We start from the raw sequence: 72089 nt of genomic DNA on the forward strand, positions 1-72089 counted from the left end.
GTAATATCTAGGCTGCTTTTAATTTCCTCAGAGTACAAATGGTACTATGAGAAATATCTCTGGGAGTAGGAGATATTTTTAAGGGGTAACTGTTTTAGTTTCAGAGGAAGTTGAAAAATAGTAATTTTTGTGAGACTTAACATTTTCAAATATAAGAAGTATGTTTAGTATTAGTATATTATGTTTGGGAAAAATAGACTTTTGGTGAAATCATGGACTAGACTTTATACTTCAGAATTTTAGAAACATATTTTTGTTTTGTTTTAGGTATTATCATCCATAATGAAGATGATTATGAAGGAGAAGATTGAGCAAGACCTTCTCATAGCATTGGACCTAATTTAGATTTTAGTGTTAGAATTTCATAGTTGTTATTTATTTATTTATCACTATTTTTTTTGGAAGTACTGAGGATTGAGCCCAGCGCTTTATGCATGTTGAGAGAGCATACTCCTTTGAGCTATAGCCCCAGATCCAGGGAATAAAAATTAAAATTGAGTGCTATACCAAAAGATGTACTAACATTCATTCTCACAGTTTTATTTTGTTGTCTTCTTGTGTGTGAGAGCAGAGTATATAGCCAAGTGCTATAGTCATCCATAATGAAGTATACTAAATGCAATTTTATGATGTCAATTCTTGGCATTATAATTTATATACTTGATTTAGTTGTGGACATATATGTATCTGTTAAGTTTTTCCATGAGGGACAATATGTTTTTGGAGTGTTAACATCAAGCTTTATGCTTTCTGGAACACTTGTAGTGCAGTGTTTTAGTTATTCTTGGTTCAAGGCTGATTTACAGAAAGCAGGCCAAGAAAGTCAATATAGCTTTCTTTTACTTCATTGTTTGCAAGGAGGAGTTTTTATCAGGTGAGTATATGCTTTAGTCACTAACATTGTTATTTTATCTCAACAGAATCTACATTTTTGTATCTGTATAGTCAATCATGCAAAAGTCTTCTACCTGTAAGTGGGACAATTTTTTACTTTCTCCTCACTCTCAGGTCTAAAAGAGTATTTATTGATTGATTTTATTTGAGAGAGAAAAGAGACAGATAGAGAGGTGGTTGTGGAGGGAGAGAATGGCTGTGCCAGCGTCTCTGGCCTCTGCAAACAAACTCCAGATGCATGTGCCACCTTATGCATCTGATTTATGTAGATCATGGGGAATCAAACCTAGATCCTTTGGCTTTGCAGGCAAGCGCCTTAATTGCTAAATCATCTCTCCAGCCGTCATTCAGTTTTTATGAGCCATTGCTGTATCTCAGAGTTTTCTTGGATTTATTTTTATATTTTATTTATTTACTTGAGAGAGAGTGTGAGAGAGAAAGAGGCAGATAGAAAGAATGGGCATGCCAGGGCCTCCATCCACTGCAAATGAACTCCAGATGAATGTACTACCTTGTGCGTCTGGCTAATGTGGCCTCTGTGGGATTGAACCTGGGTCTTTAAGATTCTCAGGCAAGTGCCTTAACTGCTAAGCCATCTCTTCAGCCCCTTGGATTTGTTAATAGAGCCTCCCCTCTCCTCCACTTATCCTCTCCCTCCCTCCCATTTCCTTTCTTCCCTTTTCTTTGTGTAATAGAGACTTATTATGTAGACCAGACTGTTCTTGCTCTCACAACCCACTTCTCTCAGTCTCCAGAGTACTGGATTAAGTTTGAGCTACTGTACCATACTATGAAGAGTGTTTCAATTTGTTTAATTAAGTTAGTTTTTCTGATCTTCACTCATGCCTGTCTTCTGTGTATACTCCAAGTCTGATATTACAGTGAAGCAGATTGTTAGCTACTCTGGTAGAGTAATCATTTAAAAAAAAGATTTTTTAAATTTATTTTTTTTATTGACTACTTTTATAAGTATAGACAATTACCCATGGTAATTCCCTCCCCCCAACTTTCCCCTTTGCAACTCCACTTTCCATCATACCCCTTCCTACTCTCAGTTTCTCTTTTATTTTGATGTCATCATGTTTTCCTCCTATTATGATAGTCTTGTGTAGGTAGTGTCAGACACTGTGAGGTCATGGATATCCAGTCCATTTTGTGTCTGGTGGAGCACGTTGTAAGGAGTCCTACCCTTCCTTTGGCTCTTACGTTCTTTCCACCACCTCTTCTGCAATGGACCTTGAGTATTGGAAGGTGTGATAGAGATATTTCAGTGCTGAGCACTCCTCTGTCACTTCTTCTCAGCACCATGGTGTCTTCTGAGTCATCCCAAGGTCATCACCATCTGAAAAGAGAAGCTTCTCTAACCAAAAGTGAGAGTAGCATTAATATATGGGTATGAACACTAAGAGAAGTGCTTACCAGGCAGTTTGGTGAGCACAGTATACATTTAGCCAGACACCAGCAGACATTACACCCCTAGGGCTTATGACTACTCCTGTTGTAGGTTTTCAGTATCAGGCATGTATTCCCTTCCATGGGCCTTCAGTAAAATTAGAGGGCAGTTAGTTTCCTCCATAACAGACATGCCACTATTGCACCTGTTGGCTCATTTGAACTGGTTGGCCAAATAGAAGGCTTTCAGTGTCCATTGTTGAGTATCACCACTTGTGATTTCTCTCTCCCATTGAACTGCATGCAATATAGGTTTTCCCAGCTTTCTGTCAACTGGTCTACATGGAGGAGGTTGTTACTTGAGCTCCAGCAGGATTTCCTTGTGATCTTGCAGCCCAAGTATGTTGGTCTTCAGCAATGGGGTCTTATCATCTATTCCTGGTGGAAAATCAAGAGCCTTAGCAATGGCCTGTAATGTTTGGGGGGCATCTGGGACTACCCTGGCTAACAACTCACTAGAAGGTATCCCATCCCTGGTACTTAAATTTTTCTACTGACAATCTATGGCTTCTGGGTGTTCTGTGGTTGTTGCAGTCAGGTTCACATTGCTTGCAGAAATCACCTGACCAAGAGCAGCTTGTGGGAAAAAAAGGTTTATTTTGGCTTACAGACACAAGGGGAAGCTCCATGATGGCAGGGGAAATGATGGCATGAGCAGAGGGTAGACATCACCTCCTGGCCCACATAAGGTGGAAAAAAGCAACAGGAAAGTATGCCAAACATTGGCATGGGGAAATTGGCTATAACACCCATAGGTCTGCCCCTAACAATACACTGCCTCCAGGAGGCATTAATTCCCAAATCTATATCAGCTGGGAAACTAGCATTCAGAACACTTAAGTTTATGGGAGACACCTGAATCAAACCACCACTGTTGTCCAAAATAGTAGGTTTCCATGACTTATTCATACCCTCTTAGATTTTGATTAGCCCTACCCCCACCTTTCCCTTACTCAATCTCTTCCTCTGACCTCTTTTAGGCCTTTCCACTCCCATTAATCTTTTCTTTTACTTACATGTATACAATACTCATTTTTTATTAATTCATTAATTTATTTGGGAAAGAAAGAGAGTGAGTGAGAATGGGTACACCACGGTCTCTAGCCACTGCAAATGAACTCCAGATGCATGTGCCACCATGCCCATCTGGCTTACGTGAGACCCAGAGAATTGAACCTGGATCTTTAGGCTTTGCAGGCAAGTGCCTTAACTGCTAAACAATCTCTCCAGCCCTAAAAAGTTTCTAAAAATATTTTCATTTATTTTTGAAAGAGAGAGAGAGAGAATGAATGAATGAATAAGAGCATATAAGAATGGGCATGACAGATGCACAAGGGGGCGCATGCGTCTGGAGTTCGTTTGCAGAGGTTGGAAGCCCTGGCGTGCCCATTCTTTCTCTCCGTGTCTGTCACTCTCAAATAAATAAATAAAAAATTTAAAAAAATAAAAAATAAAATAAAAAGAATGGGCATGACTAGATGTCCCCCAACTGATGAGTGGATAATGAAGATGTGGCACATTTACACAATGGAGTTCTACTCAGCGGTAAAGAAAAATGAAGTTACAAAATTTGCAGAAAAATGGATGGATCTGGAAAGGATTACACTAAGTGAGGTAACCCAGGCCCAGAAAACCAAGCGCCACATGTTCTCCCTCTTATGTGGATCCTAGCTACAGATGATTGGGCTTCTGTGTGAGAAGGAAAAAACTCAGTAGCAGAGGCCAGTAAGTTAAAAAGGAGATATTACAGGAAAAGAAAGGAAGGGAGGAGGGTACTCAATAGGTTGGTATTGTATATATGTAAGTATAATGATTGAGATGGGTAGGGGATGTGATGGAGAATGGAATTGGGGGGAGGGAGAGAGAGGGTATTACCATGGGATTTTTTTATAATCATGGAAAATGTTAATAAAAGTTGAGAAAAAATATAAAATAAAAATAAATAGGGCTGGAGAGATGGCTTAGTGGTTAAGCACTTGCCTGTGAAGCCTAAGGACCCTGGTTCGAGGCTCCATTCCCCAGGACCCACGTTAGCCAGGTGCACAAGGGGGCGCAGGCATCTGGAGTTTGTTTACAGTGGCTGGAGGCCCTGGCACACCCATTCTCTCTCCTCTCTATCTGCCCCTTTCTCTCTGTCTGTCGCTCTCAAATAAATAAATAAATAATTTTTTAAAAAATAACAATAAATAAATATTTGTTTAAAAAAAAACAGAATTGGCATGAGTTGGGTGTGGTAGCACGTCAGCCTGGACTACAGTGAAACCCTACCTTGAAAGTAAAAAAAAAAAACCAGAATGGGCATGGGCATGCCAGGCCTCTTGTCAATGTTACTTTCTGAATTTGGCTTTATGTAGGTGCTGGGGAATTGAACCCAGGTCAGCAGACATGAAAGTAGCATCTTTGATCACTTTGCTATCTCCCTAACCCTTAGAGGACATTTTTTTTTTTCTGTTTTGTTTTTTCCAGGTAGGGTCTGGTAGTAGCCCAGGCTGACCTGGATTTCACTATGTAGTCTCAGGCTGGCCTTAAATAATTTATAGTAGCCATGTGGTTCAGCATTATACATAGTTCTAAAATACATGTTAAAAATCATGTCATTGGCCAGGCACAGTCATGCACACCAGTAATTTGTGCACTTGGTGGCTGAAGTTTGCAAATGAAGGCTATCTAGGGGTTCATGGCATGTTCAAGTCCTATCTGGGATACATGTTGAGACCCCGTTTCAAAAATAAAGTTTGTTAAATCTTGTTTTAATTAATTAACTAATTAATTGATTTTGAGGTAGTTTCTCTCTCTAGTCAAGCTGGCTTAGAACTCACTATGTGGACCAGGCTGACTTAAATCATGTGTTGATCTTGTTGGCTCTGCCTCCTGAATGCTGGGATTATGGGCATGCATACCATACCTGTCTTAAAACAATATTTTTTTTTTAAATTTATTTACTTATTTATTTGAGAGCGACAGACACAGAGAGAAAGACAGATAGAGGGAGAGAGAGAGAGAATGGGCGCGCCAGGGCCTCCAGCCACTGCAAACGAACTCCAGACGCGTGCGCCCCCTTGTGCATCTGGCTAACGTGGGACCTGGGGAACCGAGCCTCGAACCGGGGTCCTTAGGCTTCACAGGCAAGCGCTTAACCGCTAAGCCATCTCTCCAGCCCTTAAAACAATATTTTATAAGTAAGAAATTTCACATCTAAAATTCTGATTCTCTTTATCTAATTTCATGACACTTTCATATTTAGCTAAGGGAAATTTATTGTGTTAAAAACAATGTATATTAATATATGTTAAAAGCAATGTGCCAGATATAGTGGCACAAGCCTTTAATCCCAGCGCTTGGTAGGCAGAGACAGAAGGATAACCATGAGTTCAAGGCCAACAGAGACTACAGAGTAAATTACAGTTTGCCTGGGCTAGAGTGAGATTCTACCTCAAACATAATAAAAAATGTATTTAAAATTAAAAGTAAAGAAAAAAATTGAGATGCCTATGAAAAGAAGATGCTGTTTCTTTGATAGTTAATTTTGAATTAGAGACACTTTAATAACTGGTCTAGATAGAAATTGATTTTTGTCTGTGGCCATGCCACCCTGAATGTATCTGATCTCAGAAACTAAGTAAGGTCGGGGCCTGGTTAGCACTTGGAAGGGAGAAATTAATTTTTGATTCTATCCTATTACAAGAAACAAATTCATGGCCATTAGTTAAAATATTCAAGCAATTCTTGCCTTTTCTTATAGTGCTTAATAATAGTGAAATTATGTCACTATAGAGATTTGTAAGTATATTCATATATTTGCCTTTTATGTTTGAATTTTTAAGAGTAACTATTAAAGTTTTACTTTTGATCACTAACATTGTTATTGTTTAATCCAAACATGGACAATCTGTATGTGAGTAGACAAATGTGCAAAGGTCCTCTGTGTAAAAATAGCACAAAGGTTACTGGCTCTTTACTCTTGGTGTTTACTTGAGGCATTGCTGCTCTGCCAGAATTTTCTAGCTGCATTAATACAGGGTTGTAGTTAAATAGAATGCCTTACTTTATTTAAGGGGAACAAAATGTACAATGAAAAATAAAGTCTTAGGAAAGTCAAAATAGTCAGCTTTGGATCCATTCTCAAATAGATGGAAAGGAATGGGGTAAAAGTTTATATTGATAAGTGAATAGACGTGTTGAAAATAAGATTGAGTGAATAGCCTAGATGACCAATCATGAGAGTTATAGTGTTGTAATAGATAAAGAAGAACAAGAACTACTTTTGGGGAGAATTTGTTATTTATTTATTTAGTTATTTGCAGGCAGAGAGGAATGAGAGAGAGAAATAAAGGAAGAGAGAGAGAGAGAGAATGAATGAGAATGGATGCAACAGGGCCTCCAGTGCTGCAAATGAACTACAGATGCATGTGCCACTGTGCGTCTGGCTTTACATGGGTACTGGGGAATCAAACCTGGGTCATTAGGCTTTGCAGGCAAACATCTCAATCCTCAACTGCTGAGCCATTTCTTCAGTCCAGAGTTTTTAGTGTATTATGTTTTCATCAGCATACAAAGTAGTGGATGTTAGTATAACGTTTTCATGCATGTATATCATTATACTTTGCTTCTATTTGCCCCTACTATGCTATTCCACTCCCGCATTCCTTTCCCTCTCTTCCCTTCTTTTTCCCCATATAGTTTTGTTTTATGAGTTTATATATATCTATATTACACACAGGAGAGAAAATGTGGAATTTGTGTTTCTTTTTTCCCTTTCTACATCTTTTTAAAAACATTTTATTTACTTATTTATTAGAGAGAGAGAGAATGATTGGGCACACCAGGGCCTCTAGCAACTGCCAATGAACTCCAGATGCATTTGCCACCATGTACATCTGCCTTACATGGGTTCTGGGGACTTGAACCTAGGTCCTTAGGCTTCACAGGCAAGCACATTAACCACTAAGCCATCTCACCAGCCTGCCCTTTGTATCATCTTTTGTCTTCCTATCCTCACAGTTTCTTTCCTCCCTGCTAGTAGTCCCACTTCTGCTTTCATGCCACATATAAAGAGTCTGGTTGATACTTATTTACATCATGATCTATTTACAGTTTCATTTATTTTTCCAGAAATGGCATAATTTCATTCTTTTTGGTGGCATAAAACTCCATTGTGTCTATATACCAAGTTTTCTTTATCAATTCATCTGTTGATGGACACGGGCTGGTCCTGTAACTGGGCTATGTGGATAAATGCTTCAATAAACATGGTTGTTTAGTAACTCTGTGGTATGCTGACATAGCTTTCTTCTGGTATTGCTTAGGAATGGCATAGCTGGATCGTATGGTAAATTCACTTATGCAATTCTTGAGGAACCTCCACACTGATCTACATAGTGGCTGCAATGATTTCCATTCTCTCCATAAGTCAATAAGCGTTCATTTTTTCCCTGTAGTCTCACCAAACTAATTTCTTTTTTTCTTGAGGATAGCCATTCTGATGGCAATCAAATGGAGTTTCAATGAGTTTTGAGTTGTATTTCACTGATTCCTAAGGACGTTGAGCATATTTTTAAATACTTGTTGGCCATTTATACTTCTTTTGAAAGGTATCTGGTTAATACATTTGCTCATTTATTGATTAGATGGTTTATTGTTTTGTTATTTTTTTTGTTCATTTTTATTTATTTGAGAGTGACACAGAGAGAGAGAGAGAGAAATGGCGCGCCAGGGCTTCCAGCCACTGCAAACAAACTCCAGATGTGTGTGCCCCCTTGTGCATCTGGCTAACATGGGTTCTGGGGAATCGAGCCTCGAACTGGGGTCCTTAGGCTTCACAGGTAAGCTCTTAACCACTAAGCCATCTCTCCAGTCCTGTTTTGTTATTTATTTGAGGTCTTTATAGGTTCTAAACATTACCCCTTCTCAGATGCAGAGCTGGCAAAGATTTTCTCCCATTCCGCTGGCTTGATCTTCTCCCTGGTAATTTGTTTGCTTCACAGAAACTTTTTATTTTGCTGAAACCTGAGTTGTCAATTATTGTTATTATCTCCTGCGCTATTTGAAGTCCTTTGCAGAAAGTCCTTGCCAATGCCTGTGTCTTGAAGCGTTTCCCCTGTTTTCCTATAGTAGCTCAAAGTTTCAGGTATGACATTAATGCTTTTGATTGATTTTTTTTCAATTGATTTTCAAAAAGAGTGCGAGTTTAAGAGTTAGTTTCAGCACTCTACACACACATGATCAGTTTTCTCAGCACCTTTGTTGAAACAGCTCTTTTCTTCAATGCATGTGCCTTGGTCAAGAATCAGCTGGCTGTCACCATGTGGGTTTATTCTGGTCTTCTAGCCTATTGCAGTGGTCTTAGTGTCAGTTGTCTTTTATTTTTTTTTTAACTTTAAACAGATTTTTATTACACAAAGGTTGGTTGTCACATAATTGGATACTTGTCTACTTTGTACAATTATTCTTACTCTCCACAGAAAGGCTGCTTCTGAACTTATCTGGCAATGGCAAGCACTGAAATCCTGACTTGAACAGAACTGTAGTAGAAATGCCTCATTGATTTAAGTTGAAAGCAGTACATTGGTACATGGCTCTTGCACCCAGTATCAGGAATGTACAAATGTCTTTTTATTAAAAATACAAAATAAATTATCTGTAGGCATGGACAAATGACAGCAGTAAACCAGTATATATTGTCAACTGAAACCAGTAACTGATGGTTATAGTGATTTGCTTAAACATCAGCCAGCCTTTTCTTCAGTCATTTTCTTCAACTGACTTCTCTGAAGTTATTGATGAGGAATCCTGATTGAGCTTCCTGTCACAGTTCATTACGAATGGCAAGCACTATTCTAGGACTTAGAACGTGCCCCCTCCCATACCACCACCATTCCTCCCATTGCGCCCGTTCCAGGTTCCTTCTCTTCCTTGGGAATTCCTGTGATTACAACTTCTGCTGTACTTAGCAGGGAGGCCACCCCAGCAGCATCCATTAAAGCAGTGCTTACAACTTTTGTTGGATCGACGATTCCCTTCTCCACCATGTTCACAAATTCTCCAAGCATAGCATCATAACCAACTTCTGAGGAACTTTACATTTTCTCAACTACCAAAGATCCTTCAACACCTGCATTCTTAGCAATTGTCATTGCAGGGATTTTGAGTGATTTTCTAATAATGTCTATACCAATTTTTTGATCTTCATTAACAGGCTTTAAAGAGTCCAAGGCTGGAATGCAGTGGAGGAGAGCACAGCCGCCCCCTAGAACAATGCCTTCTTCTACAACTGCTCTCAAAGCATTGAGGGCGTCTGTAACTCTTTCTTCTCATTTATCTACACATCACTTGTTCCACCAAACTTCAGCACAGCAAGTCCATCTGAAAGCTTTGCCAGTCGCTCATTCAGTTTCTCCTTTTCATATTCACTAGTTGTGGTATCTAACTGCTCTGTTATTTCTTGAATATGTTTTTCAATTTGAGTTTTCTAACCTTTTCCTTTCAAAAGCATGGCATTATTCTTGGTGACAATGACCTCTCCGACTTTCCCTAAGTCATGAGGCTGACCATCTTGAAGATTTAGGGTCACTCCCTCTTCTCCAAACACCACACCACCAGTAGCAATAGCCATATCCTTAAGCTGGTTCTTTCTATTGTCACCAAAACCTGGAGCTTTGACTGCTACAAACTAAAGACCAACTTTTAGCCTATTTAAGACCAGTGTACTTAGAACTTCACCATCGACATCTTCAGCAATTATGACTAAGGGTTTACGAGTGAGCATTTGCAATTTCAAGAGCAGGTACAATGGACTGGACACTAGAAATTTTCTTTTCACTTAACAGAACATAGGCATCCTGGAATTCACATTTTTGACCTCTTGATGTGTTAATAAAGTATGGTAAAATATAGCCTCTATCAAACTTCATGCCTTCAATAATTTCTAATTCATCACTCAGTGTTTTCCCATCCTTCACTGTGATGACACCCTTTCTTCCAACCTTTTTCATTGCATCAGAAATGATGGTTCCAATTTCTTTGTCTCTGTTAGCAGAAATTGTAGCAACCTGAGCAATTTCCTCAGGTGTTGTCACAGGTTTAGACTGCTTCTTAAGTTCAGCAATGACAGCATCAACAGGCAACATTACACCTCTCCTGATTTCCACTGTATCAGCGCCTTTGCTGATCTTCTCACAACCTTCCTTGGCAACTGAGCGTGCCAGTACTGTAGCAGCGGTGGTCCATCCCCAGCCTCTTCATCCGTGTTATTGGCAACATCCTGAACCAGTTTAGCTCCAATATTTTTATACTTATCCTTTAAGTCAACTGCCTTTGCAACAGTCACACCATCTTTTGTTACTTTAGGACTTCCCCAACTCTGTTCAATAATTACTGTTCCTCCCTTTGGCCCCATTATAACGGCTACAGCTTCGGCTGAAAGGTCTACACCTTGAAGCATTAAGGCTCGGGCTTCTGCACCAAATTTTACATCTTTGGCATAAGCCCGAGTGAGATGAGGAGCCAGTGCCCGGGACACTGGTCTCATTTGTCGTAGACTGTAGGCAGTGGAAGCATTTCTGCGGGGGCGTCGGCAAAGGCGCACGCGGCGAGACTGGCTGTCGGCGGCGAGTGAGGGACAGAGCGCACGGCGCGCCCGGCAACGAGCGCGGCTCCCCTCCTCCTCCTTCCCTCCCCGCCAGCGTCACTGTTCCTGTACCAGTACCAACACTCTTTTTGTTGCTGTCACTCAGGAATGCTTTGAAAAGTTGTGCAGCACCCCCAGAATTGCTCTTTCTGCTCAGGATTTCTTTGGCTATCAAGGGTCTTTGTGCTTCCATATGAGGTTGAGGATTAGTTTGTATTCTGTGAAGTATGTCATTGGAATCTTTTTTTTTTTAATTTATTTATTTATTTATTTGAGAGCGACAGACACAGAGAGAAAGACAGATAGAGGGAGGGAGAGAGAGAGAATGGGCGCGCCAGGGCTTCCAGCCTCTGCAAACGAACTCCAGACGAGTGCTCCCCCTTGTGCATCTGGCTAACGTGGGACCTGGGGAACCGAGCCTCGAACCGGGGTCCGGTGTCCGTAGGCTTCACAGGCAAGCGCTTAACCGCTAAGCCATCTCTCCAGCCCGTCATTGGAATTTTGATGGAGATTGCCTTGGATTTGTAGATCACATTTGGTAATATGGCCATTTTTCACAATATTAATTCTGCATATCTATGAGCACGGGAGGTTTTCCTATCTTCTACGGTCTCCTTTCACTTCTTTTCTCCGTGTCTTATAGAGGTATTTCACCTCGTTGGTTAGGTTTACTAATATTTTTGAAGCTATTGTGAATAGAATTATTTTCATGATTTCTTTCTTAGCATGTTTATTATTGGTCTATAGTAAAGTTGGGCTGGAGAGAAGGCTCAGCAGTGAAGGCACTTTCCTGCAAAGCCTAACAACCCAGGCTTGATTTCCCAGTACACACATAAAGCCAGATGCACAAAGTGACACATGAATCTGGAGTTTGTTTGCAGCTGCTGAAGGCCCTGGCTCATCCATTTGCTCCGTCTCTCTTTTTTGTCTCTCTGCTTTCAAATAAATAAAAAAAGAAATACTTTGTTTAAAAAAGTTAATTTTTTTGAGTGTTTATTTTTGGATATTCTTCAGCTATTTTGCTGCAACTAGTTATCAGAACTAAGAGTTTTCTGGAGTCTTCGGGATCTTTTATCTGCAGAACTATAATATCTGCAAGTAGGGTTAATATGCCTTCTTCTTTCCTGTTTGGATCACTTTTATTTCTTTTTCTTGCCTTGTTCCTCATTTTAGAGGAAACTTTTTCAGTCTTTACTATTTTAGCGTAATGTTGGGCATTATAAACATGACAGGTAGTCTTTATTATGGGGACTCTTTATTATCCTTCTTTGCTTTGTTCTGGTATTTCATACAGAAAGGTTGAACTGTGCCAAAGGCCTTTTTCTGAATCTACAAAACTGGTCATGTGATTTCTTTTCTTAAATCTCTTTGTGAGTTGTATGACATGTATTAATTTGTGTACGTTGAGCCTTCCTTTTATTCCTGGAATACAACCATGGTGTATGATCTTTTCAGTGTATTCATGGATTCAGTTTTCAAGTATTCTATTGAGAATTTTTGTTTCTGTGTTCATCAGGGACTAATTTTGAGCTGAAGTCTGTAGTATGAGATATGAGTATAGACACTCTTGGCTGCTTTCAGAGTCTGCTTGGTTATAAAATCTTTCATTTTAAGCCTGTGTATATCCTTGCTAGTGAGGCAGGCTCATCTTTGCAGACAGCAACCAGTTGGGTCTTTTGTTAAAGACTCCTAGCCACTTTGCTCTTTTTTTTTTTTTTTTCCTGGTTGGAATGTTAAGATCATTTATACTTAGGATTATTTATTGAAAATTAGGTACTATTTTCTCCCTTCTTCATCTTGACAGCTTGCTGGTTAACTGAGTTAATAGTATTCAGTTCTTTCTTATGTCATCATTATCTGTTCTATAAGATTTATTCTCTCCTGAGCCCTTGTACTTGTATATACATTTCTTTCTTTTTTAAATTTTCTTTTCTTTTTATTTTATTTTCACAATTTTTATTAACATTTTCCATGATTATAAAAAATATCCCATGGTAATACCCTGCCTTCCCCCCCGCACTTTCCCCTTTGAAATTCCATTCTCCATAGTACCCACACATAGGGCCTTGCCACCAAGCACTCTTTACTACTGATTGGCATGTCTCTTACATATCATCACCCCATACCCATGATTGACATTAGTGTCCTTGTTCTGTGTTATACATTTTATGAGATACACATGTATGTATGTATGTACTTTACTTGCCTGTACAGCATCATATAAAATAGTGTCATTGTCTTAAAAATCTTCTGAGCTCTACATATTAATTCTCCCTTCCCCTCCTTAATCACCTTCATCAACCCTGATTTCTCTACTGTCTCCTTAGTTTGCCTTTCTATGAATGTCGCATAGTTGGAATCTACCACCTGATGCCTTTTCAAATCAGCTTCTTCAGTAATGTGCCTGTAAAGCTCTGTATCTTTTATGGCTCAGGAGCTCATTTCTTTTTGGTGCTGAATTATTCTGTCAGGTGGTACTATAGTTTACTTTCCTCTTTACCTATTGAAGGACATCTTTGTTGTCTCTAAGCTTTTGGTTATTTATGTTTATTTATTTTTGTATGTTTATGTGGGTGAAGTGTGCGGGCATGTGTGTTTGTGCTTATATATGTGTGAGTGTGAAATGTGTGTGCATGAGTATGGAGACTGGGATGCTGAGTGTCTTCTGCTATTGTTTTCCACCTTATTTTATTTTTATTTTTTATTAGAGAGAGAGAGAGAGAATGGGCACACCAGGGTCTCTAGCCACTGCAAATGAACTCCAGATGCATGTGCTACTGTGTGCATCTGGCTTACGTGGGATCTGGGGAATCAAACCTGGTTCCTTAGGGATCAAAGGCAAATGCCGTGACCATTAAGCCATCTCTTCAGCCCTCTACCTTATTTTTGAGACAAGATCTCACTGAATCTGGAACTCACAGATTTGGCTTCATTAGCTAGCTAGCAAACCCCAAGGATCCCATGTCTTGCTTACCCTACTCTGGGATTACAAGTATATTCTGTAGTGTCTGGCATTCATGTGCATTGGGGATGTGAACTCAGGTCTTTATGCTTGTAGGGAAAGCACTTGCGCCACTGAGCCATGTCCTCAGCCCATATTTCCAAGTTTTGGCAATTATGAACAATGCTTTTGAAAATATCCTCATTTATGATTTTTGTGGAAACTCAATCATTGGGGTAAATATAGAAGTAAAATGATTGGATTGTATGCTATGAGTATGCTTACTTTTGTAAGAAACTGCCAACATATTTCCTAAAGCGGCTGCATCATTTTACTTTCCCACCAGCAATGTCTGAGGTTTCCTTGTGTTTCACATTCCCATCCGTTTTGGTGTTGTCAGTGGTCTGGAATCTGGCCATTCTAAAAGATGTGTTTTAGTATTTTTCGGTTTGAATTTGAATTTCCTTAAGGACATGACATTATTTTTGAGGCAAGCCTAACAGACTGGCCTTTTTTTTATGCAAGAGGGGTTGGTGGGGATGGGGGGGGGGTGGAGGGAGACAGAATTGGCTCATCAGGGCCTCCAGCTTCTGCAATTGAACTCCAGATGTGGGCGCCCTTTTGTGCGCATGTGTCACCATGCATCTTGCTTTTGTGGGACCTGGAGAGTTGAACAGGAGTCCTTAGGCTTCACTGGCAAGTGTTAACCATTAAGCCATCTCTCCAGCCCTTTGGTGTGTTTTTATATTTATTTACTTATTTAATTTTATGGACAATATACAATGATCACAATCTCCTCTCACCCCTCCCAAATACTCCTTCCACTGAATCCCTTATTTTCAATTAGTCTTTCTTTTATTTTGAAGTTATTGGTTTTTTCCCTCCTATTATGTAGATCCTATGTAGGTGGTATCAGCAAATGTTGGGTCATGAATATCAAAGCCACTTTGTGTCTGGATGACAGCATTATAAGAAGTCCTTTCCTTTTCACCTTTCTGCAATGCTCTCTGAGCCTTGGAGGGTGTGATAGAGATGTCTCACTTGGTGGTCCACTACCCACTTCTCTCAGCACTATGATGAGTTTTGAGTCTGCGCAGTGTCCCCACGATTGGAAAAAAGCAGCTTTAATATATGGGCACAACCTAAGTATTTAGAGGATAATTGTGTGGGTATGATGCATTTAAGCTATATAACAGTAGTAGTTTGCCCCCTAGGGCTCATGACCTCCCCAGCCACAGGCTTTTGACTTGGTTTTCAGTACTGGTGGGAATTCCCTTCCATAGAGCAGGCCTCAAGTCCAATCAGAGAGCAGTTTGTGTCCCCCATTATAAACATGATATGTTAATAGATGTGTAAAGTGTATTTCTTTTAGTCAACACATATATGTTTTGGTCCTTGTTTTTAATGCACTCTGACAGTCTTTATCTCCTAACTGCTATGGTTTGGTCACTGATGTTTAAATTGATGACTGGGCTGGAGAGATGGCTTAGCAGTTAAGACCACATATTACATAAGGTATATGAATCTGGAATTCATTTGCAGTGGCTACTGGCCCTGGCACACCCATTCTTTCTTTCAAATAAATAAATAATAAAAAAATCTTGAAGTGACTATTGACATATCTGGGGGACAGATAGATTGCGTAGGGGTTTAGCTGCTTGCCTGCAAAGCTTAAGGACCCATATTTGATTCCCTAGGACCCACGTAATCCAGATATACAAGGTGGTGTGTGCATCTAGAGTTTGTTTGCAGTAGCTGGAGCCCTGCTGTGCCCATTCTCTCTCTCTTTCTCTGCCTCTTTCTTTCTCTCAAATAATAAAAAAAGTGATTACTGATGTATTTGGATTAATATGCATCATATTTGTTACTATTTTATTCAATCTCTTATTCTTTATTCTTTTTGTCATTACTTCTCCCTGCCATTTGTAAATTTATTTAATTCTATTTCTATCTTGGCTGTATTAATTATGCTTTTTTAGTTTTTAAAATTTTTATTTATTTGTTTGTAAGGAGACAGAGATAGAGAGAGAGAGAGAGGGAGAGAATGGGTCACCAGGGCCTCCAGCCAGTGCATATGAACTCCAGATGCATGTGTCATTTTGTGCATCTGGCTTTATATGGGTCTTGGGAAACTGAACCTGGGTTATTATGGTTTGCAGGCAAGCTCCTTAACCGCTGATATAGTTGAGGCTGGAGAGATAGCTTAATGGTTAAGGCACTTGCCTGCAAAGCCTAAGGACCAGGTTTGATCTATCATAGGAACCAGCATTTATCCATAGGACTGCAAGCAGCATATCACCAAGTTACTTGAGCATCAGTCCTTACTGGTGCACTGTTTACAAGAGCTGCGTTATGCAACCAGCATAAGTGTCTAACAACAGAGGCATGGATAGAGGACTGGTACACATTCACAATTGTTGTCAACCACAAATGACAACTGAAGTCTTGCCACTTGCAGGAAAATGGATGCAACTAGGCCTAATCATATGAAGCTCATCTCAGAAAAAGAAATATTACGTGTTTTCTCTCATTTGTGATTCCTATATTGTATATAGATACATAAAGTCATGTATGTGTCTGTGACAAGAAAGTAGAAGAAAACTGTCTAGGGCAGCGAAGAGATCAAGGAGGAGGTGGCAGGGCAAGAAAGGGGAAGTAAGGGCACGTGGTGGATGTGCTCAATGTGAAGTGAATACTGGTGTTAAAATGTTCACTTGTCACACAGTGCCTGGACAACGAAAATATATGAGAAAAATTAAAATTTAAAAATCAATTTCATCTAAGTAAAGTCCATGCAAAGCACCTACAAACAAGCAAAAGCAAAGCCAAAGAAGAAAACATTAACAGGGAAAACCATTTTTATTTTATTTTATTTTTTTGAGGTAGAGTCTCACTCTAGCCCAGGCTGACCTGGAATTTACTATGGAGTCTCAGGGTGGCCTTGAACTCTTGGCGATCCTCCTACCTTTGCCTCCCCAGTGCTGGGATTAAAGGCATGCACCACCACTCCTGGCATATTTTCATTTTATAACAAGACAGGGTTCTGTCATGTTTCAAGAACTTGTAGGCTAAGGATGTTGTTACATAGTTTACCTGGCACGTAGAAAACCCTGGATTTGATCCACAGTAACACAGGATTTAATAAATAATTTAAGAACTTCTGGAAGTCAGAAAGTAAAGACCATCTGCTCAGTGGAATAGTAGGGGAGAATGAGGATAGTTCACACAAAAGGAAATACAAACAGGTCTTGCATTGTATAAATAAAATAATAGACCTCATTTACAATAAAAATGCCATGTAAAACTACACTAAGGCATTACTTCTGATCAGTTGGCAAAAATCCCAGTGATAATGCACTATATTTATAAAGAATGGGAAAATAAGAATTCTCATGCTTTCTTTATTAGACTACAATCTCTGCAGAGGGTGAACTGGCCATATTGCAAGTACACTATATACTTTTAGACACAGAAATATCTGTACTGTGAATTTATAAGACATTCTTATTATATCATTATAAATAACTTTGTAATACATTCTCAGAATTTATTATACTTGTATACCTGTAAAATTACATGTACAGAAGTATTGGATTATAGCATTGTTTGTTATAGTACTATATATTGAACATAGTTTAATTTCTGTTGATAGAGTTCATGGCATGACGGTGCAGTAGCAAACTGCAGAGTTATTACAAAGAATGTAAAAATTACCACCACTAAAAAATTTCAAGTTGTATTTTCAAGTGTAAACAGATAGCAGGTGTGGTATGCTATAATCTGTAACAAAAACTAAGTGTTGAAAAAGGATATATGTTTATATTTGCTTGTGTAAATACAAAGAAACTCTAGAAGTTGCACATGCAACTAACGACAGTGAATTACCGTGGTGGAGGTTGAAAGCTGAGTACTTGGATCATAGGAATGGGATGGGCAGTTTTCACCATATGAGCTTTTGCTTTTTAATCATGGCAGTGTTTTGCCTATATAAACAATTAAGTGAAGTAAAAAAGAGAAAAGAAAACATTGAATTAGGTTGACTATTAGTGAAGGATACCATGTAGTTAAACAAAGAGCCTGCCTTTTAAAATATATCTTTCTTTTCTTTCTGTTTGTATTACCTTATCCCAAGAAGTCACAGACTACTGAGACAAATAGTGAGATATAAGCAAAAATTAGAACCGTTTTTTAAAAAGGCAAAGATTTTTTTAGGCTAAGTATTGAAAATGAAATTTGCTAAATTTTTAATTTATTTCTTTAAAGAATAGACAGAGGAAGATAAGGATTATCCATATGAATTACTTATTAGGTGGGTTCATTACTCTTGCAAACCATGCCATGCATTATAAGGTGTACATTGATGCATATGGATTCTGGAGTGTTAGGTCTTATAATGAATTGGTTCCTATATCGTTATGACATACCCTCCTGTGTTTTTAAATATTTTTCATTCTTCTTGTCTGGGATATTAGTACAGTTGTTTCAGCTTTTTCTGTGTGATTTCCTTGTAAACCTTCTGTGTGTTTATGTTTAAAGAAAATTTGGCTAGTCACATAAAGTTGGATTGCTTTTTGTAAAATTTGAAGCTAAATCTATTTCCATTTAGTGTAGCCATTGGTGTTCTTCTGGCTTATGTTATTTCTGATGAGAAATCACCCAACATTTTCATTGCTTCACTGTGAAGAATATGTTTTGTACTCTGTTCTAAAGATTTTTTTTTTCTCAGTATACTTAACTTTCAGCAACTTCAGAATGACTTGCCTCTACATGGCTTTATCTGTACTGTTTGTCTGCATTCATTGAACTTTTTGTATCTGTAAGGTGTTGTTCTTGATGAAATGAGGAAAATAATTTAAAAAAACCCAATATTTTATCAAATATTTTTTCATGTTCTATTCTCTTTCCTTTTCTTCTGGGACTTTAATTATGTATACTTTACTGAAGCTCAGTTCATATTTCCACCATTTTTTTCTCTGTGCTTTAGTTTAATGGTTTATAGTCACCTGTTGTCTTAGTTTGGTGAGGCTCATATTTTCTTTCAAATTTTTATTAACAACTTCCATGATTATAAAAAATATCCCATGGTAATACCCTCCCTCCCATTTTCCCCTTTGAAACTCCATTCTGCATCATATCCCCTCCTCATCTCAATTAGCCTCTCTTTTTTAAGATTCAAAGACAGGGAGGCTTTTAAATAACAGAAGTTTATTTCTCATAGTTCTAGAGGCTGGAAATTCAAGGGCAACGGTTCTGAGGTGATACTTCTAGTTGCCCAGTGAATGAAAAAGCAAGCTGCTCTATGGGACCTCGCCCGTGGGCATAATCCCACTCATGTAGTTCTCCTGAAAGCTCTCCTGCCCATGTAAAACCACTACGAGGGAGACCAAGTGTCAGTATATGGATGTGGGGAAACACAGATATTCAATCTATAGTACCTGTCTTTTTTAAGCTCATTAGTCATTTATTTTTGGCCAGTTTATTACACTATCCAATTAATTTTGAAAAATGTTTTTATTTATTAATTTGCAGGCAGGGAGAAAGTTGAGAGGGAAAGACATGGAGGGGGAGAGAGAAAGAGAATATGAATGAATATGATTGGACACATTAGGTCCTCTTGCTACTGTAAACAACTCCATATGCATACACCACTTCACGCATCTGGCTTTTTTTTTTTTTTTTTAACTGGGAAATAAAACCAGGACCAGCTTTTCAAACAAGTGCCTTTAATTACTAAGCCAATCTCCAATTAATTTTGATTTTATATGCTTTTTTTGTTTTAGGATTTTCATGTTCATTTATATTTATGCCCATAAGTTAGTGCTGCTCTCTCCTTTGGTTAGAGGAGCTTATTTTTATAGTCTCTGAGGACTTGACGGGACTCTTCAAAGCACTGCAGATGGTTTACCACTGAATGTGACATCTATCTCACTCCCGCCAGGCTCAGGGAACATGGCAGAAGAAGGGTAAGAAAGAACGTAAGAGCCAGAGGATGGGAGGGGCGCTCTAGAACGCTGTCTTCTAGTCATGACGTGACTGCGGCATTCATGACCTCACAGCAGTTGTCATTATCCGCACAAAGCCTGCACAGAGTTGGGCCCATCAACACTCTGTCACGGAAGATGGAGGAGGACATGAGGCCCCCATCCGTCCCTGAGGAGTTGCTGGCAGTTAATGGTTGCTGGGGAAGTGGGAGATATTGTCTGCAGTGCTTTTTTTCCTTGTATGTTTGTGAGATGCACTGAGTTTACTTGGCGTTGCCTGCATGAGTTAGGTTGGGGATTTTTTTTTTTTTTAACCAGAGCACATGCAATCTATCAGTGGTTATACCACCAAAGAAGATGTCTCCCGTTCCCCTAGCAACCATTAACTGTCAATAACTCTTCAGGGAGTGATGGGACCTCATGCCTTGCTCATGGTTATTTTGATTGTTTTAAAGTTTTTACTTGCTAAATTTAACATCTGAATTCTGTTTTACTGTGTTATGTTCCTACTAACTGTTTTCCTCTTTGTTATGAATCACATTTTCTTTTACTGTAAGTTAAGTAACCTTTTTCATTGTGCTGTGATTGTAACCAGGTAAGTGACTGACTGACACCTCACAGACAGACATTGGTTGTTGCTTTCCTCTGATGCGGATAGTCAAATTATTGCCAAATTAACTTTTTTTTTTTTTTTTTTTTTGAGGTAGGGTCTCACTGTAGCCCAGGCAGACCTGGAATTCACTATGTAGTCTCAGGGTGGCCTGGCACTCCTGATGATCCTTTTACCTCTGCTTCCCAAGTGCTGGAATCAAAAGTGTGCACCAACAATGCCCGGCTTTGACTTGACATTTTGTAGAAGCTTGGTTGGGCTTTTGTTGTAATTACGTTATTGTTGCTGGAACAAACACCTAACCAGAGCAGCTTATAGGAGGAAATAGTTTATCTCATGCTTACCGTTCCCAGGGGAAGCTTCAGCATGGTGGTCGGAAGAAGCTGGCTCATTTCATCAAGCATCCATAGCAGAAGGAAAGAGAGGTTGAAGCCCAGGCTGACCTTAAGTACACCTTAGGGCTTGACTTAAGATCCTCCTCCAGTTCCACCTCCTCCCATAGAGCTCTGCCTGCTAAAAGCTCCATCGACTGAGGGCTAAATAGGAAACGTAGTTTCAAACACCTGAGGCTGTGGGGACATTCCCAACCACCACAGTTTTGAAGGGGAAAGTCTATTTTGGTTTTGGCCTTCATCCTACGATAAAAATCATTTATTTTAAAATATGATTTTTACTCTACTATGCCATAGCACTTTGTGTGTTTTAGGGGAATTTCAGAGAGACTCGAGCTCTTTCAAGTTGGTGAGACTCACATTCTAAACTTCAATTGGCAGATGTGCTGTGTTCTCGGCAGAAGTTTCTTCCAGCTGTTTTTTTTTCTGTTTCTTGTCTCACTCCATGAATGTACAGCACAAGGACAGCCAAGGACTTGAGGAAAGTCTATGTAGATTTCGGGATTCTCCACTCTGTGGCTCCCTCATTTCCAAATTCCCCTGCATTACTAGGTACTCTGGTAGGCTCAAATCAAAATATTCTGACTTTTTGTCCAGTTAAGATTATAACTACTGCTTCAGCCACCTCTACTTTGTGCCAACTGGATTGTGGAAACCCTTCAGAGGACAAACAGATAGATGTATGACTCATGCAGTGTGATTTGCTTTATTTATTTAAATTTTTTTTTTGTTATTTTTGTTTATTTTTTTGAGAGGGACAGAAAGAGGCAGATAGAGAGGGAGGGAGGGAGAGAGAGTGGGCACGCTAGGGCCTCCAGCCACTGCAAACAGAGAGAGAGAGAGAGAGAGAGAGAGAGAGAGAGAGAGAGAGAGAGAGAGAATAAATGGGCACGCCATTGCCAATGTACATGCCACCTTGTGCATCTGGCTTATGTGGGTCCTGGGGAATCGGACCTGGATCCTTTGGCTTTGCAAGCAAGTGCCTTAACTGCTAAGCCATCTCTCCAAGCCCTAAGTGCCTTCTTTTGAGGGTTGAGTACCCTTCAGTTTCTTCCTCTTTTTGCTTGGCTGTCTGCATTTTTGTAGGTCTTTATTTTTGTTGTTGAGAACTTATCATTAGGAAGGTTTGCCTCATAACAGTATATTCATTATTAGAATAAAAGATCTTTTTTTAATTTCAAAAGAATATGTGAGATATATTATGTTAACCAAGCACCTTGTGTTTCTTTCTTTCTCTCTTTTTTTTAACCATTGTTCCCACAAAACTGAAACAATATTCTATCAATTAGGAACTCATATTCATACCCTCACTTCCCATGAAATTCACCCCAGATAAATAGAATTTTATATAAATTTGCCATGAATTGTAATAGTATTGGGAAAAATTCCTCCATGATGTTACTAGAAATGTGAATGTGTGCATTTGTCAATAGCTCCATCTGTTTTCTTAATTTTTTTTTGTTCATTTTTTATTTATTTATTTGAGAGCGACAGACATAGAGAGAAAGACAGAGGGAGAGAGAGAGAATGGGCGCGCCAGGGCTTCCAGCACTGCAAACGAACTCCAGACACGTGCGCCCCCTTGTGCATCTGGCTAACGTGGGACCTGGGGAACCGAGCCTCAAACCGGGGTCCTTAGGCTTCACAGGCAAGCGCTTAACCGCTAAGCCATCTCTCCAGCCCCCATCTGTTTTCTTTTACATGTATATGTGTGTGTGTGATGTGCATATATGCTTGCATGTGTATCAATGTATATGTGTGTGCATGCATGTGGGGGCCAGAGGTTGATGTAAATCACTCTCCTCAGTCACTTTCTATCTTGCAAGGCCTCTCACTTGAACTCAGGGCTTGCCCATTCTTCCAACTAGTCTACCTAGCTAACTTGTCCTTGGGGTTCCCCTGTCTCTGCCTCCCAATCACTGGGATTACAGGCAGGCTGTCACAACTACTCAGCATTTATGTGGATGCTTAAGGTCTAAGCCCAGATTCTCATGCTTACAAGGAAAGTGCTCTACTGACTGAGCAATCTCTCTAGCTCTTCTCCCCATTTTATTTTAAGAGATACTTACAAAGCACTTAACATGACACAGGTAAGAATTCTATACAGATGGTGTCACAGAAACATGATCTCAGGCAAAGAGAGCATGGAGTTGAGTGACCTCACAGGGTGAACTCTGACTGGATACTCACACAGCTGAAAGGGATGTTTAGCTGTAAATAGGGAAAGTACATCTGTTTACTGTCAAGGTTATAGGTACAAAGTTCAAGTAGTAGGCAACTATAGAACTTAAAGAGAGCACATCTGAAGATTGTTTCTGAAAACTAATTATCAAAGGAGTTTTAGCATTGAAGAGATGAGTGGGCTTATCTGATCTAAAGAAAGGTCAGGGGAAGGAGTTTTGATGATATTGTTGTGTGGATTTAGCAGAGTGCTGCCTGGATAGGCAGGAAGCTGATATGTCAGCTTAAAGAAAACAGAACAGGATGTATAGAAATTAACACACAAGATTAATGAAGAATATCTGTTGCTGGGAACAAGCACCATGCTAGTAAGGCATGTATGGAGTTAAAAGTTCAACTTTAAGCCCTTTTAAACCTTAAAAGTTGAACTTTGAAACACCAACAATTTTATGCATAATTACTCATTTACTCCAACAACCAGCCCCCCTGAGGGCAAGAAGGGTGATTAGGTGCATTTTCCGGACGAGTAAACTGATGCGTAGAGAGAGATGAAGCTGAAAAGTGTGCAGTCCAGGTTAGAAGCAAGACATTCTGGCATTATTATTTACTTATTGATTGACTGATTGAGATGTGATCTGCATTGCCCAGTCTGTTCTTAAACTACTGGGCTCCTGCTTCAGCCTTCCAGGTAGCTAGGTCTATCTGCACATGCCTCTGGGGCTGGCTGAGTTTGTACTCTTAACTAAGTGTTCTCTGCTTCCTCTCCCAGACCTTGCTGCCTATACTAATTATGCTCTGAACATGGACCTGCTAATAGTTATGAAATTCATAGGTTCTTCAATAGTATCCATCCCACTGGTTTATAAGCCACTTCATGGAAGGAACTAAATATTCTCTCTTTTGCTAGATACTCAGAACAGGCTCAAACACCACTGCCCCTTGACAATAAATCCTAACACAGAATTAATTGTTCTTCCATGCCTTATTTTCACAGTGCTTATTTCTTCTGCCCTGCATTGCAACTAGTAGTGTATAGGTTTGATATTCCCATTAGGGCATAAGGACATTGAGGATAGTTACCATGTAATTTCCATTATTGTAGGCAATTTCCCTACTCTGGCACCTAACCCATACTGAATATAATAGATCATGGCATTAAAAAAACTGTTATGGTGAAAACATATTTCCATTTGCAATTTTTTTATTTTTATTCTTTTTGGATTTGCAACCTTTGTGTCATGAGTTTTTTTTTTTTTCTTATTTTCAGTCATGTTCTGAGCACCTCCTATGTGCCAAGTACAGTTCCTTCTGCTTAGTGTGTAGCAATGAATAAAACAAAGTGTATCTTTTTAGTAGGCACTTTTAAGTTGTTTGAAGGCAAGGGCAGTTAACTTAAATGAACTATCATATGGTCAATATTGTGAAGAAAAATATTAAGTTAAAGGAATGCCATGAAGTGAGTAGAGACCTGACTATTATGAGACATCTTGTAAAATATCATGGTTATAGCAAAGTTTCACCTGGGTTGAGCAGTGAAGAGATAGGCTTTCACATTGGGAGAAACAGCAAGGGGCACACTGGAATTTGGGGAGAAGTAAGATGGAAAGCATGTGGTGGCAGCATGTGTGAGAGACAGGCCATGGAGACTTTCAAGATATGCTAAGGATTTGGGGTTTTATTCTAAGTGATGGAATCATCAGGAGATTCATTTGTATAGAGAATGGGTTATATGGGGAACAGAAGTAGAATCTGAACGACCAATTATGAGGCTAGAGAAATACTACAGGTGAGGATTTTACTGCTTAACCTAGGAGGGTTGCACCACAAAGTGGTATGAGGTGTTTAGGATCCGGATGTATGAGATCTTAGAACTAGGCAGGAACTTTTACAAGATATGAAATTTCCCATGGTTTTACATACCTATCTTATTTTATGCGTAAGGAAGCTGAGGGTAGCTAAGGATTTCTGGTAGGCCTTGGGATAGAGCTTTGGTTGCCTTGCTACTAGCCTCAGGTTTCTTCTAAATAAGCATCAAATTTTTCGTTATTAATTTTATCTGTGATGATAGCTGATATTTGTTTAAAAGTTCTTCTAGGCCTGGAGAGATGGCTTAGCTGTTAAATGCTTGCCTATGAAGCCTAAGGACCCCGGTTCAAGGCTCCATTCCCCAGGAGCCACGTTAGCCAGATGCACAAGGGGGAACATGTGTCTGGAGTTCGTTTGCAGCAGTTGAAGGCCCTGGCACGCCTATTCTCTCTCTCTCTCTCTATCTGCTTCTTTCTTTCTCTGTTTGTCACTCTCAAATAAACTAAAATAAACAACAAAAAAAAGTTCTTCTAGGAGAAGAAAATGAGCAGGAGTGTTTTAAGTGCCTTTAAAGTTTAATAAATTTTCTAGTATGATAATGTTTGAAGAGACTAGCTCCTTGAGGAACTGAGTAATTATTTGACAAATTAGATTAAAAGGAAATTCCCCTCTTCACCCTTTGTGTCCTCATAAGGCAGTGTGTGTGTGTGTGTTGCAGTTAAGATAATTGCAGGAACAGAAAAATCAGTTTGTCTTTTGGAGAGTACTGGTGAAGACTAGAAATCATAAGATCTGGTCTTGGACCCTACTTTTGGTATAAGTTTCAGTGAATTATTTCACCTTTTTCAGCCTTAGTGTTCTCATCGGTGAGAGGAGACCCAGGTATTTTAAAATTTTTGTAAAGATGAAATGTGATCATGCATGCATAGACCTCCTTATGCAACCAACACATCAAATATACATCACAAGGGCTTCAGAGACAGCTTAGTGGTTAAGTGCTTCCCTGTGAAGCATAAGGACCCTGGTTCAAGGCTTGATTCCCCAAGCCCTATGTTAGCCAGATGCACAAGAGGGCACATGCATCTGGAGTTCATTTGCAGTGGCTGGAAGCTCTGACACGCCCGTTCTCTCTGCCTCTTTCTCTCTCTATTGCTCTCAAGTAAATAAATAAAAATAAACAAAAATTAAAAATACATGTACTTCACAAGCTAATGAAATCTGACTCTCAATGCAACTACCACAATATAGTTATAAAACATGCACCAGAGCAAGTTTGTTATAGATTGCTGCTTTCAATATTTAAATTGAATCTATTAAATTTTGTACAAATAGACATGTAAAAGAATATGTAATGGTAGAGAGGTTGACCAATAGGTGCTAAGTGGGCTGAAGAGATGGCTTAGCAATTAAGGTGCTTTCCTGGGAAGCCCAAGGACCCAGGTTTGATTCCCCAGTATCCATGTAAGCCAGATGCACAAGGAAGCACATGCATCTGGAGTTTGTCTGCAGTGGCTGGAGGCCCTGGTGTACCCACTCTCTCTTTCTCTCTTCCTCTCTCTGCCTCTTTTTTTTTCTCTCTCAAATAAATAACTAAACAAAAATTTACTGCTCTCTTAAAAGTAAGTAGGTACTAAGTTATAATAAGAGAAGAGTATGTTGATCTGTTAGGCTATTACACAGTAGAATGACTACAGATAACAGTTATGTATGTATATTTGAAAAAGCTAGAAGGATTTTGAATTTTAAATTAATTTTGTTTATTTATTTTCAACATGGGGGAGAGAGAGAGAGAGAGCGAGGGAGAATGATAATGAGAATAGGTGTGCCTAGGCCTAGTACCACTGCAAATGAACTCTAGACACATGTGCTGCTATGTGCATCTGGCTTTATGTGGATCCTGGGGCATTGAACCCAGGTCTTTAGCATTTTAACATTTTTATTATAAGGAAATTATAAATGTGTATATATATATATATATATATATATATATATATATGTATGTATATGTATATATATATATATATATATATATATATATATATATATATATATATAGTTTAAAGTGACAAGTGACAAACACTTTTTTAAAAACTCTAAAAGCTGGGCATGGAGCCTATAATTCCAGCATTTGGGAGGCAGAGGTAGGAGGATCGGATCGCCTTGAGTTTGAGGCCACCCTGAGACGACATAGTGAATTACAGGTCAGCCTGGGCCAGAGTGAGACCCTACCTTGAAAAACCAAAAGGAAAAAAAAAAAAAAAAAACTCTAAAAGAATCATCAAATCACTGACAGCACAGCAGTAGTTTCCAGTATGGGCAGACAAGGGAGGAACACAGAAAACAGAGGACATATATGATAAAAGTGTTCATATATATATATATATATATACAATTTAAAGGAAGTTGAATTTATAACAAATACATGTCTGAATGTAAATATTCATGCTACTTTACAGGTATTGGTTGGCTTTGAAAAAGGGGTACCATGTGGCTTTCAAATGTAGCAGGAAAACTTCTAACTGCATGGGGGAAAAAACTGAGCCTCACAAAGAAGCCATAGACAGCGCGACTGACCTGAGCATGCTCAGGCTATTTGAGACCTACCTAGAAGGCTGTCCGCAGCTGGTTCTTCAGCTCTACGTCTTCCTGGAGCATGGTGAAGTGAGCTTCAGGCAGTGTAAGTCTTTCCTCACATCCTTGGCTACATGGATGCCACTGAGATCTTACAAAAAACTATATGACCTTCTGGTGCGTTATGGAATCTTCCCTTTTAGTCTCTAAGAAAATATTTTCATTTTTAAAAAGGAAAGTTCAATAACAAGCTCCAAATATCAAAAATTATATAAAGAGGGCTGGAGAGATGGCTTAGTGGTTAAGCACTTGCCTGTGAAGCCGAAGGACCCCAGTTCAAGGTTCGATTCCCCAGGACCCACGTAAGCCAGATGCACAAGGGGGTGCACGCATCTGGAGTTCGTTTGCAGTGGCTGGAGGTCCTGGCACACCCATTCTCTCTCTCTCTCTTTCTGCCTGTCACCTCAGATAAGTAATGTTTTTTTTTTTTTAATTATATAAAGATATAGCCTCCTTCTCTGTGTTTCTCCCTTGTCTGCCCTTCCTGGAAACTACTGCTGTCAGTGATTTGATGGTTCTTTCAGAAAGTTTTTAAAAAGGGTTTGCCAATCGTTCTCTTTTCTTTTAGAAAAGCAAGATAAAAACTGACTCTATGTTTTTCATCCATCAGTGTATCTTGGAGGTCTATCTATACCAATACAGAATTAGTTCCTCATTTTTGTACTTCTGCATACTATTTGGAGATTATAGATGTATCACAATTTACTTAACAAGCCATGTTAATTTAGGATGTTTGAAAACATTTTTCTATTGAATGATGCTTCAAATACTTTTTTTGCATCTTATGTCATAGCTCTGTCATTTTCATAGTTTTTTTAAAATAAGAATTCAAGGTAAGTTAATTAAAAATAGGACATGATGAGAAACAATCTATTTGTCTAACAAGAGAGAAACTGGTAAATAAGATGCCACAGACTGTTAAAATTTAGCATCATGTCACTCTTAAAGTATTTCCAAAGAAGTTTTAATGACGCATGAAAACAATTATGAAATTAAATTTAAGAAAAATGTGGTTTGTAAGGTTTTCCATCAGCATACTTTTAAGGATATTAAAAAAAACGACAATATAGAAATATGTCTGGACAGAAGTATACCAAAAAGTTCAGTGTGGCTGCTTGTGGGGTAGTGGGATTTTGAAATATTTGTCCTTTTTCATGTTTAGGTTTGGATTTCAGTAGGTATAAATTATTTGACAATCACAAAATTATAAACTACACAACTGTAAAAATGTTACATAAAGAAAGATTTAGAAGACTTAACATATTCATTCCCATTCCTTATGAAGTAAAGAAGAATGAAGAAATAGAATCAATATTTGAGGACAAAAATATCGCAGAGTAGACTAGTTAATTAGAAATACTAATAAGAGGGCTGGAGAGATGGTTTAGCAGTTAAGTGCTTGCCTGTGAAGCCTAAGGACCCTGGTTGGAGGCTCGATTCCTCAGGACCCACTTAAGCCAGATGCACAAGGTGGTGCATGCATCCGGAGTTCGTTTGCAGTGGTTGGAGGCCCTAGCATGCCCATTCTCTTTCTCTCCGCCTCTTTGTCTGTCTGTCTGTTACTCTCAACTAAATAAAAATAAACAAACAAACAAAAAAGAAATGCCAATAAGAGGGCTAGGTAGGGCTGGAGAGATGGCTTAGCGGTTAAACGCTTGCCTGTGAAGCCTAAGGACCCTGGTTCGAGGCTCGGTTCCCCAGGTCCCACGTTAGCCAGATGCACAAGGGGGCGCACGCATCTGGAGTTCGTTTGCAGAGGCTGGAAGCCCTGGCGCGCCCATTCTCTCTCTCTCCCTCAATCTGTCCTTCTCTCTGTGTCTGTCACTCTCAAATAAATAAATAAATAAAAATTAAAAAAAAAAAAAGAGGGCTAGGTAGATGGCTCAGTTGGTGAGAGTGCTTGCTGCGTGATCACGAGGACCTGGATTTTCCCCTAAGCATCCATGTAAAGGGCTCAGGCTGGCTATGCATGCTTGTAACCCAAATGCAGAGGAAGTGGAAAGCGGAGGAGCCCTGGGCCATCCTGGTCATTCATTCTTCAGTCAGTACCACATGAGTGATCATGCCAGGTTCTTGTGTCTAATAAGGATGAAGCATAGCACCTAAGGAACACAGTTATAGCAGTCTCTGGATGCTGATGTTGAGGATCAGAAACCTCTTTTAGCTTTCTTCTTTCAGGCATTTTCCTTTGAAAAGAACTTGCATTCTTTCTGTCTTGAGCTTTAAATGGGTTGGGAGCACCCATCTTTCCTAATATTCCATAGATTTCCCTTTAAGTGGGGTAATTTATTTAACAATTATGGTCAAAGTGACTGCACTATCTTTGCCTGGAATTGTAAACTTGCTTACATTTCTTTTCTTTCTAAACTTCACATTTTTAAATATTATTCTTCCCTGCATTTTGGTCTGTTTGAGTGTAGATCTGAATCAGAGTATGTAAGAGGCACCATACACAGACACAATTCTGCCTTAAAATTTCCTACAGTAAATACATTAGTCCATTACTTTTAAATTCAGCTTCACTCACATTCTTTCTCCTTCCTTCCTTCCTTCCTTCCTTCCTTCCTTCCTTCCTTCCTTCCTTCCTTCCTTCCTTCCTTCCTTCCTTCCTTCCTTCTTTCCTTTCTGAGAGAGAAAGGGAGAAAGGCAGAAAGAGAGAAAATGAACATACCAGGGCCTCTAATCATTGAAAACAAACTTCAGGCACATGTACCACCTTGTGCATCTGGCTTACATTTACTGGAGAATCAAACCTGGGTCCTTAGGCTTTGTAGGAAAGTGCGTTAACTACTAGGCTACCTCTCCAGCTCTTTACTCAAAATTCTTTTTTTTTTTTTTTTGTTTTTCGAGGTAGGGTCTCACTCTGGTCCAGGCTGACCTGGAATTAACTCTGTCATCTCAGGGTGGCCTTGAACTCATGGCAATCCTCCTACCTCTGCCTCCCGAGTGCTGGGATTAAAGGCGTGCGCCACCACGCCCGGCTTTCAAAATTCTTGATATCAGCAGAATATAGCCAATTTCTTTGTCAAACTATCACATGACCTGTCTGTAGCCCAGTTACTGATAGAGTCCTTATTCCCCTCTGAAACTCTCTAAGTTGAGCTCTCACAATTTGTGTTTTTAGTCTTCCAAACTCCCATCAGAATGGCCCCTTAAGCTCTGCTTATAGAATTGTAAGGCTTCTCCAGTCTTATGGTCCAAACTCTTGGTCAGTTCCAAAAGCCTAGGAACCAGACAGTCAAGTTTATGGTAGCAATTGTCCAATTTCTCAGTATCAGTTTTCTGTAACAGTTACTTTCTTGTTTCTGGGACCAAATACCTGACCAGAAGCAGCTTAGGGCTCATCATGAAGGAAAAGGACGGGAAGGATGGAGAAGGAGGTCTGTGTCACATTGGCACACTGGCAGATAGACAACAGAGAGAGAATAGAAGGTAGGGACAGATTCAATCTCAAGGTCTTACCTCCATAACACAGTTTTTCCTCCAAGGCTCCTCCTCCTTCCATGACCTTCCAGAACAATGCTACCAACTGTCGATTAAGTTTACAAACATATAAGCCTATTTAGTGACTATTGGGGAGTTTTATATTTTTTGCAAGGTGATGGCATTTAGTGTCAGGTCAGAAGGAAATTAATGATCTATTTAACTGGACAAAAACAGTTTAGGGCAAATGAAATATGTAAGCAAAGGCATAGTTTGCTAAAAAGGAGGAGTTTATTTTGGGTAGAATGGAATGTACAGGTCAGGGTAGTAGTAAGTTAAAAGCAAGTAGTTAAGTAGGAAATGGCTAATAATTCAAAACTAACTGTCAAATGGATGAAGGCAGGTTATTGTGACCTAATGTTAGAAATCAACACCATGTTTATGGAATAATCATGTCAAAAGCAGCATAGTCATTCATAGGCATCTGTGGCGACTGGTCCCAGGATCTTCATAGATACCAAAATCTATAGAGGCTCAGCTTCTGTAGAAAATGACATTGTACATCCTCCTGTATACTTTAAATCTTTCTTATATTCCTTCTAATACCCAGTGTAATATAAATTAAGTGAGATAGTTCAGTGCTGGCTTTGCATGAAGACCTGAGCTCAGTCTGCAGAACCCATGTGGTAAAAGTGCTGAGAGTGATGGCACACATTTGTAATCTCAGCACTGGGGAGGTGGGGACACAGGGATCTCTATGGTTCACTAGCTAGTGAGTGTGGCTCCACTGGGGAGCTCCATACTAATGAGAGACTATGTCTCAAAGGAGGAAGCTGACATTCCTGACACTGACACCTTAGGCTGTGTCTTGCATCCACATACATGTGCTCCTGCAAATACACATGTACTTGCACAAACAAACATGTACAAACACACGAATGCACATGAAGAATGTGAATGCTGTGTAATAATATATTGAGTTGTTAAGGAATAGTGATGAAAAGTATGTGTTCAGTAAAAATGCACATTTTTCTTTTTAAACAGTATATCAGTATTTAACTGTTGTAGTTACCTTGATATTGCTGGGATAAAGCATCTGACCAAAAGCTACTTATGGGAGGAAAGTATGTATTTGGCTTACAGTCTCAAGGGGAAGCTCCATGGTGGCAGGGGAATACGTGGCATGAGCAGAGACTGGACATCACCTCTGTCACGGCAGGTGGAAAACAAGCAGGAAAGTGAGTTGAACTGACATTGGCAAGCTAGGGCTAATCAACCTCCAGATTCACCCCCAGCAATACACCTCCTCCAGCAAGGCTTCATCTCCCAAACTGTCATCAGCTCAGAACCAAGCATTCACTACACATGGCTTTATAGAGGGCAACCGATTCATTAACCTAATCTAGCCTAGAACTCGAGATCCTCTTGTCTCAGCCTCCTGAGTGCTGGGGCTGAAGAGGCCAACACATCTGGCACATTTCTTCAATGTTTTCAGCCAGGTTGAATCCACAGATGCAGAACTGTGGTGGTTTGAATAGCTGGTCTCCAGTGTATTCACTGTTTTGTTAGTTTGTAGTTTGTATCTGCAGCCACCAGGCTGGAGGCAGTGTCACTGAGCAGATCTTAAGGTGTGATGGTGGCTTTGAGATTTCAATCTAAAAAAATGCAAAGTGTGCCTAGTGGGAGTTCCTGAAGTGTGCTGTGCTGTGTGGCTTTTGGCTTGTGCTTCTGTCTCTCTGCTTAGACCTGTGAAGGCAGGCCAGCTTCTTCTGCCATTATGGAACTGCCCCTGGATCTGTAAGCGTCAATAAATCCCTTCCTCCATACCTGTGCCTGGTCTGAAAGTTCATCTCAGGGAACCTGAAGCTGTCTGCTACAAGAACCAATGGACATTGAGTGTTGAGTGATTGTCAGGTGTCAAAATTAGGCAAATACCAGAGAGCCTTGGCTAATTCTAATGATTTCAGGAAACCCTGTAAACCTGTCTCCTTACACCTAAGCTAAATGTAGTCTCAACAAAGTTTTCCTCAGCCGGATTCCCCAAACACCTTCTAAGACACCAACATAGCAAGGAAAAATGTGAGATAGCTTATGTAGGGGTAGAAGGACACAAGGTATCTAATCACCCTTTTCTTTTCCCTTAAATTTTATAAAAATTTATGGTGAGGTGAAAACATTATTAGTGCTTTGTGAAGACTAGGACGCAACTGGGCAAGTGACAGTCCTTGAAAGTTAAGTTTCTCTACCTCTGTAATAATTCTCTGCTTAGGGAACAGTGTTGAGTACCTTTGAACTTTTGATATGTTGCATATTGTGATTTCTAGGTAAGCCAAAGGACAAAATCCAAGTAGGTCACAGAAGGATAAGTGCTGTTAAACTGAAAAGGTGAACAAAAATGGCTCATACCAAGCATTTTATTGTATCCCTTCAGATAAACAAAGATAAAGGTAAAATTCTAGAATATTTGAGAGAGAAAAAATTATGTAGTAAAGATAAATTCAATGGCATTGAAATCTGGACTATAACAGTTGAAATTGGGACACAATTGAAAGTTCAGTAGAAAACTATTTCTCCTTCCTTCCTCCCTGTTTCTGACCCCCATTCTTCTTCTTCTCCTCCTCCTTCTTTTTTTCACCATATAGTCTCAGGGTGGCCTTGAACTTGCATTGATCCTCCTACCTTTTCCTCCCGAGTGATGGGATTAAAGGCATGTGCTACCATGTCTAGCCCCTTCCTTTCTTTTCTCCTCCCTTCCTTCCTTCCTTCCTTCCTCCTTTGTGAAATAAAATGTCTCATATTATAGTCTGGCTAGATTGGAACAAACTATAACATGGCTCAGCTTTGGCTCAAATTTGTGGCAATCATCCTGCCTCAGTCTCCTAAGTGCTGGGATTATAGATGTAAACCACTACCCCGAACACCAATTTTTTTAACTTTTAGCAAAACCGTGCATCAAATATGACATTACATGTTTGTGTACGTGACATTCGTGATCTTAAAAGATTTAACTTCTCTGCAACTTTCCTCAGGAAGACTTACAGATGCTTAAACAAAAACATGAGAGCAATGCACGAAAAAGACATGAGTACTAAGAAACAGGAAGTCAATATAGAGAAAAGGTGAAGCAAAGTTATTGGAAGACAGTAAACAAACCTAGAGAGCCACCAGCCTTGATCAGGCAGTTAAAAAAAAAAGTGTGAATGTGTGTGTGTGTGTGTGAGAGAGAGAGAGGGAGAGGGAGAGGGAGAGAAATATACACATACAAGTTTTCTTACTTGATAAATGGTTAAGTCACAGGCTCAGGAAAAACTAAGACAACTTAAAAAAAAATTTTAATTGACAACTTCCATAAATATAACCAATGCACCATGATCATAATGCCCTCCCACAACCCTCCCTTTTCCCTTTCTCAAATCTTCCCTTCATTATTATTCTTATTTTCAACTAGCCTCTCTTTTATTTTGATGTCATTTCCTCCTCCTTATTATGCAGGTCTTGTATAAGTAGTGTCAGCCACTGTGAGGTTATGAATATCAAGGCTGCTTTGTGTCTAGAAGACAGTATTATAAGCACCCCCTCTCTTTTTTTTTTTTGGCTCTTAAATTCTTTTCCACCACCCTAAGCCTTGGAAGGTGTGATAGTGATGTCTCATTTAGTGCTGAACAGTCACTACTTGGTACTTGGGTGAGTTTTGGGTCACCTTTGGGGTCACCACTATCTGAAAAGAGAAGCTTCTGTATGTCAAGTATGAAGCTGGTGGCAGTTCTTAACTACAAGAGAAATTAAATGTTTAAAAAAGAGAGGAAGGCTGGAGAGATGGGTCAGCTGTTAAGACACTTCTTGCCTTCAAAACATAACAAACCGAGTTCAATTCCCCAGTACCCACATAAAGCTAGTTGCACAAGGGCATCTGGAGTTCGTTTGTAGTTGCTAGAGACCCTGGAATGCTCACTCTCTCTCTTCATGCAAATATGTAAATAAAATATTTTAAAAAAATAAAAGGAGAGGAAATACAATTAATGTGTGGTAAAACAAAACAAAACTCCTTGTGCTTATATAGTTGTAATAAAGTGAACATTAAGTATTAATTTTTACCATATATTGTGATACTGCTCTTTAGGGCAGTCAGAGAGAGAGAGAAAAATGGTAGGAGGCTATGCTGATTTTTCCTCTTTCCAAGAAGGAAATCAATAAATGGAATCTAATCCAGATAGATGATAAGCATAGTGTGCATTCATGTAGAAATACAATGAAGCATGCCATAGGGACAGTGAGAAGACTTGACAATGATTTCTTCAGGCCATAACTATTGAGAGTTACAGGGGCGGGTTGAGAAAGCTACTGCTGGTTTTCTTCAAGGCTTATAAAACTGTTTGACTATAAAAACTATGTAAATCTATTAGTTTGGTGGAAATTAAAACTAGGGAGTGGTAGCATAAACCTGTAATCTCAACATTCTGGAAGCTGAGGCGGGAGTATTGCTGTGAGTTCCAGGTCAACCCAAGCCACATAGTGGAATCCTGTCTCAAAAACATAAAAGAACAAAGCAAAACAAAATTAAAACAACCCCAAATATATATACATATTGCTATTACTATAAGTGCTAACATTACCATTCCTAAAACAATGTACCTTTATTTTTTGTTTTGTAGATGCAGCCATCATGGTGTCTTGCTGTGCTATTTCTTGGTCCACGGTTGATTATCACATTGCTTTAAGAAAATCTTTGCCTTATAAAAGTCTCCTCACTGGACTCTGTCCCAAAGTCACCTATCTCTTTTACAAATTGTTCACCTTGTTGTCTTGGATGCTGAGCATTGTTCTCCTGCTGTTTGTCAGTGTTCCGCTTGCTTTACTTCTGCTGTCAGCTATCTGGCTGATGGGTTTGACATGGGCATTTAAAAAGCAAACTCAGTTTTGTAATTCCACATGTATGGAATTCTTATATAGGATTGTTGTTGGGTTCATTCTTACCTTTACATTTTTTAATGTTAAGGGACAGAATACTAAGTGTCCCATGTCTTGTTATTACATTGTAAGGGTACTGGGCACTTTGGGGATACTGATTGTGTTCTGGGCCAACCCACTCTCTTTGTTTAATGCAGACTATTTTATCCCGATCAGTGTCACTATCCTTCTCACTCTTCTCCTGGGAATTATTTTTCTTTCTGTTTATTATGGTAGTTTCCACCCAAATAGAAAAACAGAAGCAAAATGGGATGAACCTGATGGAGAATCAGTTCAAAGAGATTGTAGAATGAGTTATTTTCTGATGGATTAAGTTATTAATTTATGAAGCATGCTTTCTTTTGGTTTCACTGGGGAGTAAAGAATATGTATGTTCTATGTGAGTGCTCTTGCTTTATTTGCCATCTTTAACTTAAAATCTGTTCTAGCACATTAACTGTGACTGCAAACTGAATATAGTAAAATTTTATTATTTAAATTCCTTCCCATGCTGGGGGAGGGGTCTGGGTATTGAACCCAGGCCTTGTGCGTGCTAGGTGATTGCTCTCCTATTGAGCAATACCCTCAGCAATCTCATTTGCTTTGAAGATGTTGAGTATAGGGAGGGTACTTGCTCTCTGTTTGGTTGAGCTGCCACACTGAGCCTGAAAGGGATTTGCATCACAGCAGGCACTGAGTGTCCCACCAGCCATTGCTTCCCTTTCCTAGTACTGCCTGCAGCAGCCCAGCACAGGGAGACAGAGAGTTGAATGCCTCACTCTCATCTCCTTGGGAGTCTTCCTTCAGTGCATGCACTTTCACTTGGAAAGAGGTGGAATGAGGAAAAGGGAAAGGAGGGAAAGAAGAAGGAAAAATGTTAATGTAGATCTACTATGCTCCTATTCCTACTAAGCTCTTATGAACTTCCCAATGCAGTAAATCCAAAGGAGAATTTGATAAGACTAAAACTTTCATCACTAATTGATTTTATAGCCTTTCTGAAACAATATTCTTGATACAATTTACATTAATTATAAACAATTCTTCCCTCTGCCCTTGACAACCACAATCCTATTCTCAAGGTTCATCCATGTTCTATCATGTGCAAGATTATTATTTTTTTTTCCAAGGTAACATCTCACTCTAGCCAAGGCTGACCAGGAATTTACTATTTAGTCTCAGGGTGGCCTCCAACTCATAGCAATCCTCTTACCTCTGCCTCCAGAGGGCTGGGATCAATGGCATGAGCCACCATGTCCAGCCTTAATTTTCTTTTTTTTTTAAGGTTGGGTAATAGTCCACATTTTCTCCATTTATCCATCAATGGATATTTGGTCTATTTTTGCCTTTTGGCTATTCTGAAAAACACAGTAAAGAACATGGGCTTGTGGATATTTCTTTAGGACTCTGCTTTAATTTTTGATATGTACTTAAAATATAATTGTTGTATCATCTCATAATCATATTTTTAATCTTTTAAGGAGCATTCATAATGGTTCCCCAAAAGGAAGCATCATCTTATGATCTCCCCCATGGTGTACCAAGGTCTTGTATGTATCACTGTGACTCATGCTTAATAGAAACAACTCAAGGAAAGACTTAGGGTGGTCCATGGATTCAGAGGGGTTCCAGTCCTGTCCCTCCAGCTGGGCTGGTCATAGACCGGCAAACATCCTGTGCTGAACTACCAGCTCTTCAGGGCAACTGTTTCACAGTTCTGGTATATCCAAACCATCTTTGGGTCTACACTGCAAAACACTGTCTTCACAGCTCCATACGATGGCCTTATTTGGCCTGCAATGCATGGATGTATCCCTGCTTCCATTGTCACATCTGGGACCCCTTCATTTTCACACAATGGCCTCCCTGGGCCTCTACATAGGCACCTCCTCTTAACTTACACTGCTGCTCACGCAGTGCCTGGAACCATGTGTACTTCATGACCCACTTCCCTGCAGATTTCATGCTTTCAAAGCCATTGCCAGGTAAGTGGTAAGCCAAATTTGTAAATCCAGGGGAGGTAAACCTTGACTTTGAAGAGCAGCAAACTTCTTCAGAATTCTTCCTGTAAGTAATCTCTTTTCAAAAGAATTTGCAGTCTTACTCATGGAGCCTTTCTTAGGTGGAGGTCACCCTCAGTCATCTTTTCCATTGTTTCAATGCAAAACAGTTGGCCCACCCTTAACTGTTTAATAACTGAAGATTTAGGGACCTAAACCTACTTTCTGTGCCGGTAACTTTAAACTTGCCTGAAATTTTCCTGTGATTAAACCATACATCTTTCTTTTTTTTTTAAGTTTTTTTTTAAAATTTTTATTAACATTTTCCATGATTATAAAATATATCCCATGGTAATTCCCTCCCTCCCCACCCCCACACTTTCCCATTTGAAATTCCATTCTCCATCATATTACCTCCCCATTACAACCACTGTAATTACATATATACAATATCAACCTATTAAGTATCCTCCTCCCTTCCTTTCTCTACCCTTTATGTCTCCTTTTTAACTTACTGGCCTCTGCTACTAAGTATTTTCATTCTCACGCAGAAGCCCAGTCATCTGTAGCTAGGATCCACATATGAGAGAGAACATGTGGCACTTGGCTTTCTGGGCCTGGGTTACCTCACTTAGTATAATCCTTTCCAGGTCCATCCATTTTTCTGCAAATTTCATAACTTCATTTTTCTTTACCGCTGAGTAGAACTCCATTGTATAAATGTGCCACATCTTCATTATCCACTCATCTGTTGAGGGACATCTAGGCTGGTTCCATTTCCCAGCTATTATAAATTGAGCAGCAATAAACATGGTTGAGCATGTACTTCTAAGGAAATGAGATGAGTCCTTTGGATATATGCCTAGGAGTGCTATAGCTGGGTCATATGGTAGATCAATCTCTAGCTGTTTTAGGAACCTCCACACTGTTTTCCACAATGGATCCATACATCTTTCTTATCTTTCTAATCTATACTTTCTGCCAAGCACACCAGCCCATTACTTTTACTTTACCTTATTTTACTTTTGTTTATTTGAGAGAGAAGGAAAGATAGAGAAAGACAGATGTAAGGGTCTGAGAATCACTGAAGAAAGACCCCAGACTCAAATAGTAGGTAAAAGCAAAGAGTGTTTATCCTGCAGTATCATCCAGCATGCGGGGGTCAACTAGTCATACAAAATGGCAACCCTAAGAGGAGTACACAGGCCCCTTTTAAGCACAGCTAGGGGAATTTTAGGAAGGTTAGGTCATCTTCTCATGTGATTGGCTAAGCAAGCAGCATCTGGCTTACGTGGGTCCTGGGGATTCAAACCTAGGTCCTTTGCCTTTGCAGGCAAGCACCTTAACTGCTAATCCATCTCCCCAGCCCCAGTCCATTACTTTTAAATTTAGCCTTGCTCAAATTCTTAGGGTTTGGGAAGCACACAATCAGTGTTTCCACCAATACCAAAGTTCCAACAAGGTTCTCTATTCCCGTTTTGAAAGTTCATAAGCCAAGCATTAAAAGTCCATAATCCTCTTTGCATTTAGTAATTTTCAAACTCTCACTAGAATAGCCCATGAAACTTTGCTTACTGACCTGTGGGGCTTGTTCAGTCCCAAGTACCAAGTCCTTCCACATTCCTCCAGCACACGAGCTCCTAAGATGAAAATCCGCAAGGTCATATTCATTATAGCGCCACCCCTTCCTGTTGCAGTCAGCTTCATATTGCTGGGACAAACACCCTACCAGAAACAGTTTATGGAAGGAAGGGGTTCATTTCAGAGTTAAAATTACAGGGAGACACCATTAATGCTGGGAGAAGCTGGCTCCCTTTCATAGATTCCAGCAGAGAGACACTACCAATAGCCAGGACCACAAAACTGGTAGAACTTCAACTTCTCTCTATACACCTTAGGGCTGGACTTAAGATCTCTCCCCGGTGACATGCTTTTTCCCCAGTAGGGCTCCACCACTGGAGACTCATGATTCAAGTCTGAGCCTATGGTGCCATATATTCAAACTATCATATTCAAACTGTCACAATGTCTATGTGTGGTAGAGCTGAGTTATATGGTAGGTCTATTTCTAGTTTTTTTTTTGAGAAACCTACATGGTGAATTCCATAGAGGCTCTACCACTTTACATTTCCAACAGCAGTGGATGAGAATTCCTCTTCCTCCACATCCTTGTCAGCATTTGTTGTCATCTGATTTTTTGATGACAGCCATTCTGACCAGAGTAAGATAGAATCTCAAAGTAGTTTTAATTTATATTTCCCTGATGGTTAAAGATATCAAACATTTTATTTATTTAATTAATTATTGATTGGTTTAAATCTTTTTTTTTTTTTTTTTGAGGCAGGGTCATGCTTTAGCCCATGCTGACCTGGAATTCACTATATAGTGTCAGGCTGTCCTTGAACTCACAGAAATCCTCATACCTCTGCCTCCCAAGTACTGAGATTAAAGGTGTGTGCCACCATGTGCAGGAGGGGGGGTCGGTAGTGGGAGAGAGAGAGGGAGAATGGGTGCATGCCAGAGACCTCTAGCCGCTGCAAATGAATTCCAGATTCATGTGCCACTTTGTGCATCCAGCTTTACATGGGTACTTGGAAATTGAACTTAGGTCATTAGGATGTACAGCAAGTGTCTTAACTGCTGATCATTCTCTACAGCCCCTCAAATGTTTTTTAGATGTTTATTTGCCCATGATATAATTAAGATAATCCCACCCAAAGGTTTTTCAGCCTTAACACAAGTAGAGCTGGGTTGTATTACTTACAGTTTGAATAATTCAGTTAACTAGGTAAGAAGATATAATAAATTGTGCATTGGGGAAAATGGGGGGAAAGGAATATAGATCTATTAAAAAGCCCAAACATTAAGGGCTGGATGCAAACCTGGGTTAAATATTCAATCTGTTCAACAAACACTTTTCTCTTGAGTTTTTATTTTATTTATTTTACTAGATATGGACATATTTGGTATGTAAACAACGCATTCTTGCATTGAATTGTTTTCATTAAGCTTAATCAACTGGTGATTGAGATCTTCCATTTCTGACTTGCCTTCAATTTATTCATATCTCTTTGGAGGGTTCTAACATTTTCTTCAATCAAGTTAAGCTTACTGTCAAAGGCTGAATGCTCTAGGAGACAATTCTGTTCGATTTCATTGATATGATTGCTGGTTCTTTGATGGCTTGCTTCCAGTTCAGTGATTTTTTTTTGATCATGGTTTTATGGGTTGTGTTTTCATTTTGGAAATGAATTTCTGTTGATTTCTCTATGATTTCATTGGAGGCTTCCATTTTAGGACTAGGCATTCTTGGTGATGATCTCTCAGTTTTCTGACTTTCTTTAGCTTTTTTGCATTGTTGTCTACCCATTTGAGGAAGACTCCTTATTTTATTGAGGAGGAAGTAAGTTTTTGTCCTTTGACCAGTGCACCCTCTGACTTGGGTGAAGAGGGATGTTGGTACCTAGTGGCAAGTCAGGATACCAGAGCAAAAGGCCTGATTCCACAGCTCACATAGGGACCAGGCCTCCTCAAACAAGGCACAATGGGACCTACCAGGACCAGGGGACTAGAAAGAGCAAGGGAATAGGGATATGGTCTATGTACTCTGTAATGTGCCTCCAGCACAGAGACCTGTGCAGGGAACCCAGACCAGGGAGGTGGGAGGAGTCCAGAAACAGGGGTCTGGCCTACTTATCCTGGACTGCTGTGCCTACCTGCACACTGTCCATGCAAAGAACTCAGACTGGGGGGTGGGAGAAGCCAGGAAACAGAAGTCTGGCCTACTCACTCCAGGCCGCTGTGTCTGTCCTTCCACTGTCTGTGCAAGGTAACTTTTTTAATTTTTTTTTTGAGGCAGGATTTACTGTAGCCGTGTCTGATCTGGAGTTCACTTTGTTAACCCAGGCTGGCCTTACACTCATGACAATTTTCTTACCTCTGCTTCCTGAGTGTTGGGGTTAAAAGTATGAGCCACACCTCTCAGCATGCTATCGATTTTATAGCTAAGAAATAAAAGGATCAACTCTGGTCAGATGCTTTGTCTAGTTGGAGAGATCTTAAATGAACTTTTAACACCTAATGAATTTTAATATATAATAAGTTTCCTTTTATTCATCTCATACTCTTGTTTCCTGTATCATTCAGTCATGCTGTGTAGCCCATTTAAATATCCCTACCAAGTTGTAAGTTTTCCTGGATTATTCTGTGTATATAAATAGCCTTTTGAAGTTGAGAGAAAGTAGAGAAGTAATCATGAACAACAGTCTCACACAGGAAAATACATATGAAGGTTTGACCCAGAGAAAAAAAATAGGAGGCACTCTCTACTATATAAGACTGGGAAAAGACTTCCTGAACAAAACCTCAGTAGCCAAGGAAATTAAACAAGCACTCAACCAATGGGATCTCATGAAGCTAAAAAGCTTTTGCACAGATGAACATACCATAGGCAGAGCCAATAGATTACCCACTGAATGGGAGAAAATCTTTGCCAGCTATAACTCTGACAGAAGCCTAATATCTAGCATCTACAAAGAACTCAAAAAAACTAAACAAAACAAAACAGAAACAAAAACCCACTCCAAAAGTGGGGCAGTGAACTGAATGAATAGGGAGTTCTCAGAGGAAGAATTATAAATGGCTAACACACACTTAAGAAAATGTTCAACATCCCTAATAATTAGGGAAATGCAACTTAAAACAACTATGAGCTTCCACCTTACTCCATTAAGGATAGTAAACATTAAAAAAAATAAATGAAAACAAATGTTGGCAAGGCTATGGAGAAATAGGAACATTCATTCACTGTTGGTGGGAATGTAAGCTGGTACAACCACTGTGGAAAAAAATATGGAGACTCCTGAAAAGGATGAATATAGAATTACCAACATACCCTGTTATTCCCTTACTGGCCATTTACTCTAAAATTTCCACATCTCAGTTCAGAGATAATTGCTCAACCATATTTATAGCTGCTCAATTAATAATAGAAAAAAAAATCAACCCAGATGTCCATCATTGGATGAATGGATAACCAAGATGTCATATATCTATGTGATGGAATTCTACTCTGCACATTGAAATTTGTAGAAAAATGGTCGAACTTGCAACATCATTCTAAGTGAGCTCAAACAATCACAGAAAGACTACTGTCACATGATCTCACTCATCTGAAGTTCCTAACATGGATCAGCCCAAGTTGCTGATATGACTGAATAGCATCTTGAGGCTTGGACAGTACAGAAGAAGTTAATGCTTGGGAGAAGGGAAAAGGTGTGTGTGTGTGAAAACAAAACTGACCCTAAATTGAACTGGTACCATAGAATCCTATAGCCTGGAAGTCAGACTGAAAGGAAGAACTCTCAAGAGGACCTTAGAGGGAGCACCTTGTGGTGGCTTGATTCAGGTGTCCCCCATGAGTTTAGGTATTCTGAATGCTAGGTTCCCAGCTGATGGAACTTTGGGAATTAATGCTTCCTGGAGGCAGTGTATTGTTGGGGGTGAGCTTATGGGTTTTACAGCCGGTTTCCCCATGACAGTGTTTGGCACACTCTCCTGTTGCTATTGTCCACCTTATGTTGGCCAAGGGAGTGATGCCCGACCTCTGCTCATGCCATCGTTTTCCCCTGCCATTGTGGAGCTTCCCCTTGAGCCTGTAAGCCAAAATAAACCTCTTTTTCTCAGAAGCTGCTTTTGGTTGGGTGATTTCTACCAGCAATTTGAACCTGACTGCAACACACCTGAATTGAAGGGCCCTGGAGAGAGAAACGAAACCTAACCTCAAATTTCTCCAGTTTCTCTGGCTTTTTCTTTTTCTTTTATGTTGACACTGGCCTTTAATTCCCTGTACCAGGATGTGGTCTACATTCACAATGTGCTATTGATCAGAGAGACCTACTAGATATCCCAAAAGAAACAAACTCTCTTCTGTCAGAGCACTTGATTACTCACCAAAGGTTAATGGTAAGGCACTATTGCTGAAGACACCAAATGCTGTTGGCATGGACCATGGAGAGACCTGGTTGAAATTTGGATGAGAGCCATTCCCCATACAATTAGCCCATCTAGTGCTGGAAGATGCTACATGAGCTACTGGGGTAAAGTGGCCAACATCTGTCCAAGCAACTCAAAGTTTAAGCGACTCAGAAGCAAACAACCTGACATGATGTTCACACAAGTGTAATAGTGGTACACAGCCATGGTGGGTAACCATCTGCTCTTAGATTGGTTAACAGATGTACTCAGTGGAAAGGAAACCATATCTGGAGCTGGGAAACAAGTCAGAACCACATCCAGATAATTATTCTACTTTCCATTGTCAAGCTCCCACTAATCTTAGACTATAAGAGGGTCTAAACCCTTATAATTCTCTCTAAATTAATAATGGTTATCCCATTTAACTGGTGCTGACTTCATTCTCTGCTGGAGAATCTGCTTCTCTTTTTCAGATGGGAGCTGGACCTGAGGAGATAAATGACCCAGTGCACTCCACCCTGCTCCCAGCTGAAACCACAGAGGAATTGGGGAAACGAACAAGAGTGCTGCTTTCTCAGTGAATCTGACATCAGCACAAGGGTGAAGGAGATAGACACTGAGGACACTCAATACCTACCAAATGAGAGATCCAGAGGCTCTGAACTGCCCATTACTGAAGTAGCTTTAAAATGCTCCCAGAATGGCTCAGAGAAAGGGAATTTTGTTGAAGATGGAGGAGAAAGTTTGTTTGGGCCACAGGTTGGGACATTTTGTACAGATATTCCCTCTCACCCCCCATAACACATGACCCACAATTCCCATGGGGTTTACCTGCATCCCCAATGAGGAAGACCTCTTCACAAAAGGGTCAGGGAGGAGGGAAAGGATGGAACCAACATGTGTTGTTTACATACTAAATATGTCCATATCTAATAAAAAGATTAAAAAATAAAAGAACATACATATGTACATGTGTCTTTCACATCTACTTCAAGTAAACATTTTCCTTGTTGGGTGTGGTGGCACACACCTTTAATCCCAGCATTCTGGAGTCAGAGATAGGAGGATCGCCAAGAATTCAAGGCCACCCTGAGACTACATACTAAATTCCAGGTCAGCCTCCACTACAGCGAGACACTGTCTCCTAAATCCAAACCAAAAAACCAACAAAAGACATTTTCCTTAGAACAGTGCTTCTCAGCCTTTAGCATCAGAATCACACGAAAAGCCCTTTAAAAACAGATTGGTGGCCGTCACTAGCAAAGTCTTAGAGATTAGAAATTAGTATGTCCTCACTTCTCAAGATGCTGATGCTCTTCTCTCCAAGCTACCTTGAGAATCACAGGTTGAGATTTTAAGGCACTAGTATTAAGAACTATGCTCAATCCAGCCACTAGAGGGCAATGGACACTCAGACAACTTTGATGTACTCGTAATTGCATCAGTTCACTTGATTTTTTTTATAACGTTTTTTATTGACAACTTCCATAATTATATAGATAGTCACCTATGGTAATTCCCACTACCCCCCCACCACACTTTCCCCTTTGCAACTCCTCTCTCCATCATACGTTTCCCCCTCTCAATCACTCTCTCATTTTGATGTCATCATTTTTTCCTCCTATTATGATGGTATTGTGTAGGTAGTGTCAGACACTGTGAGGTCATGAATATCCAGTCCACTTTGTGTCTGGAGGAGCATGTTGTAACGAGTCAGTCTCTTCATTTGGCTCTTGTATTCTTTCTGCCACCTCTTCTGCAATGGACTCTGAGCCTTGGAAGGTGTGTGATAGAGATGTTTCAGAACTGAATACCCCTCTGTCACTTCTTCTCAGCACTATACTACCTTCTGAGTCATCCCAAGGTCACTGTCATCTGAAAAGAGAAGGTTCTCTAACCACAAGTGAGAGTAGTATTAATATATGGGTATGGACATTAAAGGAAGTGTTTACTGGGCAGTTTGGTAAGCACAGTTCACTTGATTTTTGCTACCAAGTACAAATTGCTACCAGCCAGGAGGGCTCCAAAGCCACACATTGGCTTCTTACACACTATCTTATTATTCATTCCTACTTGTAATCTAGAACAAGGGTCATTCTATGGTGGTAGGGTTAGTGGTATACAGTGCATCTCTGAGTCTGGCATGCCCATTTAAGGTCACAATAAATTCAAATATGACCTTTCCAGGTGAACATTTACACCTTTACCTAGTAGTCTTTGGGGGTTAAAATGGACCATTCTTGGTTTTCAAGGACACAACACTTTAATATTATGTCTATTTTGTTAAGGGGACACTCTGTTCATATTAAGTGGTATCTATTGTTTTTAAGATAGGCCAATGTAGTCAGGATCTTCAGGAAGGGGTGAGGGACCGTGCCTGCTTCAGGACTGGCAGCGGAGGACAATAACCAGCTCCTGCCTGAGTTGACCCCACTGGAGAAGCTGAGCCTTAGATAAGAGGGGCAAGAAAGTAGTCTCTCTCTCTCTCTCTCTCTGTGTGTGTGTTACATGCAATCAGATAGCAGTATGACTACTTCATAAAACCCTCAAGATTGGGTCTGTTGTCAAGGAGAGAGTAGGGAGGGTCTGCAGGCCCTCTGAAATCTGTGCTGCTCCCTCTGCCACCTCAGTGCCAGCTATGTGTAATTTTACCCCAGCTGCATGTGCTGTCATGGTCTGGGTGGGTGGAAGGGTGCCAGAGTATAGAGTGAATGGAAGCTTAACTGAAGGGGGAGTCTCCATTTAAGCAGGAACTGGGTGAGAGTTTTCAGTGACATGACTGCTTTGTAGACATCTATGGGCCTATAAGTAACCCTTGCCCATGCCAGACTTTGATGGAATCATTACTTTGGTCTGAAATTGGTGCCCTATCTGGGGGCATGTATGTTAATGTTTCTCTAGGAAAAGTTCACATCACATAGCTGTGTTTAGACATTAGTGATATTTTAATTTTTTTTTTACTTATTTGAGAGAGGGAGAGAGAGAAAGAGAAAGAGAAAGACAGGAAAGAGGGAGCAACGAGAATGAGCATATCAGGACCTCCTGATGCTGCAAATAAATTCCAGAGACATGAGCCACTTTGTGCATATGACTTTACATGGATACTGTGAATTGAGCCCAGGACATCAAGCTTTGTAAGCAAGTGCCTTTAATCTCAAGCCATCTTTCCAGCCCTGGTGTTCCCCCACCTTCTGGTTCAAGACTACAATAGTTCAATAGTCAGCATTTTAAGTCATCACTTGCCCTCTTATTTATTTTATCATTGACAGTCCAAGACTGGCATGCTATTGGGCCCATCAATATATTGTCATGGAGGGGTGAAGAAGGCAAAAAAAGAAAATAAACAAAAATGAAAAAGATGACATGGAAATAGAGGAGTGATTAATTGGAAGGAAGAAGAGGTTCATTGGAGAAGGGATAGGGATGGGAGGGGATGATGATCAGGGTACATGGTGTATATGTATGGAGGTTATCAATAACAAGTTCATATATATATATATATATATATATGCAATCTTCATAGGAATCAAAACTCACTTAAGGATATATGCCAAGAAAAAGTCTAAAATAGAGATGAGTTGAATAATTTTTGCAATAATGACAAGAGAGAATTTTTCAATTATACTTTTCAAAAATTGTTTTTAGAGAGAGAGAAATAGAGAGAGAGAGAGAGAGAGAGAGAGAGAGAACGAGAGAGCACATCGGGGCCTCAGCCACTGCAATCAAATTCCATACACTAGCCACCTAGTGGGCAGTTGCCTCACCTTTGTGTGTCTGGCTTATGTGGGACCTGGAGAGTTGAACATGGATTCTAAGGCTTCTCAGGCAAGCACGTTAACCACTAATCCATATCTCCAGCCCTTGATTATACTTTCTTGTTGTTATGCTGATCACTCAGATCTGGTGTTCCTGTCCTTTTCACTGGGTTTAGATAATCAAACATCAAAAATATTTCCAACACTTGGCTGTAGTGTGCAAATGTAAATGCTTCTACTCATTGAACGTCTTGTTTCCCCTCCTTTTTTTTTTTTTTTTTTTGTTTTTTGAGGTAGGGTTTCACTCTAGTCCAGGCAGACCTGGAATTCACTCTGTATCCTCAGAGTGGCCTTGAACTCAAGGGATGGTCCTCCTACCTGTGCCTTCCCGAGTGCTGGGATTACAGGCGTGCGCCACGCCTGGCTTCCCCTCCCTTTTTGTGGTTGCATTACAGGGACTTTCACAAATCTTTAGAGTAAAACATCATTCTGATTTTCAGGTAAAAATGTTTGTCATATTGCAAGAATAGTCTCCTCTTTTGCTTTGGAAGGGTACAGGCTTTATTGGAGAATTTTTCAAATAACTCCAGCTCATGTAGTGCACAGCTCAATATGCATTGTTAGGCACGCTAGGTGTTATTAGAACTCATACCTTTAGGAAACGATACGTATTTTAAAAGGGAATATAGAACAAGGGAAAGAAAAAGAGAAAAAGGGACAGCAATACTTGTAAGGGCTCAGTTCCATTAGGGGATATATGTAGATGAAAATTTCTCCTTTTTATTGTGACAAATGCTTGAAAGTCATCTGCCTGGCAGGTCATGCATCATGCTTGACTTTGTCATTTTAATCCAATAGGAAACAGACAACAAATACTTGTTTTCTTTGAAGTCATGGTTATGACCTCTTAGAGAAATATTTTCAGTAAGTTAAAGAAGATAATCAGCTATTGCTTCCTATTTTGACTTTGGTCATTGTGTGTGGAGGGACAGCATTCCATAGATTTTTAATCACTTTCGTGGTATTCCCTGTGACATCTGGTGGCATTGGTGGGCTCACCTGATGGACCACAAAGAACTCTGATTTATGAACCCATAATTGGGTTTCCAATAAACATTTGTCAAAGTAATGTATTAGTTCAAACCAAAGCCCTCTTTATTTATTCATATAAAAGAGCACTTAACTTTCAGCAAAGAATTGCCTAGCATCAAGCACACTCTATAAATGAATCAAATTTATGAAGGCATGTTTCTAGAACATGACTACTCAAAGACTACAGATTATTTTAACTCTTTAGAGGACTTAGCATTCCAGTTTATTTGTTTCCACCATATCTGCTCATAGTTTGTTTTCAAATAGTATGTATTTTAATGTGCATTGTGGAATTCTGTCCTCTGGGCATGGCTTGGCTCTTGTCCTCTTGAACTGTGAGCATCTGTGATTACTGGAAGGAGACTTGCACAAGATTGGGTCCAGTAACTCTCCATCATGGAGAGGTGGGACTCACAAGGCCCACATCTCCCCAAGGATTTAGAGACAGTTAACATTTTCCATGGGAGAGAGCTTACTAGGCCCTGCCACATCTCAAGGATTTATAGATAGATAACAGTTGCCAGGGTGCAGGAGCTTATGAGGCCCTGCCCCTCCCTGAGGGTATGTTGGTTAATTATTGCTAGAAGGCATTTTCTTCAGTGGTGTAGCCTCCTATATGTTGTGCATGTTTCTGTAAGTAACTCCTCCTCTACGCTCCAATTTACCTCCCTGGTTTGCCAAGCCACACTTGTGTGGAACTTGTGTGGTTCTTTGCCACTGGTGCCCTATCTGAGGTGTAGACCTTTGCTCTTGCCTCCTCAGAAAAAGTTCACACAACACCATTCAGTCATTTAGTTACTTGTGAACGAATCTAATAGTCTCTAAAATTTTTACTCAATGGTCAAGCTATCATGCACTTAGAAAGCATCATTCTATAACTATTTTTTAAAAGGATCTTATTTATTTACTTATTAGAGACAGAGAGAGGGAGGGAGGGAGAGAGAGAGTGAGAATGGGCACTCCAGGGTCTCTGGCCACTGCAAACAAACTCCAGAGGCATGTGTCCCCTTGTGCATCTGGGTAACGTGGGACCTGGAGAATTGAACCGGGGTCCTTAGGCTTCACAGGCATGTGCCTTAACCACTAAGCCATCTCTCAAGCCCTCTATAACTATTTTAAAGTCTCTTGGGACAACATATATTTTACCTGTTCTTTCACTTACTTCTAAGAATAAACAAAACATACACTATCTTCCAACTACTAATAAGAGACTTGTCATTGAGTTTTATGTTAAGTATTCCATTATTTTGCTTGTTTGTTCATCAATTGATTAGCTTTTGTTTCTTCTGGGGCAAATAAGATATGTAATATATGTAGCATGTATAGTTTGGAGACGTCACACTTTTAGACTGCATTGCTACAAACCACTTTAGAAAGCCGTATTTTAATATTTAGTAGTTACTATCTACTTTAACTGTGGAATTTGCTACTTTAACCATTTTAAGTATACAATTCAATAGCATTAAGTATACTAAAATAATTACAAAATCATCACCAGCATCAATTTTCTGAGGATTTCTTTTACCACTTCAAACAAACTATATGCTCATTAAACAATGACTTCCCATTCCCTCTTTCTACCAGACTCTTGTAACCTGAATTTTATTTTTTATCTTTATGACTTTGATTACTTTTGGCAGCTCATATAAGTGGAATCATATAGTATTATACTTTGATGTCTGTCACGTTTCACTTATAGTATTTTTGAGGTTCACCCACATATAGCATATGCCAGAGTTTCATTGCTTTTATGCCCATTATTTCATTGCATGTATATTCTATATTTTTATTATCCATTCAAGTATCACTAAACACTTTGGTTGTTTATATCTTTGGAATATTTTGAATCATGTTGTTATGAATGTTGGTGTATCAGAACTATTTCAAGTTCCCACTCTGAGTAGTTTTAGAATCGAATTGCTAGATTATGTGGTAATTCTATGTTGAACATTTTTTCTGTGTTCAATTGTGAAGAACCTTACCATTCCCGTTTAACCTTTTATTGAAAGTATCACTCTGCCTGTTCAATAAGGAAGAAATCTCATTATAGTTTTGAAAATGTTAGTATATAAGATGGCTCAGTTTAGCTGTTCACATCCATAAATAAATAGAGGCTTTTTAATTGAGGTATCTCCACCAATGCTGTGAAGATAAAGAATGTAAGCTATCTAAGAGAACTTTATAGTTCCCAACCCTTAGGCTAATAGGGATTTCATTATATAGTAATTCATTCTATTTGCAAGATCTGAATAAGGAAGAATCTCAGGTTGTGTCTGTAAGAAATGACTAAGAAGGGACATCGTTCTGTGCGGCAGCCTGAGTGGCTCCCATAATGAGCTCTCAAAGCGTACCCCCACCCTCCAGTCATCTTATAGTAGCTGTGAGGCCTGTGAGTTGTCTCTGCCTCTTATTTGAAGTAGAAATGCAAACAGTGGAGTAATTTCTCTTCAAATTAGTAGTCAAGGGCACTGGGGAAGAGGGATTTATATACCCTGACCTTGGGTACATACTGGTGAAAACTGGTGAGCTGGGCTTAGTGGACTGCCTCCAGACAATGTATTAGCACTGCTTTAGAGTTTACTAGTTATATAAGTCCTAATAAACCTTAGACTCAGGCTTTTCAAGGGCTGATGGTCCAACGTGCTTGGCATGGCTTTACCTTCACTCTCAGTTTTGCTGCATTGGTCTCAAGCCTCTAGCATGTACTGCTGAGATCCCCTGCCTCCCATAAGCTTATGTACGAACTCTGCCTGCTCCTTGCCATAGAAGGCCTCATGTCATAATGGCTATCTTGGTACTTTCTCTTTCATTCCTTAGACATGTGGAGAATCTTGTATTTACTCCACCAAATGAAAGCTTAGGAATAATAATTGACTTGGCTTGCTTTCTGCTTGGTTACCCTTTTCTGCCCTGTTTATTCTGTGGGCTAGAACAGCCTTGCTTTGCATAGCAACTTGGCTCTGAGTATCAGAGGGCAAAGAACGTCTTCTGTATGCGGCCTTCTTTCTACCCTTTCTAGAAGTTTTTCCTCTCTGATACTTTAGCTTTGAGACACTAGGTAAGAAAAAAAACCATTTTCCTTCTCTCCCCAAAGTTTACTGGCAAAAGAAGGACTAGACTTTCATTTCATACTTCTTGTTATCTTATTGAGATGTGTTCCATAAAAAATATATGATCAGGCTGGAGAGATGGCTCAGCAGTTAAGGTGCTTGCCTGCAAAGCCCAAGGACCCAGGTTTTACTCCCTGGTATCCACTTTAAAAAAGATGCACAAGTATGTCTGGAGTTCATTTGCAGTAGCTAGAGGCCCCAGTGCATCCATTCTCTCTTTCTCTCTTTGCCTCTTTCTCATAAATAACTAACTGATAAATAAATGTACATGATCAAGTCAGTCATATCTACCTCTTCATTCATTAAAGAGGGCGATAACATAATTCAGAAACTTGGGGGCTGGCAGGTCAGAGCATTTGCGGAGTAAACATGAGGACCCAAGTTCAATCCCCAGAACCCATATAAAAAGCTGGGAATGGGCAGGTGAATTCCTGTAACCTCAGCGCTGAGAGGGACAGAGACAGGAGATCACTGGATCTCCTTGGTCAGCCAGTCTAACTAAAAAAAGTGGGGAGTTCTAGAGTCTGGGACAGAGTCTCAGAGAAATGAGGTATATGTCTTCCTCTAGTCTGTGCACATGTGGTGCATGCATCTATACATAAACACATATGCACACTACATGAATAAATATATTCACACGCAAAGATCCATTTTTTTATTCATAAAATTCTTGGTTTTTCAGGATGATTTCCTATTCTATTTGACTTACGAATTGCGTTATGTAGTTCAAAGGATTATTTTTCTTTAATCGCTTGTTCTAGTAACAGGACTTTTACATTTATTATGTATGCATGTGCTCATGTGTGCATGGGTGCACATGTCTATGCACATGCATTGGAGGCCAAAGGATGGCCTCAGGTGTCATTAGGTACACCATCCACCTTTTCTTTTTTTAAAAAATTAAAAAATATATTCATTTATTTGTAAACCAAGTGTTGCAGTCCGGTTTGTATTGCGTTAGAAATCACCCAACCAAGAGCAGCTTCTGGGAAAAAGAGATTTATTTTGGCTTACAGGCTCGAAGGGAAGCTCCACGATGGCAGGGGAAAACAATGGCATGAGCAGAGGGTGGACATCACCCCCTGGCCAATATAAGGTGGACCATAGCAACAGGAGAGTGTGCCAAACACTGGCATGGGGAAACTGGCTATAAAGCCCATAAGCCCGCCCCCAACAATACACTCCCTCCAGGAGGCGTTAATTCCCAAATATCCATCAGCTGGGAACCTAGTATTCAGAACACCTAAGTTTATGGGGGACACCTGAATCAAACCACCACACCAAGAGACAGAGACACAGTGAAAGAGGGAGAGAGAGGGAGAGAGAAAGAAAATATGAATGGGCACACTAGGGCCTCTGGCCACTGCAAGTGAAGTCCATATGCATGTGTCACTTGGAACATCTAGCTTTATGTGGGTATTGGGGATTTGAACCTTGCTCATTAGGCTTTGCAGGCAAATAAATGCCTTAACCTATGAGCTATCTTTCCAGCCCTCTACCCATCTTTTCTTGAGACAGGGTCTCTCATTGTCCTGGAGGTCACCAATTGGGCTAGACTAGCCAGCAAGTAAGCCCTAGGGAGCCTCCAATCTCAGCCTCCCCAGCACTGCAATTGCAACCACACACCACCACACTCAACATTTACATGGGTTCTGGGATTGAACTCAGGACCTCGTGCTTATAAATGAAGCCCTTTGCCAACGGGGCTATCTCCCCAGCTCCCATTTTTTACTACTTTATATTGATGCTACAGTGCTCTTCTCTGCACATCTCATTTCTCAAGGAAAATGGAAACACAAAGAGGAAAGTTTAATATACTTCAAAAATACTATGCTTAAGCCATGTGGATTAAGTAATGGGTTTTGCCAGTCTGGCTTGCATGTAACAGTAAGTGAAGTTAGCACTGGTATAGTGATTTGGGTAAGAGGGTCGAATCCATCTGTGGGCTTCACCTGAAATAGACCCTGGGAATCCATAGTTGGCTGCTCTGATCCTTGGGTGATCTCATCAGTGTCATTCTTTGTAATACATCAGGCCTGTGCTCTTTGATGTGGAACAGTAATGGTTGGAATGCCTCTTTAACTCTGGCCACTAATGATATCTTGTAGTTTGACCTCCTGAGAATGTACTTTGCCTTATCAAACTCCACATCTTTTGATTTGGGTGAAATAGAGGGTCAATCCTACTGTAACATGATTCTTTTAGGACATAGATTTTTTTTTAGAAAAGGATTATAGCCATATGTGGTGACATATATCTTTAATCCCAGTGCTTGGGAGGTAGAGGAAGGAGGGTTGCTGTGAGTTAGAGGTCAACCTGGAACTACAGAGTGAGTTCCAGGTCAACCTGGGCTAGAGTGAAACAGTTCTTAAAACAAAACAAAACAGGTTATAAATATTCATGAGACTTTTGCAAGAATAGCTTTTAAAACATTAATTAAAGCTGATTTAACAACCCAAGAAAATTTTCTACACGGATAAACAAAAAATACACAAAAAATGTTTCCCTGTCAAATATAATGCGCTATTAAGCACTTTTCTAGTTAGGCTCTATTTAAGATGGTCCTCAAGGGGCTGGGAAGATGGCTCAGTAGGTAAAGTACTTGGTGCATAGGCCTGATGACCTGAGTTCAGATACATAGAAACCTTTAAAGCACTTAGGAGGCTGAACAAGAAGGGTCACCATGAGTTTGAGGCCAGCCTGAGAGTCGTGAATTCCAGGTCAGTCTGGGTTATAGTAAAACCCTACATCAAAAATAAATAACTAAAAATTAAAATAAAAACAAGAAAAAAACCAAAACCTGAATGTGCAAGCCCAGTGTGCCTATGGTAAGAAGGGAGGCGGCAAGAGGACGATGTTGAAGCCTGTGGCCAGTTAGGCTGGTGTTGGCAGTGGTGAGCAAGTGAGGCTGAGGCCCTGCCTGAAAGAAAGCTCCGGCATCCCAGATGCTTTGCTGACCTCTACCACATACTGTGGCATGCACACGCCAACATTACATACGTGAGTACTACATGCACACACATGAACACACACACAACTTACACACATATACAATTAACACAAGATGGCCCCTAATACCATGAGGAGGCATCTATTTTTACACAAAGTGAACATTATAAGCAACTTGAGACCAGGTCTATGTTTCATTTTTCTTTCTTTTTTTTTTTAAATATTATTTATTTATTTATTTGACAGAGAAAGGAGAGAGAGAGAGAATGGGTGCACAGGGCCTCCAGACACTTGCGCCCCCTTGTGCATCTAGCTAACATGAGTCCGGAGGAATCGAACCTGGGTTCTTTGGCTTCGCAGGCAAATGCCTTAACTGCTAAGCCAGCCCTCCAGCACCAGTGTTTCATTTTTCTATCGCCGGAGGCTAATACAACTGGAACAATGACAATGCTTACCACAAACCTGATTCTGCACAGACATTTGCTAACCTAGGACAGATCAATGAAAGAACAGAAAGGAAAGGGTGCAGACCTCTTTACTGTCCTATGCTTGAGACACTGCTCCTTGGCAAAGAAGCTTAAAAATTTTAACTTCAACTTGTGTTGACCTGGCAATAAGTTTGAGTAGTCCAATTTAATTACAAGTACAGTTGGGGTAGAGACAGATTTCTGGGCAATCCAACCAAGCCTTAGAAATCTTGAAATGCCTTTGTTATTACAATCTCCCCTAGGTACCAAGCCAAGAATCTTGTGACATGTGACACTGACTGGAGCTTAAAATTGCATGCTGGGTAAGGTTTCACTCTGATGCACTGCAGACCTCTTCTTTGTGGTAGCTTCTGGTGATACTGTCATAGGGAGATACCATGGCAACTTTCATTTACTTACTAGTTTTACACAGAAATATCTTAATAACTAAAAAGAAATTTTGTGAGAAAATAAGCACTAAATTAGTGTGTTTGGTTTTTAACTTATGAGTTAAAATTCTTTGCTTTTTAGGGCTCGAAAAGTTTTTGTCTTTCCAAATTTCTTTTTTTAAAATTTATTTTCTTTATTTGCAAGGGGGGAGAGAGAGAAAGAGAGAGGAGACAGACAGAGGGAGAATGGGTGCGCCAGGGCCTCTGGTCACTGCAAACCAACTCCAGGTGCATGGCCCCCTTGTGCATCTGGCTTACGTGGGTATTGGGGATTCGAACATGGGTCCTTTGGCTTCTCAGGTAAGGTGTCTTAACTGCTAAGCCATCTCCCCAGCCCCTTTTTACCAATTTTCTAGGAAAGCATAAAGAGGAGTAATTGCCTGCCTAAAGTATTGTTACTCCACTTCCCTGATTTTGAAAATTTTTAATGCTATATTCATTAGCTTAATAAGAAATCAACAAACTATAGAAATATTAAGCTGAAAGATTATCTGTGCAGGTAATGGAAGTGCATTATTTGTGATGAGCTCATTGCATAGACTGTAGAAAACCTATTTCTCCACTGCTCTCACAACACAGCTACCAACACAGAAAACTCGGTGCCCCTAGGGGTGTGGGGAGTTTGTACCAGCGAGCAGTCGTCAGTCACTCCTGCATTTAGTGCTGGTTGGGAACTCCAAACCAATTTTGACGCAGTCTGTCTACTTGGTTAAGATCAGATCCCGCAGGCTGGTGTCGCAGTCCCCGTGATTTCCCCCACTTGGGAGACGGTAGCAAGGCCATAGTGACTGTATGAACTGGAATCGCACAATCCCCTCTTCAGGTCTGAGGACTTAGCTAGAGTGGTTGATGGCCCTTAGTAACACTATCCAAAATGTAATTATAATAATATTACAATGTTATATATATAATAAATATTATAGAGAATATTTAAAAATAAACAGCTAGACAAAGAGGTGCCTGGAGCGTGGTGTGGAGGTGTCGCAGGCTCAGGAGCTTCTGTCTCGGTCCTCACAGCTTATGGACGAGTTCTTGCTTGCCTTCCTCCAGGTCTCCGGGCCTGCAGCTCTCCAGGCTACATCTTGAGCTCACAGCACCATCCACCTGGTACTGTACTGGTTTTGTAGGCAAGGAAGCAGCGAGGGTGAGGAGCTCATGATTTCTGGTGCCAAGGTTCCGGAGAACCACTAAGATGAGGCCATATGTGGCAGGATTGGATGGCCTTCAAGGAGGCCCTGAGGGGCAGTGGTGTGAAACTGGGTGGGTGGAGCCATGGCTGCGGTGGGCATCCAGGGAGGTAGAGATGCCAGGAGCAGGGGCTGTCAAGCAAAGGCGCGGGCGCACTGTGGAGCCGCGCTGACTCTGCCACAGCCGCAGATGTTAGACGTGGAGCTGCAGGTAGCGTGCTTGCCCTGTCGGGCGTCAGTCTTGCTTTTGTCCAGTCCTTCCTTTCCTTATGATATCTCTACTCCTCCCCTTTGGAATAATAGTATTTACTTTCTTCCGTTATGTATTGCAAGTATGTAATTTGATTTATTTTATTTTATTTTTTTTTGCTTCTTTTTTGAGGTAGGGTCTTGCTGTAGCCCGGGCTGACCTGGAATTCACTATGGAGTCTCAGGGTGGCCTCGAACTCAGTCATCTTCCTACCTCTGCCTCCCGAGTGCTGGGATTAAAGGTGTTCACCACCATGCCTGGCTTTTGATTAATTGATTTATTTATTATAGTGATTCACAGTTAAGCAATTGCTTTGAGTCTCTGAAGCGACTTTGGACTTTTGAACAGTGTTTAGGACTATTAAGACTATCAGGACTTTTAGAGACGGACTAAATGCAGTTTGAATTATCAGATGAAAATGAGATTTTGTGTGGAGGGATGGAATGCTATGATGTCAAGCGATGTGTCTGAGTGTGAAGAGGCAGCGTTGTGAGGGGTAATATTGATCATCAACTCGATCAGATTTAGAATCACCGTGAAAACACACCTCAGATGTGTCTATGAGGATGTCTTAAGAAAGATTTAACTAAAGAAGGAAGTCCTATGCTGAATGTGGGTGGAACCATCCATGGGGAGAGGCCTGAGCTGAGTGAAAAAGGCGAAAGCAAGCTGAGAAACAGCATTCCTCTCTCTGCTTCCTGACTGCGCATGCCGGTGCCAGTGACCGTCTGCCTCAGCATCCTGTGGCCGGGCCGTCTCTGCCACCATGGACTGTACCCTCTGCTGTGACCAAAACAAACCCTTCTTCCTTAAGTTGCTTTTGTCAGGTATTTGCTATAGTTTTGAGGAAAGAAACTAATACACTTATTTCCAGCTGGACTTGTGGCTCAGTGGTACAGTATTTTCCTAGTGTATCCAAACCCTGGCTTCAGAGTGACAAAAATACTAGATAAAAAGTAAAGGATCACAGATACTGACTTATTTATCTTCTATTTACAAAATCAATGTTTCAACAAAATGCCATTGCTGTATTTGGAATTAAAGTCCAGGGTACAATGAGGATATTTAATTTGTTCTTAATCCAGTTGGTTGGCATGGATTCTTTTTTTTCTTGTTAATCTTTGTTGGATTTAGTCAGGAGATAGAGTTTGGATGTTCAAATAGCATAATCTTCATGTACAAGACAAATACAAAGATTTTTCAAGAAACTTTCCTAGCTTTTTTTTTTTTTTTTTTGGCACTGTTAATACTTTTCCATTTTTCTCTGCAAAAGTCAGTTATCCATCCCAGAACATTTCTTCACTGAGTTCATACTTTTGATTTCATATGTGATGGAAGTTTTCAACAGATTTGCCCATTTATACCTTGTTTTCACTTTAGTACTATTTAGTTTCCCATTCACTAAGAGATAAAGTATAATGAATACATTTATTACTGAATGGGCAAAAAGATGCTCCACTCACCAAGAATGCCCAAATCTTAGTGACTTACCACAACCATGGCATAAGTCTCTTCGCTGCTTCATGTCCAAAAGCAATCAGCAGGATATCTATTTGAATATGCATTTTAAACACAGAGTGACAAAGGGTTCAGTTTGACAGATAATTTTTTTCCTATACATGCAGAATTTATGTTTTTCAATAAAAGACCTGCAAACAGATGAGGCACTATATGGAAAGATGAAGAAGGGTCCAGAAGGAGGGGAATGGAGACTACAAGGGTAATGGGAACAATAATAATCATTAAAGGGAATATGATATTATATGCGTGCATGACAATTCCATTAAAGTTTATTATTTCATACATTAATGTATGCTAATAAAATACACAGGTATATTCTCACAATATTTGATATCTAAGCATTTAAGAGTGGTTCAGAGAGTAGCCAAAACATGCAGTGAAATGGAATAGACAGGGTGGAGTGGGATGTGATAGGGTGGGCGATTGATAGATAATTTTATTTATTTGTAAAAAATAATTTATTTGGGAGAGAAAGTATAGGTGTGCCAGGGCCTCTTGCCACTGCAAACAAATTCCAGATGCATGTGCCACTTTTGTGCAGCTGGCTTTATATGGGTACTAGGAATTGAACCCAGGCCAGTAGGCATTGCAAGCAAACACCTTTAACTACTGAGTTGTCTCTTCAGCTCCAGATACTTCTCTGGTTTCATGTAAAATAGAGTATGATGAATCGTGCCATGGCCCTTAAAACTCCACTGAAGTAATTTCATTCATATTTCACAGAGAGAAAAATTCAGAATTGTTTTCAGTTCCTTTATATGTCCATATAAATACTATACTCAGGTTGTTATGCTTTACTAAAGCCTGTTAGGATTTTGATTAGGAATGTATTGAGTCTTTGGATAGTTTTGAAATGAGAGATTGAATTTCCCAGTAATTATTCCTTTATATAGATGTTTGCTTTCTCCATCAATATTTCTTAAAATTTTTAGTATGTGTTTTATTAAGATTACCCACAAAGTTTTACATTTTTCCCCCTGCTATTGCAAATAGTATTGTTTTCTAAATTTTATTGTCTAATTGCCATTATATAATACATTAATACGACTGTTTTTGTATATTCATCTTATATTAATTTTTTTTTTACCATTTTTATAGATTTCTTAAATATTTTCTATGCAGCTGTTGCAGTCAGGTTTGCATTGCTGGCAGAAAACACCTGACCAAGAGCAGCTTATGGGAGGAAAGGGTTTATTTTGGCTCACAGTCTTAAGGGGAAGCTCCAGGATGGCAGGGAAAACAGAAGGCTTGAACAAAAGCGGACATCACGTCCTGGCCAACGTCAGATAGACACCAGCAGCAGGAGAGTGTGCCAAACACTGGCAAGGGGAAACTGGCTCTAATACCCATAAGCCCACCCCAACAAAACTCTATCTCCAGGAGGCATTAATTCCCAAATTTCCATCAGCTGGGAACCTAGCAGTCAGAACACCTAAGCTTATGGGGGACACCTGAATCAAACCACTATAGCAGGTAATCATGTCTTTTATAAATTATTACAATTTTACCTCTTGTTCCTTCTCTTATTCCTGCTTTTTAAAGATATCATTTCACTAATATAACTTTAAGCACAATGTTGAAAGAAGTTGGGATGGTTTTCATTGTTCCTTATTATTTTGGAGGGCAAAATATTGTCTTCCCTATTAAGCATGATGTTGATAGCTGTATGTTATTAGCACTATAATTTTTTTCAAGTTGAGAAAGTTTTCTTCTTGTCCTGGATTTCTGAGTTTTGAAGATCATGAATGGGTGTGACTTATGAATTATCTGATTTCAAATTGGCAATCATCCATCCTTTTGTGACTGAATTCTGTGGCTGTTGGCATGTGCCACCATGAACAGCTTAGGGTGTTGAATTTTGTCAAATGCCTCCCCCCCCCCTATTTATTGTGATGCTCAGTTGTCTATTTTCTTTTATTTTGTTGGTAGACTAAATTACATTGATTTATTTTCAAATATTACACTAACCTTATATTCTTAGAAAGCCCACTAGGTCATAAAACATTATAATTGCTGGATTTAATTTGTTTGTATTTTATTAAGATTTATTATTTCTTCCTTAAATATTAGAAACTAAAGCCATCTGGACCTAGAATTTTATTTATAGGAAGGGTCTGATGCTAAATCAATTTCTTAAATTTATTAGGAGCTGTGGTGGTTTGACTCAGGTGTCCCCCCCCCATAAACTTATTTATTCTGAATGTTAAGTCCCCAGCTGGTGTCAATTTGGGAATTGGAACCTCCTGGAGGTAATGTATCATTGGGGGTGGGCTTATGGGTATTATAATAGCCAGCCTCCCCTTGCCAGTGCACACTCTCCTGCTGCTGTTGTCTGCCTGATGTTGGTCAGGATGTGATGTCTGGCCTCTGTTCAAGACATGGGTTTTTCCTGCCATCCTGGAACTTCCCCTTAAGACTGTGAACCAAAATAAACCCTTTCCTTCTATAACCTGCTCTTGGTAGGGTGTTTTCTGCCAGCAATGTGAAGCTTAACTGCTAAGACATCACTCCAGGCCATAATCTTGTTTTCTTTGAAGTGCTGGTGTGTGTCTTGGTGATTTTCTGTTCATCCCAATATTGGTAATTTGTTTTCTCTCTTTAGAATTACAGCTCCACCCCACTCTTATTTTTATTATTTTCACTTTAGTTTCTCATGTTTTTTCATTTATTTCCTTTGGATTTAATTACTCTTCTTTAATTCTTATGTGGATGCTTCAACAATTGATATATGAGACTGTTTCTTTCATAGTATAAGTATGAAAAGCTTTAAATTCTGTCTAACTATTGTTTTATCAGGGCCAGTTAATCATTTGGCATTGCTACAGGACATCTACAAATGTGTTGGCCACACTAATATGTTGACAGCTATCCTGGGACACATGCAGCCTGTAGACTGTAAGCTGAACAGAATTGCTTTAACTGATCCTAAAAAATTAGATGTCTTCTCATTTCCCTTAGTTCATATTATCTTATTCCATTTTATCTGCAAGCAGAGAGAGACAGTGAGAGAAAGAGAGGAGAGAGAAAATGAGAGAGAGAGAAAGAGAGAGAGACACACAGAGAGAATGAGAAGTGGCCTCCAGGGCCTCCAGCCACTGCAAACAAACTCCAGATGCATGTGCCACTTTGCTTACCTGGCTTTATGTGGGTACTGGGGAATCCAATCCAGATGCTAAGGCTTTGCAGACAAGTGCCTTAACCACTGAGCAATTTCTCCAGCCCTCACATTTTTTATTTTTTAAAATCATTTTTATTGATGTGTTTGAGAGCAGGGGGGGTGGAAGGAAGGTGGGAAGGAAGAAGGAGAGGGAGGAGGAGGGAGAAGAAGAAAGAACGAGGATGGAAGGATGAGGGAAGGAGAAAGGAAGAAGGAAGGAAAAAGAAGAAAGAGGAGGAGGAGAGGGAGAGAGGGAGTGAACGCGAGAGAATGGGTGTACCAGGGCTGCATGTACAACTTTGAGTACCTGGTTGATCTGAGTTCTGGGCAATCGGACTTGGGCTGGTAGGCTTTGCAAGCAAACCTCTTTAATGGCTGAGTCATCTTCCCCAACCCTGGTTTTTTAAATTTTAGTGCAAGATGTTTTTAAATTCTTCTGTGATTAATCTATTACATAGAAATATATTTGTGGTGGTTTGATTCAGGCATCCCCGTAAACTTAGGTATTCTGACTGCTAGGTTCCCAGCTGATGGAAATTTGGGAATTAACGCCTTCTGGAGGCAGTGTGATTTTGGGTGTGGGCTTATGGGTGTTATAGCCAGCTTCCCCTTGCTAGTGTTTGGACACTCTCCTGTTGTTATGGTCCACCTCATCTTCCCCTGCCATCATTGAGCTTCCCATCGAGCCTGTAAACCAAAATAAATCCCTTTTGCCCACAAGCTGCTCTTGGTTGGGTGATTTCTACCAGCAATGTAAAGCTGGCTGTAACAATATTATTCAATCTTCATATATTTTGGAATATTCTGGATAAATCTCTAGAATTAATTTTTATCTTAATTCTATGGTGAACCCAGAACATATTTTCTATGGTGTTATTTTTGCTAAATTTACTGAAACTCATCATGTGGCATTGAGTTTATTGAGATATATTTTGTATCCTATCTTATGATTTATTTTGGTGAAAGTTCCAGGTATATTTGAAATGATGGTATGATGTTATATTCTATAAATATCAGTTGGGTCAAATTGATTGACAGTGTTGTCTTTGATGTTTTTTTTTTTTTTTTTCCTACCATTTTATCAATTATGGGGTCAGAGATTGTGGTAGTTTGAATAGATGGTCCCCACTATATTCAGTTTTTTAATTGTTTGTAGTTTGTATCTGCAGCCACCTGGGTGGAGGCATTGTCACTGGGTGGATCTTAAGATGTGATGGTGAGTTTCAGATTTCAATCTAAAGGTATGCAAAGTGAGCTTAGCTGGAGTTCTTGAAGTGTGCTGTGGCTTTTGGCCTTTAGGCTTGTACTTCTCTCTTTCTGCTTGGTCCTGTGAAGGCAGGCCAGCTTCTTCTGCCATTTATGGAACTTCCCCTGGATCTATAGGCTTCAATAAATATCCCTTCCTCCATAACTGTGCTTGGTCTGGAAGTTCATCTCAGTGAACCTGAAGCTGTCTGCTACAGCGATGTTGGAATATGTGACAATTACAGTCTTGCTTACTTTTTTTCGGTTGTGTTACTTTTTGCTTTATATTTTATTTTTCTAAGTTTTTATTGACAACTTCCATAATTATAGACAACAAACCATGATAATTCCTCCCTCCCTCTAGCTTCTCTTTTCAGATGGTAGTGACCTCAGTGATGATTCAAAAGACAACATAGTGCTGAGAAGAAGTGACAGAGGAGTGTTTAATACTGAAACAACTTTATCATACCTTCCAAGGCTCAGGGTCCATTATGGAAGAGGTGGCAGAAAGAATGTAAGAGCCAAAGGAAGGATATACTCCTTACAATGCACTTTTCCAGACACAAAATGGCCTGGATATCCATAACCTCACAGTACTTTATATTTTTTTTTTTTAAGCTCTGTCATTAGGTGCACACATACTTATTATTATGTTTTCTTGGTGAATTGATATGAAGTGTCTCTTATTCCTGGTACCATTTTTTTTCTGAAGTATATATTTTTTTCTGATATTAGTATAGCCAGCCTTTTATGAAATGTTTGTGTGTGATATATCTCCTTCCATATTTTTAACATAATGTCTTTTATTAAATATAAGTTTCTAATGAATAGTATGTGGTTGAATCTTTCTGTGGCTTGCTAGCCCATTTCTTTATATTACTGAGTAATATTCTATAGTATTAATAGAATAATACAACCATAATTTGTTATTTATGAACTGTTATAGGACATTCAGTTAGTATATATATGTTTGTGTATATGTGTGTCTGCATGTCTGTGTATAGTATTTTATTTATTTATTTGAGAGAGAGAGAGAGAGAGAGAGAGAGAGAGAGAGAGAGAGAGAGAAAGAGAGAGAGAAAGGCAGATAGAGGGAGAGAATGGGTACACCAGGGCCTCTAATCACTGCAAACAAACATGCACCACTTAATGCATCTGTCTTTAAGTGGGTTTTGGGGAATCAAACCTGGGTCTTTAGGCTTTGAAGGCACACCCTGAACCATCTCTCCAGCCCCCAATATTTTTTTAAATCTTCAATTAATTTTTTAAATTTACAGATAATTATACATGCACAGAAAGTTTAAAACAATGGAGAGACATCCCCTGTCCCTTTGACCTAACACTTTCAATACCGACATCTTATTCAACTATTGTACATGATCTCAAACAGAATAGGGATATCAATACCCTTAAAATAAAGAGCATTTTCATCACAACTAAGTCCCTCGTTCTGCCTTTTTATAGCTGCACTGAGTTCCCCACTAAATATAGCCCTTCCTTAGCCCCTTGTGACCACTAGCTGTCCTCCATAACTCTGGTTTTGAAATTGTAAGTAATAATGACATATAGTATTAATGTGTTGGGGTGCATTTTTATCATGTAGTACATTTCTTTGCTGATTTCTTTTTATTGGTAACAGTTCCAGTCGGGTTTGCTTTGCTGACAGAAAACAACCTGACCAATAGCAGCTTGTGGGGGAAAAAGAGGTTTATTTTGGCCTATAGACTCAAGGGGAAGCTCCATGATGGCAGGGGAAAACAATGACATGAGCAGAGGATGGACATCACCCTCTGGCCAACATAAGGTGAACAACACAACAGGAGAGGGTGCCAATCACTGGCAAGAGGAAACTGGCTATAACACCCATAAGCCCACCCTCAACAATACACTGCCTCCAGGAGGGTTTAATTTCCAAATTGTCATCAACTGGGGACCTAGCATTCAAAACACCTAAACTTATGGGGGTCACCTGAATCAAACCACCATAGTAACATTCTATGGTATGGATGAAGTCTAGTTTGTTTAACCGTTCACCCATTTGGAACTATGATGAATAACAGTATACAAACATAGGTTCTCATTATCTGAGACAAATGCTACAGATATCATTGTTGGGTTGCAGCACTTTACTATTCATATTTACTTAGCTGCAAAGAAGAATAATACTAGGACATTTGCAGGAAAATCAATGAGATTGGAGACAATTATATGAAGTGAAATAATCCAGATTCAGAAAGCAAGCTGGACTTACATATTTTTTAACATGGGATCTCTATTAAAATATCTTATCTACCATCTATCTACCTAAGAGTGAAATGAAAGTAGAAAGGGGATCATAAAAGGAGAGGAAGAGACCTAAGAGAAGGGCAAAAGAGAGAATAAGAAGGTGATAGAGGGCTGAAGAGATGGCTTAGTGGTTAAGGCACTTGCCTGTGAAGGCTAAGGACACAGGTTCAATTCCCCAGTACCCATGTAAGGCAGATATGCAAGGTGGTGCGCACATCTGGAGTTTGTAGTGGTTAGAGACCCTGGCGTGCTTATTTTCTCTCTCTTTCTCTATCTGCCACTTCCTCTCTTCCTCTCCCTCCCTCTCTCAGAAATTAAAAAAAAAAATAAATAAAATATTTTAAAAAGCAGGTAGTTGTCAAAGGGGAAAGTGTGTGTGGGGGGAGGGAGGGTATTACCATGGATTTTTTTTATAATTATGGAAAATGTTAACAAAAATTAATTTTTTTTTTCTTTTTTGAGGTAGGGTCTCACTCTGGTCCAGGCTGACCTGAAACTAACTATGTAGTCTCAGGGTGGCCTTGAACTCACGGTGATCCTCCTACCTCTGCCTCCCGAGTGCTGGAATTAAAGGCGTGCGCCACCATGCCCGGCACAAAAATTAAATTTTAGAAAAAGCAGGTAGTAAAATATCTGTTACATGTAAGCAGGAGGTAGAGGAAGGAAGGAGACAGCAGGATGGGGAATAGGAGAGCAGTGGGGTGGTGACTAGGAACAAAATACAATGAAATGCACCTGAAACTATTCTAATGAAACCCTTCTTTGCATACAAAGTACAATAAACTACTAAAAAAGAAAAAATCAATGAGGCAAATTTTAAAAGTTGTTTTATGATTATTTCTAATTCCAGGGCACTGGACTTCAAGGGCTGTACCTAATACAAAGGATAAATAGGAACAGTTGCATTTTGATCTTTGGGCAAGCTGCCTACTTTTAAGTTTCAGCGTCATTCCTTACTAGCGCTGTGATCTTGGAGAACTCACTGACTCTCCTATGCCTCAACTTGCCATCTTTACAATGGGAGAGTTGTGCTAGTCATTAAAAACCTTAGAATGACATCCAGAAGATATGAAGAGCCATGGAATGTAAAGATGAGATGCTCTCATGGGGAACAGAGGGACACATAGTTTGAATAACACTGTTAATATAGGAGGATGTCCCTAAAACCCTATATTGTATAGGGGCAAATAAAAATTAAGGACTTAGCAAGTGGTAAAAACTGCAAAACATTTTTATAATAAACACAATCTTTGAATTCATAGAGTGATTATGAGGTTAAATGACATAGCGAAGTCCTTTGAGCCCAGTGGATAAAACAGGTTTATATTAGTTTACATTTGTTAAGTGCTTTTAGCTTTTAACCGCTTTCACATTTTATATGAGCACATGATGTCTATGGTTGGTTTTAAAGCTAATCTAGTCTTGAAGAGAAACCCTGTGTTACCAGCCAAACAACATGATTTAGGTTATTTCTCAGTTTGATGTTTAAATAAACACAAAAATCCTTAGCTTCAACTAATGAGTGCTTTGTATATAATAATAGTCCCCTAGGTTATGCGATTTATAGGGTGCGTAGGCTAATGCCTGAGAGTCCACGGCTCTGCAGCAGTCCTGCTGGGTTCTGTACCTACCTTATCATGTCTTCAGTGTGTAGCTGGGCAAGTTACTTCCTGTGCCTTGGTTTCCTCATCTGTAAAGCATGTAAGAATGATGATACCAATCCTTATAAAGTCATTTGGAAATGCATAAACAAGATATGTTTATAAATTGTTATTAGCATTACTAGTGGTAGCATTATGTTGTTTTTTATGTTTATTATTATATAAATAAGGGTTTTCTTGGTTAGAAAAAAGATGCTAGTTTATTGTGGAAAATATAAGTAACTTTTAAAAAGGGAAAGAAAATCGCTTATGATCTAGTCCCAAGAGACAACTGTCACCTGCATATATATACACACATACATACACACACACACACATATATATATTCAGAAAGTTTTTCATTATTGAAATGTGAATTAACTCTTTAAACAAAAAGCATGTGATCACATAATACATACACATATTTTTTCAAGGTATAGTCTCACTCTAAACCAGGCTGACTCACTCTGTAGCTTTGAGCTGGCCTCAAACTTATGTTGATACTTCTACCTCATCTTTATGCATGCTGTGATTAATGTATGTTCCACCATGTCCAGTTTTATATATTGCTTTTATTTATTAATTTATTAGAGATAGATGAGAGAGAGAGTATATGTGTGTGTGTGTGTGTGTGTGTGTGTGTGTGTGTGCATACCAGGGCCTCTAGCCACTGCAAATAAACCACAGATGCATGTACCACCTTGTGTATCTGGCTTGTGTGGGTACTGGGGAATTGAACCTGGATCCTTAGGCTTCACAGGCAAGCACTTTAACTGCTAAGCCATCTCTCCAGCCCTATTTTTTTTTTTTTAAACTATGTAGTAGTCTCAGGGTGGCCTTGAACTCATGGTGATCCTCCTACCTCTGCATCCCGAGTGCTGGGATTAAAGGTGTGCACCACCACGCCTGGCTCCTATTGCTTTTTATTGGTTGCTTTTGGTGTAAGTTTTTGGAAAAATTAATTTTTGGTTTACTAAATACTTAGCTTCATGGCTCACTGATTGTATGACCTTGGTCAAGCTTAATTATTTTCTGTGTCTTAGTTTCCTTGTTTCCAGAATGGGAGAATCACTAAATGCTTTTTTTTTTTTTTTTTGTTAAATTAATATATGAACTGCAGGAATCCTGGAGAAATCTTTGAGCCCCGAGGGCAGAGGGCATGTGTATTGGTAGTATTCCACAGTATTTGTGCTGGGTAGTGTAGAATGCTTTTGATGACCTGAGATTTTTGTTCGTACTTAATTACTACAAAACAATGTGACTCAGGTTTTAGAGACTGTAGCATTGTGACGTACCTCTTGCTAAGTCATTACCAGAGAATTGGTTACATATGGGCCTACGTACAGTGTGCCTGCAGTTGACAAGACCAAGTCCGTGGCCAGCCATCTAGTCTTAGGCCCTTCGTTAGCTCTGGAACAGGGAGACAAAAGCACTCCTGTCTTTCTAAAGCTGATGAAGAACAGACTTCTTCTCTGGAATGGAGCCGAATGGTAATGTGCCTCCGAGGACTGCACCGAGTAAACCTTGAGAGCAAGGTGCAGTCAAAGCTGATTAAAATCACACAGTTTCACACACTGCTTACGGGCAGAGACATACTCCAGGAAGCTGTGAGGAAAGAGAGCTGGCTGCACATTCAACAGCAGCTTGGAGCTGGTCTCTTACCCATCTGGCTCTGTTGTTTAGCATTGCACAGAAACAGATTTCCTGGTTTGTCTGTTAACATTTCAGCTTCCTCTTGGTATCTGACTTACTGATAAGATATCTGCACGTGTCTCACAGTTTCCCACCTTGAGACTGAAAGTTGAGACAACACTCCTTTCTCCAGTTACCTTTCTGGGTAGGTTTGGTGATGTTTTAGGGAGGGAAGGAACGAGGAAAGGAGAGAGAAAGGGAGGAGGAGGTAGAGAAGGGAGGGAAGTAAAGAGAGAGAAAGAGAGAGAGAGAGAGAGAGAGAGGGAGAGGACGAATGACTAATGCCTGTTAGACCCTCTCGGTTGGTTTCTACCACTCTCATTGAGGGTGGCACTCTATTTCCAGAAGGCTCTCCCCTCATATTTCATATTCCCTTTTTTTCCTGAGGGGTGAGTGATGAGACTATGGTTGGTTGTTGTTCATGGCACTCAAAGAAAGGCTCATATTTTGACTACATTATTTAACAGTTTGAGGATTTCAGGCAAATCACTTAACATCTCTGAGCCTCAATTTCCTTATGTAAAATAGAAATAACAGCTGCTACTTACCTCATAGGGTTGTTTTAAGAAGCAAATAAAATAAATGAAAGTATTTTGTCTCCTGTGAAGCTCTTTGCAAATGTGAAGTACTGTTATCCTTCCCAGGCCTCTTCCTCTCTTTCTGTGAAGAGAGGGCTGAATTTCCTGGTCACTGGTCAGTCATTCCTCTAGAGGCACAGTTGTTCTCAGACAGAGCAAGTGTGGCTCTCTGGGAGCAGATTTGGAGGAAAGGAGGGACAAAGCCCTTGGGTCTTGTGACGTTCTAGTCTAAGCTTTATGCAGAAGATGGCTGGAGACCATCACACATTTTTTTTTTTTTAAATCAAGTTCAAGTCCATTTGGGAACCACAAACATCTGATAAGTATATTCTGAACCCCATGATGCTTTCTATTTCAGGAAGAAGTCCACTTTCAGCCCTCCCGTTTTTCCTCCCTGAAGCAGGTCACATGATGCTCCTTGGAGCGAAACTGGCTTCTTAAGCAGAGGAAGACTCAGGGACACAGAAGAATCGGCATTACGGGCCTTGCTTAGTTCTCTTCAGTTTATTAATATTAGTTCCTATTTTTTGTCTAATCATATTTTCCATACATATTCATCAATTCTTTATCCAATAGAAGTACAAAAATAAGTGTGTCTGTTTCTTTGGGTCTTCATATCCACAGTCTGTGTCATTTAAAGCATATGTTAATTAAGCTTGCATACTTTTGTGAATCTATCTTTTGTTTAAGGGCCTCAACCATGATGAGTGAAAAGGTTTCTTTTTCCCTCTCCCTACAGCATATATGTATAGTATGTATTTATAAAAGGAGATTTTATGGACAATGATTTAATAAACTTATTATTTCATTGTAAAGAAATATATATATATATATATATATATATATATATATATATATATATATGTATGTATGTATGTATACATGTATATTTGCTTAAATATCAACTTGAGGGTTGGAGAGAGAGCTTAGTCAGAGAACACCTTGCCTTGTAAGCCTGAGGACCTGAGCTTTATCCCCAGTATCCATCTAACATACTGGGCATGGTAGATCATGCCTGTAATCACAGCACTGGGAAGTGGAGGCAGGAGGGTCACTGCTGGTCAGTCAGTCTGGCTTAATTGGTGAGCTCCAGGCCAATAGAAACCCTGTCTCTAAAAAAGATGGGTGTCATTTATCAGAATAACACCTGAGAGTGTCTTCAAGCTCCCACATGCATACAATCAGAGTGGCATGAACAGCTATACACATATTTGCACACTTATATAGGAACACCCACACACATGTATACCCCACTATATGCAAAAAAAATCAACTTAGTTCTTTGTATTGCATAATATTTATTTGTTTATTTATTTATTTTTGTTTTTTTCAAGGTAGGGTCTCACTCTAGTCCAGGCTGACCTGGAATTCACTATGTAGTCTCAGGGTGGCCTTGAACTCATGGTGATCCTCCTACCTCTGCCTCCTGAGTGCTGGGATTAAAGGCGTGTGCCACCATGCCTGGCATAACATTTATTTTTATATTTGATTAAAACAATCTTCCTTTACCTTTCTAAATTTTATTGGAAAAGTTTTAGTGCTTTAACTATAGACCAATTATAGGTCAAATTATAGGATGCTTTATCATTGTTCTGGGGGGTATGCCTTGCCTCTTTTAGGAATGAGAAGATAAAGGAGAGAAGAGAAAGAAGAGGTAAGAAAGAAAGTGAAAGAGGATGAATAGGATCTCATTACAGTATATGTATGTACTCAGGTATCTTAATGGAACTTCCTTCTTTCTACAGTCACCATATAATTTACATAAAAAGACTTTACCTACTTTGGATAAATACTACTTGAGAATTTCTTTTTTTTTCTTTCAAAAATATTTTTATTTATGTATTTGCAAGAAGAGAGAGAGAGAGAGAGAGAGAGAGAGAGATAGGGAGAGAATGGGCACACTAGGGTCTCCAGCCACTGCAAACAAATCCCAGATGCATGCTGCACTGTACATCTGGCTTTATATGGGTACTGGGGAATTGAACCCAGGTTGTTAGGATTTGTAGGCAAGCACCTTACCTGCTGAGCAATTTCTCCAGCCCCAGAATTGTTTCACTGTTGCACAATCCACACCACCTTATGTAACATTGCTTCAGATCAGAATGTTGTTTGGGGGTTCATTTTAATAGTTGTATGAAGGTGATATGTTATTTAACTCAGTGCTTACTATCACCCCATGTGGTAGATAGTGCTTACATTTCACAGATAAAAAGCTAAGCCCCAAACTTGGAACACTGCAATGCATTTCTGACATTTACCCCTGAGCTAGTGAAAAACCCACAGGTTAAGAGCAGAGAGTCCAACAACATGGCCCTCACTTCAGATGCTAGCCACAGATTTATCCAGACATCAGCAGATGTTACACCCCTAGGGCTCATGACTACCCCTGTTTTAAGTTTTCAGTATCAGGGATGTGTTTCCCCCCATGGTGCGGGCCTCCAGTCCAATTGCAGGGCAGTTGGTTTCCACCATGACAGACATGCCACTATTGTACCTGTTGGCTCATTTGAGCTGGCTGGCCAATTATAAGGCTTGCAGTGTCCACAGTTGAGTATCTTCACTGGTGGTATCGCTTTCTCCCATTGAGCTACTTGTAGAATGGCTTCTTCCAGCTTTCTGTCAGCTGGTCTACAAAGAGGAGGTTATCAGCTCAGATCCAGCAGGATTTCTCAGTGGCCTTGCAGCTCAAGTATGTGGAGTCTTTAGAAGTAGGGTCTTACCATCAATTCCTGGTGGGAAACCAAGGGCCTTGGCAATGGCCTATAATGTTTTGGGGGCATCAGGGACCTCCCTGGCCAACAACTCACTGGAGGTATCCCATCCCTGGCACTGAAAATTTTCTAACAATGAT

The 72089-nt window shown here is 39.7% G+C and overlaps 1 protein-coding gene and 1 pseudogene across 1 annotated transcript; one reads left to right on the forward strand and one right to left on the reverse strand.

Annotated features, from left to right (window-relative positions):
* The first annotated feature begins 577 nt into the window (after positions 1-577).
* Xkr9 (XK related 9) lies at positions 578-36218 on the forward strand. The gene is made up of 3 exons (XM_012947730.2): positions 578-874; positions 27340-27560; positions 35590-36218. Exons 1-3 carry the CDS (start codon positions 603-605, stop codon positions 36216-36218), a joined length of 1122 nt encoding a protein of 373 aa, XP_012803184.2. The 5' UTR covers positions 578-602.
* Positions 9190-10902, reverse strand: LOC101593765 (annotated as a pseudogene).
* Positions 36219-72089: the final 35871 nt, after the last annotated feature.

This window comes from Jaculus jaculus, chromosome 2 (assembly GCF_020740685.1).
Source record: "Jaculus jaculus isolate mJacJac1 chromosome 2, mJacJac1.mat.Y.cur, whole genome shotgun sequence".
NCBI classification, from domain to species: domain Eukaryota; kingdom Metazoa; phylum Chordata; class Mammalia; order Rodentia; family Dipodidae; genus Jaculus; species Jaculus jaculus.

Coding starts and splice junctions, on each gene's coding strand:
- Xkr9 (XM_012947730.2), top strand. CDS start 603: ATGAAGTATACTAAATGCAATTTTATGATGTCAATTCTTGGCATTATA. Junction 875..27,339: donor CAAGGAGGAGTTTTTATCAG/GTGAGTATATGC, acceptor GCTACTTTACAG/GTATTGGTTGGCTTTGAAAA. Junction 27,561..35,589: donor TGAAGTGAGCTTCAGGCAGT/GTAAGTCTTTCC, acceptor TTTGTTTTGTAG/ATGCAGCCATCATGGTGTCT.